This window comes from Ovis aries, chromosome 16, assembly GCF_016772045.2.
Source record: "Ovis aries strain OAR_USU_Benz2616 breed Rambouillet chromosome 16, ARS-UI_Ramb_v3.0, whole genome shotgun sequence".
Lineage (NCBI taxonomy): Eukaryota > Metazoa > Chordata > Mammalia > Artiodactyla > Bovidae > Ovis > Ovis aries.
Window position 1 is genome coordinate 27,353,419 of NC_056069.1, and position 72,089 is coordinate 27,425,507.

The following is a 72,089-nucleotide window of genomic DNA, read 5'->3' on the forward strand; positions in this document are numbered from 1 at the left end:
TTATGGTAAAAATTATTTCCTTTTCATCAATTTTCCAGTTATGCTGTATACCATACAAACAGTAACTGCTTTATGAAGATGTATTTTTTTTGCTTGTTAATATTCCATTAAAAATTTTTGAGTACATTCATAGAGACATGAGATGTTATTCAAATATGTTTTTGGTGCTATTATTACAGTCTATCATGTCTTTAAGCTACCACCATTTCTGCATCCCTGTTTTCTGAATTCTTAAATTCCAACTCAAAAAAAAAGTGTACTTTATGACCAACCTAGACAGCATATTAGAGTAGAGACATTACTTTACCAACAAAGGTCCATCTCGTCAAGGTTATGGTTTTTCCAGTAGTCATGTGTGGATGTGAGAGTTGGACTATAAAGAAAGCTGAGCACAGAACTAATGGTTTTGAACTGTGGTGTTGGAGAAAACTCTTGAGAGTCCCTTGGACTGCAAGGAGATCCAACCAGTCCATCCTAAAAGAGATCAGTCCTGAGTGTTCATTGGAAGGACTGATGCTGAAGCTGAAACTCCAATACTTTGGCACCTGATGTGAAGAACTGACTCATTGGAAAAGACCCTGATGCTGGGAAAGATTGAAGGCAGGAGGAAAAGACGATGGCAGAGGATGAGATGGTTGGATGGCATCACAGACTCAATGAACATGAGTTTGAGTCAACTCTGGGAGTTGGTGATGGACAAGGAGGCCTGGCGTGATGCAGTTCATGGGGTCACAAAGAGTTGGACACGACTGAGCAACTGAACTGAACTGAACTGAGTGCAAATGATAATCTATCAATATTAGTTGAGCTTCAGTTTTTGCATCATCTTCTTCCACTTTCGTGAAAAAAAAAAAAAAATCACTTGGAACAGCAGGAATACTGCCACAGGTGACAAATGCAAATAGTCAGATCATATTATTGGCTTTTTTATTCCATGAATATGGCTTTAAAAATCAAATATTACAAAGGCAACCCAGTATAAGAAAGAGAGAAAGTGAAGTAGCTCAGTCGTGTCCGACTCTTTGAGACCCCACGGACTGTAGCCTACCAGGCTCCTCCATCCATGGGATTTTCCAGGCAAGAATACTGGAGGGGAGTGGGTTGCCATTTCCTTCTCCATAAACTTCCTCTTTTTTGCTCTTGATACTATGCAGAAAGGAAAGAAACAAGGAGATGCAGACAGTGCTCAATCAGAATAAACAGTTTATTCAAAAAGGATGCTATGTTTTGCACCAAATATTACCGTCATTGCAGGTACCTGGGCAAGCAATATATTCTATGATGGTAGAAAATATATTACATTGCTTCCAAATGGGTGGTAACCATGCTCTCTAGTAAAATAAATATCTGTGGCAAATGACACATACCTATTTAATGACACTTTGAGTTCATGTGAAGTTTGGCAGTGTAATAAAAGTCTTATCTCTTGCTTTCACTGTTATTGCACAGATTTAAACTGCTGTCTCAGAGGCAGTTTTACTATCTTTTTCAATCTAGCCCATAAAAGTGAGACTTGATTTGCTTAGCATGAGAACAGATCAATAAAAGCTCAGTTATACAGCAGATTAGATCACTAACTTGGAGATCAAAGATGTTAAATACAACTTGTATAGAAAAACTAGATCAAAAGTTGAGCTCAGACACACGGTACATATTTGCAGAACTCAAAATAGCCTTTCCACTATTCCAACAATTTACCTTAAGTCTTGTCGTGGTCACTGTATGTTGAAGTAGCTTACACACGGCTGACAATATTTCAAATATACATGGTATATGCATATTTTAAAGTCCTTTTGTACTAATTTTTTCAATTCTTCCTCTAAATGCTGAAAGTGTTCACCAAGGCACTAAGTTCATTTTAAAAACTATTTATTATTATTATTAAAATGTTAGGATAGATTTTTTTCATATGGAAAACAAAATGCATTATTGAAATACAGGTCATTACTTCTAATATTATCTTCAAATTTTCATTTTGTAGTAGGTCTATACAAAATTTTTGTTGAAATAAAGAAACATCTGTAATCCCAGTTGTAAATTTGTTGAATTGATCTATCAAATATTTGCACAATTGCTTAAATAATTTAAGAAATTAAATACTGGCTCTCACCTTGCCCTTCTCTCTCTGCTGCTTTTGACTCCACTGAGAACATGTATAGGTTCAAGTATGACATATTCCTTTATAGGCTTTTTATCATATATGGGGGAAAAGAAATAAAATCACTAAAACAAGGCAAAACAATCACCACCACCACCACAACAAAGTCCTCCAGCTATAGCCTCCCGATGTGAAAGTGTAATGTTATTAAACATTTCACTCTGGCATATTCATAGCCTTTTAGCTTAAACTCCACGATACAACCTCATTCAAGTGAACCCTTACAGTTTCGCTCATGGACCCCATTTCCCCACTCTGCTTTTACACTTTGAGCATTTCCTGATTTCGTCTTTTCTTCAGCTTTGCACCACAACTTGAATCCTGCAATTCATGGCAAAAGAGGCCTGATAGCCCCCGAAAGGTCACTTGGTCTTAATCCATATGTTGTCATGCTCCACTATCTTTTTAAACATCCCTTTGGTATCTTGATATGCTGTTCTTTCCAGTGTTTCTCTTGAAGATATGTCCCCAAAATGCAACAAACATTGAGGGTGGAGTACAAAGAAGCAAATAAAACAAATATTACCCATAATCATGTATGCCCAAATTAAGTTCTTACCATAACATTGTATATCTTTTCATACTTTATTTTTGTATATAATTTCTTCTTAAAAATCACAGTGCACATTTTTCTCATTTAAATAAATAGACAAGATATTTAACACATAATATATATTATGCATATATATGAAAGTTGTTTATAAATGTTAATAAACACACACAGGTATTTTAACATTGTCAAATGTATACTGTTCTTTTAAAAAAATTGTAAATAAGTAAAATAACTCATAAATTACTATGAATATTCACTACTCAACTGAAAGCCTTTTTGTTTTTCACAAAAACTTGCCAACAACCTATGTCCAAAAATATTTAAACCCTGATCATTCTAGCCAATTTGTTATTACTAATAAAAAAAATTTCTTTTAAAATGTGAAAATTTCAATTATATTGTAGTTTTAGAAAACAAATGTCAAAATTTAAGAAATAAATTAAAAAGTGAAGTTTTAAATTGCAATAGGCTACTCTATGCTATGAAATTAAAAGATGCTTGCTCCTTGGAAGAAAAGCTATGACCAATCTAGACAGCGTATTAAAAGCAGAGACATTACTTTGCCAACAAAGGTCTGTCTAGTCAAAGCTATGGTTTTTCCAGTAGTCATGTATGGATGTCAGAGTTGGACCATAAAGAAAGCTGAGCACTGAGGAACTGATGCTTTTGAACTGTGGTGTTGGAGAAGACTCCTGAGAGTCCCTTGGACTGCAAGGATATCCAACCAATCTATCCTAAAGGAAATCAGTCCTGAATATTCATTGGAAGGACTGATACTGAGCTTGAAACTCCAATACTTTGGCCACCTGATGCAAAGAACTGACTCATTTGAAAAGACCCTGATACTGGGAAAGATTGAAGGCTGGAGGAGAAGGGATTGACAGAGGATGGGATGATTGGACGTCATCACTGACTTGATGAGCATGAGTTTGAGCAAGGCTCAGGAGTTGGTGATGGACACAGAGGCTAAGTGTGCTGCAGTCCATGGGGTCTCAAAGGGTTGGACACAACTGAGAGACTGAACTGAACTGAACTCTATGCTATATTTGTAGCACTTTAATTCTATATGGCCTTTGGAGGTTGGAAGCATGTTGATAATATTCATCCAGTTGAGAACTTTAACCAAACATCTGATACCAGTGTATTATGATTTAATTTTGTTCATCTTATATATTAAGCTAACAATTGTTTACACTAGAATTAACTTTAAAAAAATACCTTAAGTATTTTGGTGTAAATTGTGTAGGTGTTTTTATGTAAATCACATAGCCTGGTGCTATTGCTTTTGCACATCGATTTTATAAATCTGGGAGATTTCTTGAGAAAATAATCATACAGAAATATGAAGAATTTATAACTGTGATAATTATTTTAAAAAATTCTAGGTCTTTGTTTAGTTCTCAAAGAAATTTGACTTTAAAATCATCATTAGATGATTTTAAATCTTTGTAATGTATATTTTGTGTAGGTAATATTTGCATTAAAATATGAGGTCTACTGAATACTCCTTATTTCAATAAAATCAGTTTTCTGACTGAAGAGATATATCCCTCAGAAAAAGAAACACAGTACTAGTGGGAAGAAACACCCCAAATGAGTCTGTTTTTCTCTTATGTAAACCAAGTATTATTGGCTGATCTTTGGAACAGATTCTGACAAATGGTGGTCATACCAAATTGTGGTTGTTTCACACATAACTTTCAAAGTAAATGTTACCACAAAGATGATATATGAAATGTTAAGAATTGTTAGTCATATTTTCATTATCTCTTTTAAATCTTAAACTCTTCTCCTGAGGCAAATACTGTTAAGGATATAATCAAAATCTCTTTCCTTTAATCATATTTATATTATTTTCCTTTTTTTCTCTGGCTATGACTTGGCGGCAATGTTGTCCATGAAATAGTCAGTTTGATACTATAATTAATATCTCTTCTTGTATGCTTATTAATAATCCTGATTTTTATTATTTAATAATTTTGGGGAGATTTATAACTGAATATCTAGATACATGCATTGATTTTATGATGTAAAATTTTTACATTTTACTTTTATGATTTTATGATGTTTATAAGTTAGAGAGGCTAGTCTTTTCTCTTTCACTAATGATTGACATGAGCATGATGAGTATATTTCCTGGCACAATCTATCTTTCTGGATCTAAAGGCATTTCAGAGGTAGTAGAGGGTGGTCACCTTGATGTGATTGCAAAAGGGAGACATTTTCACGGAAGGATTGATTGTTAAGAATAAAGTAGTCAGGAACAAACGCAATATGCAAAGATTGTGAAAGACTTTGTTTTATAAGAAAAATTGGAGTTGAATTCTGGTTTTGATGTTCTGCATCTTCTTTACAAACAGTGCATGCCAAGTAGTTTTGAAAATTCTCCTCAGTGTGAAATTAGACTGAGAAAAATAAATGACACAAATTTATATTATATTAGAACTATTTCAGTATTTACTTTAAAAGGCAAGGTAAAGTAAATAAGCAGCTAAACTCATTCAGGAGGAAAGACATCTTTGCTTTAATTATCTGAATATTTCACTACCTGATAAGGATTTATATTATATTTTCTTCCTCCTTTTTCTTAGTTTGGTGTAATTATAGTTACACATGGATTTTAGTTATTATGATATTCGAGAGTATGAAATAGAAGACTATATAAAATTTCTCCCTCTGGAAACATCACTCCTAACCCTGAAAGAAAACATTACTATGCTCTTCTCTCAAACAGATTAGATAAGGATATTGTCCAATCTGAACTTGAAAGGCTCATTTACCATAATTAAATAAAATTTACTATTTAACTTATAAAATATTCATGACAACCCATGTTGCAAATATTGCCCATTCTCCATTATACCTCTATACCAATGTGAGATGAGCATACTTTTGTTTTTGTGGATAGATAAGTGACATATAATCAAAATGGAAAATTGAGTAATTATATCCTGCATTTCTTTTAATGTTAGAGTGAATAGGAATAGCATTTCCAAGACAGGTCAGATGATGGCCAGAAAGAATAGTCTCTTTGTTTTTTGTTTTTCTACATCAACTAGCTATTTCACAACTATGATGAATCCAATTATTTCAATTTTGTCTTTGTTCAAATTGGTCAAATAAAGTATTCTACCATATTTTATTCCTATAGCTTTGACTGTCAGGTGTAAATATAATGTTGAATCAAATTTTCCAGGTACAAATTTTCTGCTCCAATTTTAAAAGTATATCCAATTTTGTAGGTGAATCCTAACACAAAAGGCATGAGCAAAATATCAAACTAATTAGCATTTTATTAATTGTTCATAATTTTTATAAAAGTCTTCTTTAATGAATATGTGGTTTGTCTTAAATTATTACAAACTATTTCTGTAATTTAAAAACATCCAAAAAATAATAAAAAGCATTCACACACTAATCCAGCATGTCTTAATTTAGAATCAATACTGATTTGTTGTTCAGGCACTAAGTGGTGTCTGACTCTTTGCTACCCCATGGACGGCAGCACGTCAGGCTTCCTTGTCTTTTACCATCTCATGGAGTTTACTCAAACTCACGTTCATTGAGTCAGTGATACCATCCAACCATCTCATCCTCTGTCGGCCCCTTATTCTCCTGCCCTCAGTCTTTCCCAGAGTCAGCATCTTTTCCAGTGACTCAGCTCTTTGCATCAAGTGGCCAATCAACTGGAGCTTCAGCTTCAACATCAGTCCTTCCTATGAACATTCATGGTTGATTTCCTAGTCTCTGGTGGGCTGCCGTCTATGGGGTCGCACAGAGTCAGACATGACTGAAGTGACTTAGCAGCAGCAGCAGCATGATTATTTCCAATGTTGACATTTTGTATGCTAGTATATTGGAACTCATTCCCATGTGTGTTTCATTCTTCAATCAGTCTTAAGTTTTTCAGTTTAAAAATTATGAGGAATAAGAATCAGGAGCTTAAATCTAGAGGTAAAGAGAAACATTAGGCAAAGCAAATATCCTTGGAACACTTAATGGAAGATGGAGAAAAGAAAGTCTGGGCTTTCAATCTCTGTTTTAAGGTACTCTGTAAGAAGGAAGGGAAGCACACAGTTGTATAAACAAAGTTAGACCCAGGGCTTGATGGAATAGGGTTTAGTAATGAAAACTACCAACAATTGTGCCTGATTCTCTCACTCCATCTCAAACATTTAAGTCACTCTGTTCTGGGGCTCTAGTGGGAAATGGTAATCAAGACAAGCAGGTGGCAGGCAGGTGTCCAGAAATAAAAAAAAAATATTTTTTAAAAAAAGCAGAACACCGAGTGAATACCCCCACTATCAGTAGTAACATAAACAAGACAAACACATTCACAGGGTCTCTTTGGACTGTGGAGAAGAAGAACCTGAAGAGAAAGGGAAGTGAAAACAGTCACGCACTGATTAGTCCTAAACTCAGTTTTGTAAATATACTGGTGGCAATACTTAAAGTATGATCTTCTTTTATTTTTCTGATGTAAAACTATGGCTTAAAAATGTTTTTTCCTATATTTTTTACAGCTCTGTTTTTTCTTACAATGTCTTGTTTTAACCACAAACTTTTTTTTTCTTTACTAAGTTTATCTGGGAAGTGGATGAAGGAAAGGAGAGGTGGCAGGTAGGTGAGTAGCAATAAAAACTATTTTTTACTGTAATCTAAACGTAAGTGTTCTCAGTTTTTGAAGCTCTGAAGTGTTTATATACAAAATTATTGGGAAAGGAAAAGAAAAATACATAGAATTTCTATATTCACCTTCATATTATCTCCTTAAACATGCAATTTTTACAGCAAATTTTAGAGTATATTTATAATATAACTGACTTTAGCTTTTAGCATTAGCTCCATATTACTGTCTGCAAATGTTTTTCAAGTGACAGCATACATTGGTTACACTGGTAATGTCTTTGTATTTCCATAGTCTGTGGTATCTATTTTCATCTTTTGTTTTGTTTTGCTTTTTGCATTTCTGTATAGTTGCTTCCTTTAATTTTAGCTGTTTTTTGACCATACTCACTTTTTATGGTCTGTTTGTTACTGACTGGTCTTTGAAATCCTCTTACTAGAATTTTGCTACTGTAAGCTAAATGCTACAATAAGTAACTTTCACAAACTTTAATAAAATTCTCACTTATAGCACAATCAATGCAGATCACTAGGAGTGGGGGTGGGTGGGGGTTGGGTGGGAGGGAATTCATTCTTTGCATCATACAGTTGGGCAGAAACAACTCTTTCCATGCGGTGCCTCTGCCATCTCTAAAAAATGTCATGGATATTCACTGAGCCTTGTGCTTCAGACCCTTAGATGAGGAGACAGAATAAGAATCTTAACCATATAACCTGAAATGATACCCATCACTACCCTAATCCCATTAACATGGAGTAGCCATTTGGCTTCTCTTAAACTCCAGGGCAAGTGGGAAATGTAGTCTGGTCACATACCCAGAGGAAAAGTAGATGCTGGTGAGCATTTCCAGAATCTGCCAAAACTATAGTCCTGGTCATTTCTTTTGTCTATACCCTTTGAATATTACTCAACATATACTTCAGTATCATGAAGTTGCCCAGCCTATGCACCTTTGCTACTGCTGCTGCTGCTAAGTCGCTTCAGTCGTGTCCAACTCTGTGCGACCTCACAGATGGCAGCCCATCAGGCTCTCCCGTCCCTGAGATTCTCTAGGCAAGAATACTGGAGTGGGTTGCCATTTCCTTCTCCAATGCATGAAAGTGAAAAGTGAAAGTGAAGTCGCTCAGTCGTGTCCGACTCTTTGCCAACCCATGGACTGCAGCCTACCAGGTTCCTCCATCCATGCACCTTAGGAAGCTATAAATAAATACAATTGTGCCAGTTTATTTAGATTTTAGTATTTTTATTCTATAGGGACCATTGTAACATTTTTTGGCAATTATAATTCTAATTAAGAATCTATGCCATTATGATATGTCCCACTCAAATCTTTGCCACAAGTAATGTTATCCAAGAACTTTCTCTTTCAGTTATAATTTAATTACTCAGATTTCAAATATGTATTACATGATTCTAATTCCTTTTTGAGAAGGATGAATAGATTTATATTTGATTTTTGTTAAAGAGAATCCCTTTAGAACTTTCAATTATGTCTTTAAAAAGTCAAAGTATTACCCTTAAGTTCTTATTGGTTTTTTCAAAAAGAACAAAATCACTTTAAAATTTGAAAAGTAATCTTTTTATTCCCTATACTGACAATGAAATTCAAAAAGAAAAAAAACAGGAGATAATAATTCTACATTTCTTAATATGGATTGCTTTTAACCTAATGTAGGTCTTGTACATTTTAGACCTAGAGTATAAGCTTATTGCTTCATTATACAGCAAAGCTAAACTGAACTAGAGAAAAGAATTAAGTTAGTGTAATAAAAGAGTCTATAGGCTTAGATTTGAATCTAGCTTACGAAAAAATGACAGAATGTGTGAGGTCATGTTGAATAGAAATCAGAGTAGGTAGACAGAAACTTGGGCTTAGCAAGGATGTTGTGAACATCTCAGACAGTTTCCAGAAAAAAATATGAGATTTTTGTAAGATTTTGGACTGCAAGATAAATAGCAAACTGAATAACAAAGAAGTAACATTATTTAGCTAAAAATTAAATATCAAAAGATCATATTGAATAAACTGTAAATTGACAGAAAAATGGTAATGTGGTACATATGGAAGTTAAAATGTGGGTGAAATTAATATTTACAGAGCCAAGTTTTCATAAGTGAATTCACAAATGTAGCCATGAGATATTAAACTAGTGACTGTGTTAAATTCATACCAAATGTGATATTTTATAAATGCAGGAAATTTAGTTATCAAATTAGGAGTGACAGATAGTGACTGAACTAATTAAGCAGGAACTCCATAAGCAATTTACCTCATTAAAGGTTTGGAGTTCTGTATCTGCCACAAAATTTATTCGGTACCTATTTTAAATAATAAGGGATAAAAATCAAGTTTAATTGGCATTTTAATAGAAAGCATATCAATTAAAATTATCTATGAAAAAAGACTCCTCCTAAAACAATTATTGTTTGAAGTGTAGCAGATCTATTTGTTGTCAACTTAAAAGAGCAAAATGGAACTGAATTTGATAGCAACATGAGGTGTGGGAAATTCAGCAGAGGCCCTCAGTCTTCATCAGCTAATTATACAGAGCATTTGGATTCATTCACTAGTATTGTTATCAATGTTATGACTATTTTATTTCATTAATTTTATAAGCTAATGCTTTTGCCACGTACTGCTCTTATTCTCCAAACCTTTTCTATTGCCTATTTCATGGAATGAGAGAATGCATTATATCTGGAATTAAATAGTCTAGTTCAAATCATGGTTCTGCTTCTAATTAGTTATGTAACTCTGAGAAATTCTTATATAATCCTTAGTTATGCTCATACATAAAGTAAGATAATAACAAATTTAGGACAATGAAAAGAGATAATGCATTCAGAGGGGTTGGTGTAGCACTAGCCCCATAGTAAATTCTCTGTACAGGTAAGCTATTACTGTTTTCTGTTTTTATTTTTTTTGTGATTGCCACTATTATTATTCCTCTGGCCTCATATCCCACTGGATATCTGAAAGAATAACATTAGTGTGAGAAATTGATATTCAATTTAGCATTCAACAAAAACAGATTGTGATTGCAAAATAAAGATAATGAAAACATTATATAATTGATATTGGTTGTAAGCTAGAGCTGAAACATTATTTCTGATTATTGCATAAGAGAACACCAAAACTCAGTTCCCACACATAAACTATTACTTAGACATGTAGAAAAGATGAGTTGTGGAATCTTAACTGCCATCTTCGAGTAAAATTTTCTATTTCTCAAGCCTTGGATTTCCAAAATCTCTGAAAAGGTGAACATGCACCCTTTTCTGATGAGTCTTACTGAATTTTAATCACATTTTTATTAAAATTCAGTAGTCAGATAGTATATTTGCATCTTTGCTTTACCACCTAAAAATAGAAATAAAGCCTACCATACACAATAAATCTGAATAAGATTATTAGTGATAATAGTTTGAAAAATAAGAAAGTGCTTCATGAATCTATAATGTATGAGCTGAGAGTTCAGAAAGTATTAGAAAGAATTGTGTTTAGCCTTAGATAGACACTAGTGGTAGAAAGTTCCACTCCAACAATGACAGTACATTCCCCTCCATTACCTCAGTGGAGAGCAAAAGTTATTCTTATCTACATCTAGCATCCTTATAATCTGGTATTGGAGACCAAATTAGTTTGGTAGGCTTAACATAACAAACACCAGAGACTGGGTAGCTTCAGTTCAGTTCAGTCGCTCAGTCGTGTCCAACTCTTTGCGACCCCATGAATCACAGCACGCCAGGCCTCCCTGTCCATCACCATCTCCTGGAGTTCACTCAGACTCACGTTCATCGAGTCCATGATGCCATCCAGCCATCTCATCCTTGGTCGTCCCCTTCTTCTCCTCCTGTGCCCAATCCCTCCCAGCATCAGAGTCTTTTCCAATGAGTCAACTCTTCGCATGAGGTGGCCAAAGTACTGGATTTTCAGCTTTAGCATCATTCCTTCCAAAGAAATCCCAGGGCTGATCTCCTTCAGAATGGACTGAATGGATCTCCTTGTAGTCCAAGGGACTCTCAAGACTCTTCTCCAACACCACAGTTCTAAAGCATCAATTCTTCGGCACTCAGCCTTCTTCACAGTCCAACTCTCACATCCATACAAGACCACAGGAAAACCATAGCCTTGACTAGACGGACCTTAGTCGGCAAAGTAATGTCTCTGCTTTTGAATATACTACCTAGGTTGTTTATAACTTTTCTTCCAAGGAGTAAGCGTCTTTTAATTTCATGGCTGCAGTCACCATCTGCAGTGATTTTGGAGCCCAAAAAAATAAAGTCTGACGCTGTTTCTACTGTTTCCCCATCTATTTCCCATGAAGTGATGGGACCAGATGCCATGATCTTTGTTTTCTGAATGTTGAGCATTAAGCCAACTTTTTCACTCTCCTCTTTCACTTTCATCAAGAGGCTTTTTAGCTCCTCTTCACTTTCTGCCATAAGGGTGGTGTCATCTGCATATCTGAGGTTATTGATATTTCTCCCAGCAATCTTGATTCCAGCTTGTGTTTCTTCCAGTCCAGCGTTTCTCATGATGTCCTCTGCATATAAGTTAAATAAGCAGGGTGACAATATACAGCCTTGACGTACTCTTTTTCCTAGTTGGAACCAGTCTGTTGTTCCATGTCCAGTTCTAACTGTTCCTTCCTGACCTGCATACAGATTTCTCAAGAGGCAGGTCAAGTGGTCTGGTATTCCCATCTCTTTCAGAAGTTTCCACAGTTTATTGTGATCCACACAGTCAAAGGCTTTGGCATAGTCAATAAAGCAGAAATAGATGTTTTTCTGGAATTCTCTTGCTTTTTCCATGATCCAGCAGATGTTGGCAATTTGATCTCTGGTTCCTCTGCCTTTTCTAAAACCAGCTTGAACATCAGGGAGTTCATGGTTCACGTATTGCTGAAGCCTGGCTTGGAGAATTTTGAGCATGAATTTACTAGCATGTGAGATGAGTGCAGTTGTGCAGTAGTTTGAGCATTCTTTGGCATTGCCTTTCTTTGGAACTGGAATGAAAACTGACCTTTTCCAGTCCTGTGGCCATTGCTGAGTTTTCCAAATTTGCTGGCATATTGAGTGCAACACTTTAACAGCATCATCTTTCAGGATTTGAAACAGCTCAGCTGGAATTTTATCACCTCCACTAGCTTTGTTTGTAGTGATGCTTTCTAAGGCCCACTTGACTTCACATTCCAAGATGTCTGGCTCTAGATTAGTGATCACACCATCTTGATTACCTGGGTCATGACGATCTTTTTTGTTCAGTTCTTCCGTGTATTCTTGCCACCTCTTCTTAATATCTTCTGCTTCTGTTAGGTCCATACCATTTCTGTCCTTTATCGAGCCCATCTTTGCATGAAATGTGCCCTTGGTATCTCTAATTTTCTTAAAGAGATCTCTAGTCTTTCCCATTCTGTTGTTTTCCTCTATTTCTTTGCATTGATCACTGAAGAAGGGTTTCTTATCGCTTCTTGCTGTTCTTTGGAACTCTGCATTCACATGCTTATATCTTTCCTTTTCTCCTTTGCTTTTTGCCTTTCTTCTTTTCACAGCTATATGTAAGGCCTCCCCAGGCAGCCATTTTGCTTTTTGCATTTCTTTTCCATGGGGATGGTCTTGATCCCTGTCTCCTGTACAATGTGTCGAATCTCATTCCATAGTTCATCAGGCACTCTATCTATCAGATCTAGACCCTTAAATTTTTCTTACTTCCACTGTATAATCAGAAGGGATTTGATTTAGGTAAGTGGTTTTCCCTGAATGGTAGGTGGTTTTCCCTACTTTCTTCAATTTGAGTCTGAATTTGGCAATAAGGAGTTCATGATCTGAGCCGCAGTCAGCTCTCAGTCTTGATTTTGCTGACTGTATAGAGCTTCTCCATCTTTGGCTGCAAGGAATATAACCAATCTGATTTCGGTGATGACCATCTGGTGATGTCCATATGTAGAGTCTTCTCTTGTGTTGTTGGAAGAGGGTGTTTGCTATGACCAGTGCATTTTCTTGGCAAAACTCTATTAGTCTTTGCCCTGCTTCATTCCGCATTCCAAGGCCAAATTTACCTGTTACTCCAGGTGTTTCTTGACTTCCTACTTTTGCATTCCAGTCCCCTATAATGAAAAGGACATCTTTTTGGGGTGTTAGTTCTAAAGGATTTTGTAGGTCTTCCTAAAGCCGTTCAACTTCAGTTTCTTCAGCGTTACTGGTTGGGGCATAGACTTGGATAACTGTGATATTGAATGGTTTGCCTTGGAGACAAACAGAGATCATTCTGTCGTTTTTGAGATTGCATCCACTTACAGCATTTTGAACTCTTTTGTTGACCATGGTGGCTACTCCATTTCTTCTGAGGGATTCCTGCCCGCAGTAGTAGATGTAATGGTCATCTGAGCTAAATTCACCCATTCTAGTCCATTTTAGTTCGCTGATTCCTAAAATGTCGACGGTCACCCTTGCCATCTCTTGTTTGACCACTTCCAATTTGCCTTGATTCATGGACCTGACATTCCAGATTCCTATGCAATACTGCTCTTTACAGCATCGGATCTTGCTTCTATCACCAGTCACATCCACAACTGGGTATTGTTTTTGCTTTGGCTCCATCCCTTCATTCTTTCTGGAGTTATTTCTCCACTGATCTCCAGTAGCATATTGGGCACCTACTGACCTGGGGAGTTCCTCTTTCAGTATCCTATCATTTTGCCTTTTCATACTGTTCATGGGGTTCTCAAGGCAAGAATACTGAAGTGGTTTGCCATTCCCTTTTCCAGTGGACCACATTCTGTCAGGCCTCTCCACCATGACCCGCCCTTCTTGGGTTGCCCTGTAGGCATGGCTTGGTTTCATTGAGTCAGACAAGGCTGTGGTCCTAGTGTGATAAGATTGACTAGTTTTCTGTGAGTACGGTTTCAGTGTGTCTGCCCTCTGATGCCCTCTTGCAACACTTACCATCTTACTTGGGTTTTTCTTACCTTGGTGTGGGGTATCTCTTCACAGCTGCTCCAGCAAAGCACAGCCGCTGCTCCTTACCTTGGACGAGGGGTATCTCCTTACCGCCAGGGTTCCTGACCTTCAAAGTGGGATAGCTCCTCTAGGCCCTCCTGTGCTGTGCAGCCACCACTCCTCGGGTTGCTCTTCTGGCTGTGAGCCCTGGCCTTGGGCATGGGTGGCTCCTCCCAGATGCCGCCCCTGGCCTTGGACACGGGGTGTCTCCTCCTGGCTGCCACTCACCTCCGACGCAGGGTAGCTCCTCTCGGCTGCCGCCCCTGACCTCAGACTCGGGGTGTCTCCTCCCGGCCGCTGTCCCTGACCTCGGACGCGGGGTAGCTCCTCTCGGCCGCAGCCCCTGACCTTGGACACAGGGCAGCTCCTCTCGGCCGCCTGCACTTAGTGAGTCGGCTCGCAGCCACCTGCGCTTAAACAGTAGAAATTAGTTGTCTCAAAATTCTGGTAGCTAGAATCTGAGGACAAGATATTGGCAGAGTTGGTTTCTTCTGAGCTCAGATCTTCCTTCTGCTGCTGCTGCTGCTGCTGCTAACTAGCTTCAGACATGTCTGATTCTGTGCAACCCCATAGACAGCAGCCCACCAGGCTCCCCCGTCCCTGTGATTCTCCAGGCAAGAACACTGGAGTGGGTTGCCATTTCCTTCTCCAGTGCATGAAAGTGAAAAGTGAAAGTGAAGTCACAGTCGTGTCCGACTCTTCGCGACCCCATGGACTGCAGCCCACCAGGCTCCTCCGTCCATGGGATTTTCCAGGCAAGAGTACTGGAGTGGGGTGCCATTGCCTTTTCCTTATCTTCCTTCTATGCATGCCCTAATTTCTGCTTAAAAGAATACCTACCATTTTGGATTAGGGCCCACCCATATGCTCTCACGTAATTTTAATTACCTCTTTAAAGGCTTTATCTCCAAATACGGTCACATTCTAAAGTAGGTGTTAGAGCATCAACATATGTGTTTGGTGGGGTGAGGGGGAATATAGTTCAGCACATAACACAGAGAAACAGAGAAATCTTGAGATTTTTTTTTTATGTATTTTTCAGATGTCCTAAAGAAAGATTTCTCTTGCTACAAACCTCTCACCTTTGTCTGCAATATAAAATAAAAAAGCACTAAAAAAATGTTTTTTAAATGTATATGTCATGCCCCTCTTCCGCAGACATTGAGGGTGACTATTAGATAATGTGGTAAGAGAAGTGACGTATTACCCTACAGTTAGGAAAAGATTTACTCCTGTCTTCATCCAGAGCAACTTAATTCTGTCAACGGAGCCATACAGATTGGCAAAATATGGACGTGCGCACCAATCAAATAAGAAAATCATGCAGTTTTTTCTATCCTGAGTAAGGCTTCAACTATTAATGCTTCAGAAATATATTATTTGCCTTTTCATCAATTCACACTTGTCTTTGTCCCTGCATAATTTATACATATAAAAGGATAAGAGTGTAGCTATTTTACTAAAGCTGTGTTGTCCAAGTGTGTACCACAGGTACAAAATGTTTCCTTTTTTCTTCTCCTGTTGTTTCAGCGCTACTTAATGACTAAAAACTGAATACCAAGGACAATCATGAGCACTTAAGGCCCAATTCATAAAAAAATGATGCAAGCCATTTATGCACAAATGTTGCCACTTTCATATGGAAACAAGGTACATAAAGAATTCTCCTTTGTGATTCATAAACCCTCTTTAAGGTAATTTTGTTGCTCAGTTTTGTACCTCAGGAGAGCAAAACTCTAAAAGAGAGAAGTAGGAAAGAAAAGAAAACCTACAGATATACTTATAGTCCTATTTGCATAAAAAGCCACAGCAAGCCTTTTATGCAATATTAATTAAACATATATTAGACAGTGGTGTGTGGATTGTATAGTCATTACCCACTTTAGTCAAGAATATAAAATATCCTTGAATATAGCCAAGAATATAAAATAGAAAACATTTAAAAACACACACAGTGCTCACTCGTTCTCTTTCAGACAGACCCAGAATCTGTATCATTCTGAGTTGATTTGCCTACATATATTCCAAGAGAATAAAGCACCGGTATACATACTCAGACTCCGTGTCCAGTCTTTATTGTCTACAAGAAAAAGTTAGAGGCAGAAAAAATTTCCCTATAATTTGCTTAGAATATGTCTAAGTATAAAGGTTATTGAGTCTGATGTTTGTTTTCTATGAATGCTAACACTTTAGATGCTTTTGAGATGATTAGAAACTGAAGTGATATGACTGACAGAAAGAGTTTTCCATGTCAGACATGAATATATTATTATTGACCATGACTGGATTCAAAATTACTATTCAAGAGCCTAAAAAAACAAGGTCAAAAAAATTCCAGTCTCTTCAAATGTGAAATAAATGAGAACTTCGTATAAGTTCCACTCACTGTGGCCAGTGTCACCATTTACTGATATTTCAACTCAACAGTCTTCACAGTTGCAGAATAACAAAATGCTAACCATGCCCTGTGGTAGTTGTACAAATCAAAATTATGAGGAAAAATGGAAAACTGTAGAGAAACAGTATTTGCTAGGCATTGCATGTCTGTTATGCGTCTTTCCACACTGTGTTAAAACCCCACACATTCATACTCCCAAACCCATTCTTTGTCTGTTGCAGTCCTATTCTGTGCCCAGGGAGGCTAACCTTGAAGGCCGACCTCCATTTAAGTTCAGCCAATGGGAAGTACTGACAAACAGTGGGGGGCTGGAGAAGAAGGGAGTTCAGGTCTTCCTTCCTCACTGCTTGCCTGTCCCGGTGCTGTGGCTCTGCCCGTGCTCCATCAGTGACCACATCTCCTGTTCGATGGCACTCCTCTAGGGCTCACCTTTCACTGGGCTCTGAGGTCACCATTTTCCTTCCTTGTTCCCTCAATCTTGAGAGTGAGGGTGGCTTCTTTCCATTGCCAATCTGGGACTTCTTGACTCCCTAATTCTTTTCACATTCATAAGTTATCCTTTCTTAAAGATTTTTGTGGAAGTAATTCTGGAAAATTTCTGTTTTGTGGCATATTTAACTGACAGACATCCAAGATGTTATGTTTCTAATTGATTTCTATTTTGTATGACTAGAGTGTGGCTAGTTTAAAATTGTTCTATTGTTTTCACTTTGTATGGCTTACACTCAATTTCAAATTGAACCCATCAGAGGCTCATTCCACAGCACATTAGGTGCAATTACACAAAACTAGGATAGAGTCCATTAATCTCTGAGTAAGCAATGAACAGAATTTGATAATGATAATGTTTAATATATGTACTTGATGACTGGACTGAATACCAACTTATTCAATTAGCAAAACTTTACTGGTTGACTACATTTGTAAAGCATTTTATAAGGTCAGAAAATGAGTAGGATACATAGGTATCTAATATCAATGCTACTATTAATAATAGCAACCACTATTGTAAGAACAATAACTAACACTTAATAAACGCTTTCTTTGTGCCACGCACTGTGCCGTTAGCTTATTTAAATATAGCACATCCAAATGAAGTAAGTAGTATTATTTTTGTCTTTTTACAATAAAGTAGTTGGAGCTTAAAAAGTGGAAGTGTTAGTTGCTCAGCCATGTCCAACAGTTTGTGATCCTTTGGACTATAGCTTGCCAGGCTCTTTTCATGGAATTCTCCAGAATCCTTGAGTGGAGTAGCCATTCCCTTTCCCACAAGTTGGAGCTTAAAGAAGTTATAAAAGTTGCCCGAGGTCACTCAGCAGATAAATGGCAGAATTGGAACTTGTTCCCACAGCTGTTTTGATTCTAAAACCAAGCTCTTAACCACCATACCATCATGGTGCTACTCGTAAAACAAACAGAAACCCAGACAAAACAGAAAGATACAGTCATCTTTGGAAAATTCTTTGAACTTTATGCATATAATTTTCCATTACAGCTTTTTTTCTTAATCACTTTAAAGAATCGTATTTATTAAGGCTATTAAGCTATTGCTGTATCTATGGTAAATATTAGTTTCAGGTTTTTTTAGGGAATTACACATAAATCTTTTCTATGTGGTAATTTTCACTGCTTTTGGGCTAGAAAAAAATCTTACTCATTTAAAAATGTCTTGAATATTAATCCAAATATTGGATTTTTCAGCCAACGATTTTATTTTTGTGGAGCTGACTTATCTGTATGGTGAAAACATACTTAACCATTTTTTTAAACCATCACAGTTTCTCAACTTTTAATTAAATAGCCACTCAGCCTCTTTTATTAAAGGCCTTTGACCATTTTTCTCTAAAAGCAATGTGTTAGCCCCCTGGAGACACTGTTTCTTCTGAAACTTATCAAGTGGTAAATGTTTATTTCTCAAACATCTCAGGTAACATGGGCATTCTTGATCCTTAAGGCTGTTTCAAATCATTCTCTTCCTCCCTCCATAAAAACATCCAACCTGAATCTTATGTCATCAATGTACTTCACCCATAGCCCTCTCTTTTGCAAATCCCTACAGAATTCTGAATCACATCCTTTTATCATGTGAAGATTTAACACTTGTTTCACTATCCTTCTCTCCAATTCTACTTCTGTCTTAATTCTTGCTAATTCTACCACCCGTACAGATGATTCTTCTAATACCATGGACTTTCAGTTTCTTGGTCTCTGTTGTGTCCAACTCTTTGGGACCCCATGGACTGCAGCATGCTAGGCTTCCCTGTTCTTCATCATCTCCCAGATGTTGCTCAAACTCACGTCCATTGAGTCGGTGATGCCATCCTACCATCTGATCCTCTGTTGTTCCCTTCTCCTCCTGCCTTCAATCTTTCCCAGCATCAAGGTCTTTTCCAATGAGTCAGCTCTTCACATCAGGTGGCCAAAGTATTGGCGTTTTCACCTTCAGTACTAGTCCTTCCAATGAATATTCAGGATTGATTTCCTTTAGGATGTACTGGTTTGATCTCCTTGCAGTCCAAGGGAATCTCAAGAGTCTTCTCCAACACCACAGTTCAAAAGCAGCAATTCTTTGGTGCTCAGCCTTCTTTATGGTCCAACTCTCACATCCATTGATGACTACTAGAAAAACCATAGCTTTGACTACATGGACCTTTGTCAGCAAAATAATGTCACTGCTTTTTAATATGCCATCTAGGTTGGCCATAGCTTTTCTTCCAAGGAGCAAGCGTCTATTAATATCATGGTTGCAGTCACCATCTGCAGTGATTTTAGAGCCCACTAAAATAAAGTATGTCACTTGTCCATAATTTTTGTTCTCCATCCTACTTCACCCACTTAATCCCACAATGCATTTCTAGAATTAATTGCCAGTAACTGTAAATCCCATATAATCTCAATTTTAAATCTTCTACCCTGCCATTATCAGCATCTACCTTTACATCTCCTATCTTCAATTTTTCTGCCTTCTCCTTCTTTCTCATGCTCTTTCCTTGTTTCTCAATTCACTTGGGAAATTGAATCAATTAGAAGTTATTTTTCACATGCTTTTAGTATTATCTACCTACTCACTTGCTTCTATCTTCTTTCCTATTATCAAGGATGAATTATCCATGAACCTAAGGAAAGCGAAACCTGCCATTAAATCGCATCCCTTCTTTCTTCTTAAGGACCTTGCTCTAGAAATTGTCTCTTCTCTTTCTTGCATAATCCAGTTTTTTCTTCCCTTTTTACAAAAAAATTTCCTACAAACCCACAAAGTTGCTGCTATAGACCTCATTCTAAAAACAAATACCAAAAGACACTGTCTTGTGACTTTCTCAACTTACTGCCTGTATTTGCCCTCTCTTTACAGCAGATCTTTTCTAAAAGCCTATATTCATTAGAGTATCTTCAGTTTCTCCACTCCTATTCTTCTTTAAAGTTACTCCAGTCTTGTTTGGTCTCCACCATGATATTTTTGCAGCTTTTAACTAGAACATTAATGATGAATGCATTGCTAAATCCAATGCATGTAATTTTTTTGTCCTTGCTTTACTTGATCATCAGGAGCATTTAATTCAGCTGATAGCTCAGGGGACTCTACACTCCTGGATGTTCTTTTGTGCTTGACTGTGCCACTTTCCCAATTCTGTCTCATCTTCCAGTCCTGTGAATATTAAGGTCTCTGTCTGTTGATGCATTTTTTTTCCTTCTCTAAATTGTGATTTAAATTCCATCTCTATACTGATGCCTCACAAATTAAATTTCTAGTCTGGATATTTCTTTTATACTCCAAATCTGTATACTTACACATCTAACTGTCTTGACATCTCTATGTATATACCTGCTGCTGCTAAGTCGCTTCAGTCGTGTCCAACTCCGTGTGACCCCATAGACGGCAGCCCACCAGGCTCCCCCATCCCTAGGATTTTCCAGGCAAGAATACTGGAATGGGTTGCCATTTCCTTCTCCAATGCGTGAAAGTGAAAAGTGAAAGTGAAGTTGCTCAGTCGTGTCCGACTTTTTGCGACCCATGGACTGCAGCCTACCAGGCTCCTCTGTCCATGGGATTTTCCAGGCAAGAGTACTGGAGAGGGGTGCCATAGTAACTCTAATTTAAAGAACCCAGAATTTACCTTTTAATCAACCCCCAAAATACTCCTTCCAGAGTCTTGCCCAAGTTGTTATTGTGGGTCAGACTCTGATGTAAGTCTTTTGAAACTAGAATCTGCTTAAGCCTCATAACGATTCTTTGAGACAAGTATGAATATGCCCCAATTTCACATATGAAGTAATTGAGGAGGTAAGAGATAAATAACCTATCCAAGGCCATAACAATGATTGAGCAAGAATTACAAATCCTGACAGTCTGCCCCCTGAGACTGTGAACTTAACGACAGCCCCATACCACCACTCATGCTTTCTGACCTCGAAACTAGGGATCCTCTTTTACTCATCCTAACCCTGTAGGTGACTGTGAGGTGAGGTGTTAGTCACTCAATCGTGTCTGATTCTTTATGAGCCTATGGATTGTAGCCCACCAGGCTCCTCTCTCCATGGAATTCTCCAAGCAAAAATACTGGAGTAGGTCCCATTCCCTTCTCCAGGGGATCTTCCTGACAGAGGGATTGAATCCAGGTCTCCTGCACTGCAGGCAGATTCTTTACCTTCTGAGCCACCAAGGAAGTCCCTAACCCTTTAGGTGAAGTCACTCAGCAGATCCTGCTAGCTCCACTTTGAAATTTGTACGTATACTCAGAATCTGATCACTTTCTCACACTTCCCTGTTACTGGGGGGAAGTTGAGGTAATCACAGTGGTCTAAGGTAGCCATGCATAATCTCCATATACCTAACCCGCTCACTCTCACTTCCTCTGACCTCAACAGCCACCTTCTCCCTTTGCTCATTCTATTGCAGATGTTGTTGCTGTTGTACTTAGTTGCTAAGTCATGTCCAACTCTCTGCGGCTCCTTGGACTCTAGCTCACCAGGCTCCTCTGCCCATGGAATTTTCACGGCAAGAATACTGGAGAAGGTTGCCATTTCCTACCTGAGGGGATCTTCCTGACCCAGGGACTGAACCCGTGTCTTTTACATCTCCTGCATTGGCAGGTGGATTCTTTACTACCAACACCACCTGGGAAGCCGCATTCCAGATACACTGGTCTCATTTTCTCTAAACACTCCAGACATGGTTATATATTAGGAAGTACGGCTTTTTGCTTTTGTTTTTTTTTTTTATCATTTTCAAATAAACTGATGGCTCATTTCTCAGAATACTTTTAGTTTTTTCTCAAATTTCACCTTCCATTTATTTATTTTTTTTTATTTTATTATTTTTTTTAGTTTTTTATTTTTTAAATTTTAAAATCTTTAATTCTTACATGCCTTCCCAAACATGAACCCCCCTCCCACCTCCCTCCCCATAACATCTCTCTCATGTATACTATCATGTAAGAATTAAATCGCCAGTCTATGTCTGACGCAGGATACAGTGTGCTTGGGACTGGTGCATGGGGATCACCTTCCATTTAAAGGCTTTCTCTGGCCATTTTTCTTGAAAATCTGCCCTCCTCCAATTCTCCTCATATTTTTTTTTCTGCTTTATTTTTCTCCATATCATAACAAATGATATCGTTTACCTATGAATCTTTTTTATAAAGCTGTCTCCCTGAACTAGAGTATAGGCTACCTGAGCACATTGTGAGGTTGGCTTACTACTATATTCTCAACTCTTTTAAGGCTACCTAGTGCCACCTCATGTGAAGAGTTGACTCATTGGAAAAGACTCTGATGCTGGGGGGGACTGGGGACGGGAGAAGAAGGGGGCGACAGAGGATGGGATGGCTGGATGGCATCACTGACTCAATGGACACGAGTCTGGGTGAACTCCGGGAGCTGGTGATGGACAGGGAGGCCTGACGTGCTGCGATTCATGGGGTTGCAAAAAGTCCGACACGACTGAGCAACTGAACTGAACTGAACTGCGCACACTGCTGCTGCTGCTGCTAAGTCGCTTCAGTCGTGTCCAACTCTGTGCGACCCCATAGACAGCAGCTCACCAGGCTCCCCCGTCCCTGGGATTCTCCAGGCAAGAACACTGGAGTGGGTTGCCATTTCCTTCTCCAATGCATGAAAGTGAAAAGTGAAAGTGGAGTCGCTCAGTCGTGTCCGACTCTTCGCGACCCCATGGACTGCAGCCCACCAGGCTCCTCCGTCCATGGGATTTTCCAGGTGAGAGTACTGGAGCGGGGTGCCATTGCCTTTTCCACCTAGCACACAGTAGGAGGTAAATCAATATTTCCTGAAGGTATGACATCTGCACTTTTTCATTGGTATGTATTGTTTCTTTTAGCATGTTTTAAATTATTTTATGTGGTAGGGTAATAGGATGTTTTTCAAGAAAAGATTTTTCAAGAAAATCTAACAGGAATCTTCCGTCTACATCACACAACTTTCACTATAATTTCATACTGTGTTTCAATATATTATAAATTCTTCTCATGATAGTCATCATAGCTAAGACTTTTTTGGGACTCTAGATGCTACTACTATTACAACAATTAACACTCCTTAACATCTTCTTTCAAAAATTTTGGTTCACTGCATCTTTAAATTCTGCTATGTAAAAACGGTCCTTTATTTTCTCAAGAGTTGTCTATTACTTCTACCTCAAACCAGTTAAATTTGTTTTTTTATTCCTAGGATTCCACCAAAGCTGTTCTTTTCAGTAACTATATCAATGATTTCCAGGTGACTATATGAAATGTAGTTTTATTTCCTAATTTTATTGTACTTGATAATTCAGCAATATCCTTCATAATCGATCCCTCTCTTCTTTCTGAAATATTTTCAACTCTTAGCTTCTATGAGGCCAACAATGTGTTTTTGGTTTTCCTCCTTCCTTATTGGTTCTCCATTCTGGGACTCTCTTTCTGGCTTATTTTACTGTCTTTCAAATAGAGCAACTCCGGATTGGATAATTGGTATACTTTTCTTCATTATAATTATAAGTAAAATTCAAATATTGTCTGTTGCTATCAATTCTGGAATCTATATTTCAGGTCGGATTACCAAAATAAATATATTTAATTTCTGACTTAATTCTTCCCCTAACACTTCACAAATATTCCAAACATAGTGTATCTATAATTGAATTGATTTTTTTTTCTTCCTCAAATTTTCCATTTCAGTGTTTCTTGTTTCATCAGAGAGATATACTCCCAAATACTTAAGCCAGAATAATGGGAGGCAGTCCCATCAATTCCCTATTTCATACTAAATAACCACCAATTTCTATATGTCCTACTATCTAAGTACTTTCTAAATACTTTCTTTTCTCATTTTTCATGGCTGATCTGTAGTCCAAATTCCTATCATTTTTCTCTTTAGCAATTGGAGGAGCATCCTAATTGATCACTCTGCCTCTCAATGAATTCTTTATTCAGCAGGCAGTGATCCTTTTAAAAATTAAAAATCTATCCATGTTGCTCCTACTTTAAATTCTCAATGAAATCTGCTGCTCATGGAAAAACTACAAAGTTTTCATTACAACCATTACCAGCCTCTCCAGTATTATTTCAGGTTATTCATCCTCAGAACTGAAGAGTAAGAAATTGTTTCTTTTTTCAGTTTTAGCTATTAAGTTGCTTCTGAATGTAGGAAATTTGTGTTTGCTTTCCATTTTATCAAGAATCCTTGTACAACCACTGCAAGATATCTCTCTTCTTGATTTATAGATTTATAAATAACATTTTGATTCTGTATATTTTACACATGGGCTCCACATATTTCTTTTTAGAATTTTTTTCTGGCATATTACAGAGAAGGCAATGGCACCCCACTCCAGTACTCTTGCCTGGAAAACCCCATGGATGGAAGAGCCTGGTAGGCTGCAGTCCATAGGGTCACTAAGAGTCGGACATGACTGAGTGACTTCACTTTCACTTTTCACTTTCATGCATTGGAGAAGGAAATGGTAGCCCACTCCAGTGTTCTTGCCTGGAGAATCCCTGGGACAGGGGAGCCTGGTGGGCTGCCATCTATGGGGTCGCACAGAGTCAGACATGACTGAAGCGACTTAGCAGCAACAGCTGGTATATTATTGTTCTGTTACTTTCAAAGTATAGTTTTCTTTTTCTCATGATTTTAAAAACTCATTATTACTGGCACATAGAAAATCCTATTAAACTTCATGCATCTAATATTCAATGTTCTTGCAAATTTTAAGGCATTTACTGGTTTTTAAGAATTTCATAGGATATAATCATATTATTCATGGCAAACAGAAGTGGGAGAGTGGAAACAGTGACAAAGTTTATTTTCTCGAACTCTAAAATCATTGCGGACAACAACTGCAGTCATGAAATGAAAAGACACTTGCTCCTTGGAAGGCTATGACATACCTCAGTTCAGTTCAGTCGCTCAGTCATGTCTGACTCTTTGTGACCCCATGAATCGCAGCACACCAGGTCTCCCTGTCCATCACTAACTCCCAGAGTTCACTCAGACTCACATCCATTGAGTCGGTGACGCCATCCAGCCATCTCATCCTCTGTCGTCCCCTTCTCCTCCTGCCCCCAACCTCTCTCAGCATCAGAGTCTTTTCCAATGAGTCAACTCTTCACATGAGGTGGCCAAAGTACTGGAGTTTCAGCTTTAGCATCATTCCTTCTAAAGAAATCCCAGGGTTGATCTCCTTCAGAATGGACTGGTTGGATCTCCTAGACAGCACATTAAAAAGCAGAGATGACATTTTGCTGACAAAAGTCCTTCCAATCAAAGCTATGATTTTTCCAGTAATCATGTACAAATGTGACATTTGGACCATAAAGGAGGCCTCACACTGAATAATTGATGGTTTTGAATTGTGGTGCTGGAGAAAACTTGAGAATCCACTGGACTGCAAGAAAGCCAAACCAGTTAATCCTAAAAGAAATCAACCCTGAATATTCATTAGAAGGACTGATGCTGAAGCTGAAGATCCAAAACATTGGCCACCTGATATGAAAGTTGACTCACTGGGAAAAACACTGATGCTGGAAAAGATTGATGGCAAAAGGAGAAGGGAGCAGCAGAGGATGAGATGGTTAGATAGCATTACCCATCCGATGAATATGAATTTGAGCTATCTAATCTGGGAGATACTGTTCATTGGGTTCTCAAGAGAAGAATACTGAAGTGGTTTGCCATTTCCTTCTCCAGTGGACCATGTTTTGTCAGAACTCTCCACCATGACCCATCCATTTTGGGTGGCCCTACATGACATGAAAGATGAACTCCCCAGGTTGGTATGTGCTCAATATGTTACTGGAGAAGAGTGGAGAAATAACTCCAGAAAGAATGAAGAGATGGAGCCAAAGCAAAAACAACACCCAGTTGTGGATGTGACTGGTGATAGAAGTAAGCCCAATGCTGTAGGAACAATATTGCATAAGAACATGGAATGTTAGGTCCAAGAATCAAGGTAAATTGGAAGTGGTCTAACAGGAGATTGGGCTTTCCTAGTAGCTCAGATAGTAAAACATATGCCTGCAATGCAGGAGACCCGGGTTCAATCCCTGGGTCAGGAAGATCTCCTGGAGAAGGAAATGGCAACCCACTCCCATATTCTCGCCTGGAAAATCCCATGGACAGAGGAATCTTGTGGCTACAGTTATTGGGATCACAAAGAGTTGGACACGACTGAGTGACTAAACAGGAGATGGCAAGAGAGAATGTTGACGTTTTAGGAATCAGTGAACTAAAATGGACTGGAATGGGTGAATTTAACTCAGATGACCACTATAGACCATTATAGACCATTATATGGTAGATGACCATTATATCTATTATTGAGGACAAGAATCCCTTAGAAGAAATGGAATAGCCCTCATAGTCAACAAAAGAGTCCAAAATGCAGTACTTGGATGCAGTCTCAAAAATGACAGAATGATCCCTGTTTCCAAGGCAAACCATTCAATATCACAGTAATACACGTCTATGCTCCAACCAGTAATGCTGAAGAAGCTGAAGTTGAATGGTTCTATGAAGACCTACAAGACCTTCTAGAATTAACACCTTAAAAAGATGTCCTTTTCATTGTAGGGGACTGGAATGCAAAAGAACAAGGTCAAGAGATACCTGGAGTAACAGGCAAACTTGGCCTTGGAGTACAAAATGAAACAGGGCAAAGGCTAACAGTTTTGCCAAGAGAACGCGCTGGTCACAGCAAACACCATCTTCTAGAAACACAGGAGAAAACTCTACACATGGACATCACCAGATCGTCAATACTGAAATCAGGTTGATTATATTCTTTGCAGCCAGAGATGAAGAAGCTCTATACAGTCAGAAAAAATAAGACCAGGAGCTGACTGTAGCTCAGATCATGAACTTCTTATTGCCAAATTCAGACTTAAATTGAAGAAAGTAGGGAAAACCACTAGACCATTCAGGTATGACCTAAGTCAAACCCCTTATGATTACAGTAGAAGTGACAGATTCAAGGGGTTAGATCTGATAGACAGAGTGCCTAAAGAAGTACGGAAGGAGGTTCATGACATTGTACAGGAGGCAGTGACCAAGACCATCCCCAAGAAAAAAAAATGCAAAAAGGCAAAATGGTTGTCTGAAGAAGCCTTACAAATAGCTGAGAAAAGAAGAGAAGCAAAATGCAAAGGAGAAAAGGAAAGGTATACCCATTTGAATGTAGAGTTCCAAAGAATAGCAAGGAGAAATAAGAGAGCCTTCCTCAGTGATCAATGCAAAGAAATAGAGGAAAACAATAGAATGGGGAAGACTAGAGATCTCTTCAAGAAAATTAGAGATAGCAGGGGAACATTTCATGCAAAGATGGGCATAATAAAAGACAGAAATGGTTTGGACCAACAGAAGAAGAAGATAGTAAGAAGAGGTGGGAAGATACAAAGAAGAACTATACAGAAAACATCTTCATGACCAAGATAACCACAATGGTGTGATCACTCACCTAGAGCCAGACATCCTGGAATGTGAAGTCAAGTGGGCCATAGGAAGCATCACTATGAACAAAGCTAGTAGAGGTGATGGAATTCCAGTTGAGCTATTTCAAATCCTAAAAGATGATGATATGAAGGTGCTGCACTCAATATGCCAGCAAATTGGAAAACTCAGCAGTGGCCACAGGACTGGAAAAAATCAGTTTTGATTCCAGTCCCAAAGACAGGCAGTGCCAAAGAATGTTCCAACTACTGCAACTGCACTCATCCCGCATGCTCTCAAAGTAATGCTCAAAATTCTCCAAGCCAGGACTCAACAGTACATGAACCATGAACTTCCAGAAGTTCAACCTGGATTTAGAAAAGGCAAAGGAACCAGAGATGAAATTGTCAACATCCATTGGATCATTGAAAAAGTGAGAGAGCTCCAGAAAAACGTCTACTTCTGCTTTATTGATTATGCCAAAGCCTCTGACTATTTGGATCACAATAAACTGGAAAATTCTTCAAGAGATGGAAATACCAGACCACCTGACCTGCCTCTTGAGAAATCTGCATGAAGGTCAACAAGTAACAGTTAAAACTGGACATGGAACAACAGCTTGGTTACAAATCAGGCAAGGAGTACATCACCCTGTATATTGTCACCCTGCCCATTTAACTTACATGCAGAGTACATCATGTGAAATGCTGGGCTGGATGAAGCGCAAGCTGGAGTCAAGATTGCTGGGATAAATATCAATAACCTCAGATACACAGATGACACCACTCTTATGGCAGAAAGTGAAGAAGAACTAAACAGCCTGATGATGAAAGTGAAAGAGGAGAGTGAAAAAGTGGCTTAAAACTCAACATTCAGAAAACAAAGACCACAGCATCTGGTCCCATCACTTCACGGCAAATAGATTGGGAAACAATGGACACAGTGGGAGTCTTTATTTTCTTGCGCTCAAAAATCACTGCAGATGGTGAGTGCAGCCATGAAATTAAAAGTCGCTTGCTCCTTGGAAGAAAAGCTATGACCAACCTAGACAGCATATTATAAAGCAGAGCGATTACTTTGCTGACAAAGGTCTGTCTAGTCAAAGCTATGGTTTTTCCAGTAATCATGTATGGATATGAGAACTGGACTATAAAGAAAGCTGATAGCCAAAGAATTGATGCTTTTGAACTGATGTGTTGGAGAAGACTCTTGAGAGTCCCTTAGACTGCAAGGAGATCCAACCAGTCCATCGTAAAGGAAATCAGTCCTGAATATTCATTGGAATGACTGGTGCTGAAGCTGAAACTCTAATACTTTGTCCACCAGATGTGAACAACTGACTCATTGGAAAAGACCCTGATGCTGGGAAAGCCTGAAGGCAGGAGGAGAAGGGGACCTCAGAGGATAAGATGGTTGGATGGCATCACTGACTTGATGGACATGAGTTTGAGCAAGCTGCAAGAGTTGGTAATGGACAGGGAACCCTGGCATCCTGCAGTGCATGGGGTCTCAAAGTTCGGATACAACTGAATGACTCAACTGAACTGAACTGAATCTGGGCAATACTTACTGGAGGACCTAGGAGGTTGGTGTGCTACAGTCGATGTGGTTGCTCAGGGTCATGTATCGCTTAGCAACTGAACAACAACAAACAACAAATCATATTATATTTGGGGGCTCAATTTTAGAAATTCATTTGTGAGACATTTTGAATGCTTTGGCCTTTGGTTGCCTTTCAGTGCAATACTCAGGTCAAAATCACTTTTACAAAGTAAAATTAGCGAAAGAGCATCAAGCAATTAACATCAAATTAACAAATGCTTAATCACAATTTAAAACATTAGAATGTAGAATAGGAGTATACACAGACCGAACAATTAAGTTTCAGTAATCTGAATTTTACAAGTAACATTATTATTTACTTTACATTTTCTCCACTGCTATATACAGGTATACTCACAGACTCTAGGAATTTGAAAGAGGTGAATAGCCAGCTGAGTAAATCTCAATTTTCCCCGAATTCCTTTCTTTTTCTAGTCTCCACTTTTTTTGTATCTTTTGTTTCAGATTCTAGCATTGACTTTACACTCAGAACAATATTAAGTAATAATAATGATCGATAGTATCATTGACTTGCTCTTTATTTTAATTTGACCAGCTAAAGTTAGTCAAAATAAAAATAATCTTGACAGTTTAGAAAGAAACGTTTAAATGTATATGATATATAAGAATTTTCTTTTGTGTTTTAGAATCAGAAAGGGTAATAAATGTATCAAAGGCTTTTCTAGCAGCTTGAAGTGATATAGCTTTTCTACACTTAAATTACTTGAAATACTATATGCTACTGACTTGTTTCTCAGTATCACACTAATTTTGAATTTCAGAGAGAATATTGCTTATCCTTGGTTTGTTGAGTACATGCTTTAGGTTTTGTGTCCCTTTTCACAAATGAAAAGGATCTTTAGATTTCCTTTTTGATATTTTTTAGATTCTGAAACATGGCTTTTAGTAACTTTATAACATGGATCATTATTTACTTCCATATTTATTTCTTTTTTGAGATATAGCCATTTAGTTAATTAAGGCTGACAATTTATTGTGTTGTTGACATAGTCTAATATATAGGCACTGATGAATAGGTTGACTCAACAGAAATAAGGATTTCTTTGAAAATTTTTATGAATGCTAGATGTCTAGATGCAGAGACTGTTTAAAAGTTTAGTATATACTTTTTAATATCTTTCATAGTTTCAGAGACTACTTTATAAAGCTATCTACAATTTTGAATTCAGTTTTACAGATTTCAAGATTTTCTAGGTATTTTCATTTATTTTCCAGGTAATTAAAATTTGTTCTATTTAATATGTTTAATAAATTAAACACTTTCAAGTTTATTCTTATATTCTTTTCATGTTTCCTAGTAATTTATTTTTAAAATTTTTATTCAAATATAGTTTATTTACAATGTTGCGTTAGTTCCAGCATAAAGGAAAATGATTCAGTTTTATATATGTGTATGTAAGACATGGCCACTCACTCCAGTATTCTTGCCTGGGAAATCCCATGGACAGAGTAATCTGGTGAGCTACAGTCCATGGGGTCGCTAAAGAGTCAAACATGTCTTGGCAACTAAACAATATATATATATTTTCTTCCATTATAGGTTACTAAAAGATGTTGAGACTAGTTCCCTGTGCTATACAGTAGCTCCTTGTTAATTATCTATTTTACTATATAGTAGTATGTATATTTTAATACCCAACTCCTATTTTACCCTTCCTCTTTTGTAACCATAAGATTATTTTCTATGTCTGCGAGTCTATATTTGTTTTGTAAATAATTCATTTGTATCATTTTCTTAGATTAGGTATAAGAAATATCATACAGTATTTGTCTTCCTCTGAGTTACTTCACTTGTTATGATAATCTCTAGGTCCATCCATACTGCTGCAAATGGTGTTATTTCATCTTTTTGTGTGTGCTTCCGTGTTTTGGCTATTGTAAACAGTGCTGCTGTGAACATGGGGATGCATTTATCCTTTCAAATTACATTTATCTCTGGATTTATGCCCAGGAGTAGGATTACTGGATCAAATGCTAACTCTATTATTAGTTTTTTAAGGAGCCTCTATACTGTTCTCCTTGATTCCCCAGTGGTGCTAGTGGTAAAGAACCCCCCTGCCAATGTGGAGACACAGAGACACAGGTTCAATCCCTGAGTCAGGAAGATCTCCTGGAAGAGGGCATGGCAACTCACTCCAGTATTCTTGCCTGGAGAATCCCATGGATAGAGGAACCTGGTGGGCTACAGTCCATGGGGTTGCAAAGAATCAGACATAACTGAAGTGACTTAGCACACACACAAACTGTTTTCCACAGTAGCTATATCTATGTAGATTCTCCCCAACAGTATAAAAAGGTTCCCTTCTCTCCACATCCTCTCTAGTGTTTATTATTTGTAGACTTTTCTAATATTCTAAATACATATATTCCTTCTAACTTAATTGATCTAATTGACTCAAAATTCTATATAATTTTAAATTTGCTGAAGTTTTCTGTATTTAACCTTCAAAGTAATTTTCAAGCAAGCTCTTGGAAAGCACTTGTCATGTGCATTGCTTTCTGCCTTGTAATCACTATTTAGTTTTCATCTTTACAAAATTTTTTATTTTATTTAACTTTGATTTGTTATTAGAGCGAGGCAGAAAGACAGAGACTATAATGAAGATATGAAGATTGATTGATTCTCTGAGTCATTTTTACTAGATTGACATCTGATAACTAAAACATGACTAAATCAAATAATTATTTTTTAAGTATTAATAGAAACATTTATAAGACTTAAACTCATTCTATTAACCACATCATAATATGGCTATATTATTATTTTGCCACTAAGCAAAGATTAACAAAAATCCTATGGGCATAATGTAGAACGTTCTGGTTAGAAAGATACAAATTTCTCAATATATAAGTTTCAAGTAAGTCTAATTATATTGTAAGTCTAATTAATATACTGTGCTTGCATACTAAATTGCTTAAGTTGTGTCCAACCCTGTGACCCCATAGGTTGTGGCCCACCAGTCTCCTCTGTATGTGGGATTCTCCAGGCAAGAATACTACAGTGAGTTGCATTTCCTCTTCTAATTAATATGCTATCTAATATAATTTCCAGGTCTGAAATTTTCTACCTACACATTAAAAACTATGAAAAATTAAATATCATTTGCTTAACTTTGTGGTACGAGGCATATCTGTATTCTCTACAACTGTCGCTGAAGACTTGAAAGTTAAGTTTTGTATCAATCACCAATGTTGTGATGGATATCCTGCATATTAGTTTTCCTAATTATGAAAACTGTGACACTGGAAGATGGTAATGAATACAGCAAGCATCTAATTGCTTCTCCACCAACTGCAGGAATGTTTTATTTAAAGCAATTAAGAAATTGTGCTTTGACAGGTTTCAAATTTCATCCATCTGCTTACATATGATTTTCTGGGTGGATATATGAATATTAATAGCAACTCTGTAAACAGGTGCTACAATTCTTCCCTTTGTGAAACAATTTTGTCACATGTGCATAGCCCTGGTCAGTAATGACCTAATTTTGTCGCTGTTTACTACCTTAGTAGCTCAAATGGCAATGACATCATTTATCCTATGGGTGGCATCTGCTCCCCATGTCATTGATATGCACAATGATGTGTACGTATGTGTGAATATAAGAATATATATATATATATATATATATATTCTTAGCAACCATTTTTGTAACAAACAGCAACTGGAGTTCAGGGTGGGGAAATCAGAATCTGAGAAATGGTAATTATCTTTCTATTTGTGACACAGATATGAGTATAATAAAAACACATTCATTTCTATAATCAAGTTACACATTGGCTTAATTATCTTTGTTTAATGAATTATTCTAAACAATCTTAGTGAATATTGAATGTACTTCTTTACAGATGAGATTTCAGAAATTTCTCCTATTATTCAAATGTATAAATTTGACATTCCTGATCCACATTCTTCTTTCCTATTTTTATGTTTCAATTCAGCACAAAATATATTTAAATGTTCATCTCAATCTTAATATCATTGTGAACTTGGTCTACATTATTAAATATATTGTTCAGAACTGTGTTCTAATTATTTGCATGTGGTTTCCTAGATCACTAGGTATTATTTTGTTGGGCATAAGAGAACATCTAAGAAAATAGTTTTATAACCATCTGATAATACATGGACAAAATTGTTCAGCTATAAATGATACAGGACAGTTAATTAGATGGGGGCTGAAATGTGAGTAAAAGTCGTACTTCATTCATACTGCCATAAGACTAGAGGAGTATTTGAAAGATTCTATTACCATATCAGAACTTGACATTTTCAATGTTTAATCTATTAGTTTTCTACAACCAGTGCCCTGACATCATTTGACTCTTAAGGAACTGACAGACACTACTAAACTGTGAGAAGGTAAATGCAAACATAATGAATAATAAACTCAGACATCTTCAGAAGTAAGTGGCCATAGACGAGATGTTTACTTAACATAGATATCTTATTCTTCCATTATGTAGTATGATGCCAAGATATTGGGAATATTTAAGATTATGATTGCAAAGTTTATAAAATTCATGTCCCTGCCTTTAAGCTTTCAGTCTACTCATCTGAAAACCCTAATGAGTTTGTAATGGAGAAGGAAATGGCAACCCACTCCAGTATTCTTGCCTGGAGAATCCCAGGGACAGAGGAGCCTAGTGGGCTGCTGTCTATGGGGTCGCACAGAGTCAGACACGACTGAAGTGACTTAGCGACTTAGCAACAATGAGTTTATAGTAGGAAAACATAAATCTCTAGTGAATAAATTCTTACAAAAATTATAGACATAATAGGTTTTAGTTTTGTATCATATATATAGACAAATACAATAGAAAAAATTGAATGTCAAGATATCTGTATAAATCATAAGACTTTTTGGTGTAGCATAGGTTTCAGTACTTTAAAAAGAAATAAATAAAATACATAAAGGTAAAATCAGTTTTCAATGGAAAGTGAATTACATTTTTCAAAGTATTAAATGCCAAGTAGAAAAAATACATATTTGAAACATTTTTAAAATTATATATACCAATAATTTGAAAAACCTACGATTTCCACTATTGGTTTCTAAAAATTGGAATAAGTATGACAATATCCATTGGAATCTATATATTCTGGGGGACGAGAAAGGAGGAAGTACAGATGTAGGATGATTGACAACTTTGGATCAATGTGATGATTGTATCAATTTCAGATTCTCTGCTAACAATAGGTGTCTGATTGGACACCACTGACTTTATTGGGAAGTGGATGGAGTATAATATACCTTGCAGTGCATTAGTTGTTTGCGTTGATTGGATGAAAGACAAATTTCACATGGAACAGAGTCTGAATCCCATCACTGTTGCAATTACATTGAACACTAGTGGAAAAATGCCCTGTTGCTTCTGCCGTCTGCTGTAAATTAGCACAAATTTCTCAAGTCATTGGCTTCCAGAATTCCTCATGATTTCTTTTCAATACAGTGAAACATGTTTAGATATGTATACTTATTAGTCAGTTCAGTAAATGAGTCTATAAAGCCCTGGCTCTCTTAATAGACCTCTCCACCTTTCTTTCCCACTGTAAGTATTCAACAGTGTTTATCAGCTGATGGGCCTACTGGCACTGGAATAGATGTAATTGCAATAAAATTCATTTTATACATATTTTTCTCCTATCTTAAGTAATGACATAAATTAAAAATATATCAGTAAAAACAGTCGTATTTCTATATGGGAATAAAATGAAAAGTTTGAATCCTTTAGTGTTGCAGCCCATATCATCTTTGTGACCAATTTATGACATCTTTGCTCTAGTGTTCCAAGTAAGTGCTCTTTCTAAGAGTAAATAAGTAAACCATTTATTAGATTAATTTACCATAGCATGCAGATAAACACCTTATAAACAAAGCAAGGCATGGATTTTTAAAGTTTTTATTTTATCAGTTTTGTCCCATCAATGTTTACTTCCTAGATGCTTGAGGACTACTGGGATTCTGAAAAAAAAAACAACACACAAAACCAGAAAACAAATCTGATTGAAGCAGCTTTCAAAGCAACTTTTTTTTTAACCATTTATCAAACCTCTTTGCTCTGTTAGGCTTCACAAAATGACAAGGCTATTTCAGAGCCATAAACCTCAATGCCCCGTGCAGTTATGGCATGCAACCAAAGACGACCGGAGAGAAAATGAAGCCGTAATTGACTACAGCTGCTCAAGCCTAACATTTCCCAACAGCATCCCAAGATTCTTAGATTGGCTTTTCTTTCTTCCTACCAAACAGACCAATGGGAGCCTCTAATGATTTACCTAATGGGTAAACTGAGGGACCATACGGTGGTCCATGTGGGGGGTCTCTATATGGCCCAAGGCATGAGTGGTCCTATCCAAGAAAGCCAATGATTGGTATGTGTTTGACTGCTGTTTCACTTGTTACATTCAATGTTCAGGATGAAAATAAAATGATAGCAATTTTCTATGTTCAAGGATCATTTTTAGCTGGGTACAAGGCTTTGCCTTCAAACCTAAGGGAAGTGTTCTGTTTTTTGGAAGTTACTATTAAAATATAGACTGGAACCATTACATTTTATTGGCTTAGCCTTTCCCTGCACTGCCTATAAAAACAGACAGTGCTTTAAAACTTCTCACTAATGTCCACTTTCTTGAGGGTGGAGCTGACCTCAAGCAGTTTACTACTTGTCTGTTAGTTAAGGCTAATTAACTTTGACTTTGTTGTTAGGGCACCCTAATCTGGGGTTTCATCTTAAATAAATTGAAGAAATACTGGGTTCAACCCAACACCAGACAGTGACTGTCTTGGACTTTATGTATTGAGACTTCTTTACTTCATGGATTTTAATTACAAGGATATTTGGTAAATGTGCAATCAGTTCATTCTTTGATATTTAAATGCACCTTACTACCAAACTTTTTTTATAAAGAGACTATGATTGTGTTATTTCTTTTAAAACAAGAAATGTGTTCCAATTGAAGCCATCATGAAGCATAGGAAATAACACTGTATTGTTTTATAAATAAATTACTAGCATTGTCCTTCAATTCAGTTCAGTTCAGTTCAGTTCATAGGCATAATAATTTGTTCACATTGATTTTAAATTGTAACATTAATAACTCATTTCATTTTTCAACTATATAAAGGGAATCTGAGTTTCATCTTATTTTTGCTTAACATAATAATTAATATAAATATGTAAAAAGTATCATATTTATATTAACAATTTTTAAAATTTATTTTTTATTGAAGGATAATTGCTTTATAAAATATTAGCTGATTTTTATAAAGAAATCACTTGCATTTCAGATAAACAATTCAGAGATTATATAACTCTAAAATACAAAAACTTCAGAGCTTCAGAGTAAAACATTGTAATATAAATCCAGCCTTCTTTAAATTTGAATAGTGGCAATGAAAGTGGTATTTATGTAATGTATTACTTTAACATATCAAGTAGGTCAAATAACTCATTAGTACTTAAACTTAAGTAATGGTCAAGTTAACCTTTAATATTAAAAGTTGATACAAAGCCATGATTTTTTAAATCTTTATTTTTCATTACCTTTATTTAGATCCATTTGTATGAAAATATTTACCATAAGAAAAAATTATTTATAATCTCCCTTAGTATCACTGAAAAATAAAAGCATTCCAGAAATATATCTTTCATAAAAGAAACAGTTTCTTCAAACACAATACATAAACACATCACGATACTTGAACCCTCATTGACCCATGGCCAAATCAAAGTGTGTTTTTGTCAAAATGAGGTCAGTGTTCTGAAAATAAAATAAGTTACATTTTTGAACAGAATATTTTGAGTCCAAGCAACACAGATGATGGCAGATGTTGTGAGACAGAATTATCTGCATTTGGCTGTATCCTCTGAAGTGTCTATTATTGCTGGTAATTAATGCTGTTACTGTTGAGAATGATTGAAATAAGCACTTGTAACAGTCAGGGTTCCCCAGAGAAACAGAAACAATAAAAAATATATACACATCATTTAACAATACATATTATATATATGTATGTGATTTAGTTTATAAACATATATTTTGTATGATTTATTTTAAGGAGTTAGCTTACACAACTGTGGGTGTTGGCAAGTTCAAAATATGGAGTTGAGGCTGCAGTCCTAAGACTAATTTCTTCTTATCCAGAGAGCCTCAATTTTCCTCCTAAAGCCCTCAACTGATTGACTAAGTCGCGCTAACTTTATAGAAGGTAATCTCCTTCACTTAAAGTCAACTCTAAGTACGAACCGATGGCACATTTCTATAGTGTCCGTATATTTAGGGCCTCCCAGGTGGCCCAGTGGTCAAGAATTCACCTGACAATGCAGGAGAGTCAGATTCTATCCCTGGTTCAGGAAGATCCCCTGGAGAAGGAAATGGCAACCCACTCCAGTATTCTCACCTGGGAAACCCTATGGACAGGGGAGCCTGATGGCTACAGTCTATGGGGTCTCAAAAAGAGTCAGATGTAATTTAGCGACTAAACAACAACAACCTTTTAATTAAGATCTAGGATTGTAGAAGTTGACCTCGTTTATAAAATACCTTCACAGCAACACACTGAGTAGTATTTGTTTAATAAATGGATACTATGGCCTAGTCAAGTTTATACATAAAATTAGCCGTAAAAACACTTCGCTTTGCTAAGTCACCTGCTGTAGAGCTTCTAAGTGCACGTACTTCTTTTCACTTATTTTTCTTCTTCACTTCCCTTTACATCTAAGAATTAGCACACTAAAGTATCCGTGTTAAGAATCTTTGCAAAATTTCTCCTTCTCTACTCTTTTTTGTTCTTTGAGTTCAGGGTATATCTTAAAATGAAACTTTTACAGTAGCACTTAAACAAAAACAGATCATCAGCGTGTGGACCAAAAGATTGCTTTCAACTTGAGTTCCACATAATTCTGTTGATCGTAAAGAACAGCAAGGTCTCAGCTGATATTACACCATATGCTTTAATTACTATCTGAACAGGGAAAGTGTAGTGGAATGTTGAGACCACTGCCTAGATAATTGGCACACTTACGGGTGTAAGAGCAAAGAATATTTACTAAACAGTTGCTCAGACCTATTTTCTTGTGTCTTAGACCCAACCCAGAATCTTAATTTCACTTATAGTCTGTGGGCTCTAGACACTGTGTGCCTTGACTCTAATCACAGATCTACCACATTCTAGCCAAATGAGATTACGGCAAGGGTCATAACCTCTCTTTGCCTTGGGTTCTTAAAAAATTTATTTCAAAATGTTAGGAATAATATTGAAGTATCGGGAGGATTAAATAAGACATTAGAAAATTATTTTTGCTGTCTCTGGCACATACACTTACACAATAAGTGCCAACGTATTGATTTATTTACAGTGAAAATAATTCCTTCCTATTATCACTGCAGGATTACCTTGACATTGGATTAATTTCAGCGTGACACAGTGGAATAAATACAGATTTGTAAACCAAACATCTTTACTCTCAGTACTGACTTTGCCGTTTACTAGCCGTATGGTCTTGGACAGTTTACTTAACCTGTCTGGGCTTCAGGTTCACCATGTGTAAATTAACAAAAATAAATCATTTAATGTGGTTGGAGGATTAAATAAAATAATGTAAACCCGCCAGGGTTTGCTGGCACACAGTTGCTGTGTAAAAACAGGGCATATGATCATCATTATTTCTGTTAAGAATTAAATGACTGAATAAACAAAAAAGACAATTTGAATCTCCTGTTGTATGTTTATTATATGTGCATTTATTACATTTACGTATGTTCACATTGTATATATATTACATTAAGAATGGTAGCTTACTTGAATCTTTGTCCCAGTATTCAAATGTAACTCAACTGCCTTGGAAAAGATTCCATCACATGTTCTTAAACAGTTGAGGCACTTGTAGTAAGTTCACTCAGCTTCTAAGATGGATGGATAAGGAATGTTGTAGGTAGAGATATGAAAGCCCTTGGCATATCATTTTTCTCCTGCCATAAATGCCTTACCTGCTCATGACTTGCAGGAATGCCTGGAGGAAAACTTCTTCCTGAAACATGAGCTTTTACAACCAGGTGATTATTTTTAGACAAATTCCTGGAAGTTGGAAGAGTTATTCCTGAAGCCCCAATTTTTTTTTCTCATTTCATCGGAGAATATGGAACATAACTGCTAAAGAAAACATTTTTTGGAAAAAATGATCAAGTATTTTGTGCATTATTTAAAGCTGTTTGGTGGTAGTTTTCTGCAAGAAATATTTTATAAAAATGATGAAAGCATCCTATTTGAGTTTCTTTCTCTTTCTCTCTTCTCTTTTCCTCTTTCTATTTCACTCTCTTTATAGGAATAGGAGTTTAGACTCTTTATCAGCTTGGATGAAGGTGTAAAATTATAACCCAGAGCTTATATTGTTATCGATTAAAAGTTAAAACCCAAATAGCTTTTCTTCACTGAGTTTATGTGTCTTCCAGAATTAGGCAGTGCTCTTCAACAAAGAACTTGATTAACTTTTTAAAATAGCTGACAAGTTTCTATTCTTATTGTACATTGTTCCCTGAGAATTGAAAATATTGTGCTGGAGTGCAGGGTCATATTCTCGCAAAACCATTTTTTGTCATATAAATGACTTTTTAAATGATTGAGATATAAGAAAATAAAAGCCTTTAATATCTGAGCTATATGTTTCTGTTTTTCATGGATAAGAAACATATAGTACAAGCATTTCTTGAAGATTATTGTGGGTTCCATTCCAGACCACAGCAGTAAAGTGAAATATCAAAATAAAGTGAATCATATTAATTTTTGAGCCCCAATACATATAAAAATTATGTTTGCATAATACAGTGATCACATGTTACTCTTTCTTTCACTTGAACATGTAGAGACCATTGTAAGTCTATTGACTGGCCTACTTTCAACACTGTAATTTCTTAGGGAATAAAGAGATCTGAGGAGAAAGAGAGAGAGATGGGGGATCAGCACCCACTCAATGCAGCAGTCAGAACACACACAACATCCATTAAGTTTTCTGTTTTATAAGAGTGTGATTTATGGCACTCCAAAATGATTACAATAGTAACATCAAAATCACTAATCACCAATCACCAAAACAAATACAGTAACCACAGAAAACTTTGAAATGCTGGAAGAATTAGTAAAATTTGACACAGACACAAAGTGAGAAAATGCTATTCGTAAAATAGCACTGACAGACTTGACAGATGTCATTTAGCTCAGTTCAGTCCAGTCACTCATTCGTGTCCAAGTCTTTGCAACCCCATGGACTGCACCAAGCCAGGCTTCCCTGTCCATCACCAACTCCTGCAGTTTTCTCAAACTCATGTACATCGAGTCAGTGATGTTATCCAACCATCTTATCCTCTGTCATCCCCATCTCCTCCTGCCTTCAATCTTTCCCAGCATCAGGGTCTTTTCCAAGGAGTCAGTTCTTCACATCAGGTGGTCAAAGTGTTGGAGCTTCTGCTTCAGCATCTGTCATTCCAATGAACATTCAGGACTGATTTCCTTTAGGACTGACTGGTTGGATCTCCTTGCAGTCCAAGGGACTGTCAAGAGTTTTCTCCAACTCCACAGTTCAAAAGCATCGATTCTTTGGTGCTCAGCTTTCTTTATGGTCCAACTCTCACAACCATACATGACTACTGGAAAAACCATAGCTTTGACTAGATGGGCATTTGTTGGCAAAGTAATGTCTCTTCTTTTTAATACACTGTCTAGGTTGGTCATAACTTTTCTTCCAAGGAGCAAGCGTCTTTTAATTTCATGGCTGCAGTCACCATCTGCAGTGACTTTTGAGTCCAAGAAAATAAATTCTGTCACTATTTCCATTGCTTCCCCATCTATTTACCATGAAGTGATGGGACCAGATGCCACAATCTTAGTTTTCTAAATGTTTTAAGCCAACTTTTTCACTCTCCTCTTTCACTTTCATCAAGAGCCTATTTAGTTTTTCTTTGCTTTCTGCCATAAGGATTGTGTCATCTGCATATCTGAGGTTATTGATATTTCTTCCAGCAATCTTGATTTCAGCTGCGCTTCATCCAGCCCAGCATTTCACATGATGTACTCTGCATATAAGTTAAAGAGCAGGGTGACAATATATAGCCTTGAGGTACTCCTTTCTCAATTTGGAGCCAGTCTGTTATTCCATGTCCCGTTCTAACAGTTGCTTCTTGCCCTGCATACAGATTTCTCAGGAGGCAGGTAAGGTGGTCTAGTATTCCCATCTCTTGAAGAATTTTCCTGTTTGCTGTGATCCACACAGTCAAAGGCTTTGGCATAGGCAATAGAGCAGAAGTAGATATTTTTCTGAGATTCTTTGCTTTTTCTATCATCAAGTGGATATTGGCAATTTGATCTCTGGTTCCTATGCCTTTCCTAAATCCAGCTTGTACATCTGGAAGTTCTCGGTTCATGTACTGTTGAAGCCTAACTTGGAGAATTTTGAGCATTACTTTGCTAGCTTGTGGGATGCGTGCAATTGTTTGGTAGTTTGAACATCCTTTTGCATTGCCTTTCTTTGAGATTGGAATGAAAACCGAGCTTTTCCGGTCCTGTGACCACTGCTGAGTTTGCCAAACTTGCTGGCATATTGAGTGCAGCACTTTAATAGCATCATCTTTTATAGCATCATCCTTTTTTTGAGCATTTGAAATATCTCAGCTGGAATTCCATCACTGCAAATTTTTGATTTGTAACAACTGCAATATCAAGTGTAATAAAGCAGTAAAATGAGATCTGTCTGTGTCATACATTAAGCAGGCAAAAATATCCTAGTAATTGAGTTTGCATGTCTGTTTGAATAATATAAATATATAATAAATTATGTTTATAAATGTATCTCAAAATTAGCACCCTACTAATGATAAACAGTGAGTGAAATGACACACTTTGTATAATTTTAATTATTTCTATAAATGACAAGAAATGACAAACTTGCAACTTAAAATCCTCAGTTATGTTTGGGTCATCTAAGACACAAAGGAACAATGATTAATAAAGACTGATTTTACTATGCTGTTATATATTAATGATATATACCAAGATGGTTCATATATAAGGGAACATTTTTATAAGCAAATTCTCAGGAAATCAGTCTTGTAGAAAGTTGATTTTTTTCCCATAAAAGCTGCATCATCTTTGCATTTTCTTCTCGGAAGATGAAGTTTTGTCTAAAAAGCCAAAAACCTTTATTTTATAATTGCAAGTAATAATAATTAGCCCTTAATTATATATTCTCCTGTTAAGTTATTTTTAATATAGGTCCTGTCTTCTTGAAATTGTTTTATGTATATCAGGAACAGAGACTTTTCAAGTCACCACACAGTACTCATTTCCCACAACTAAAACAAAGTTTGCTTGGTCTTACCATAATTTGACAATATTTTACATGAGGGATTTAATTATACTTGTGAAAAGAGAAGCAAATATTTATAAAATAATCTAGCCTTTACGTGAAACTTGAATAGATTAAAAGGGTACAATTATATCCTCAGAATATGAAAAGTTAGCCAGTGTTTTGTTGTAAACAATCTTGTTTACTGGATGCATTTTAAAAACTTGTATAAAAATTTTCTTGGTAATTACATTTCCTTGTTTATATTTTTCATATATTTCAAAGTGCAACAAATCCAAATTAGACTTTTGTTTATTTGTTAATAGCAATTAACATTGTTATTGTTGTTGCTTAGTTGCCCAGGCATGTCTGATTCTTCTGCAAGCTGCATTAGATTTTTCTGGAATTGATTACCAAAGTGAGGTGCCATTTACTCCTCCAGGGGTTCTTCCTGATCTAGGGACAGAACCTGTGTTTCTGCTTTTCCTGCACTAACAGGTGGATTATTTATTGCTGAGCCACTGGGGAAGCCCAGATTAGAACATAATGGAGTAAAAAGAATGCTGTATAACTTAACCTTAATTGTAAATAGAATTATCTTCCTAAATTGAGAACAATTTTAAAAGATAGAAATTTATCTGAAATTTTTCTTCTGTATAGACAGCAAAAGAGAGACAGATGTATAAAACAGTCTTTTGGACTCTGTGGGAGAGGGAGAGGGTGGGATGATTTGGGGGAATGGCAATGAAACATGTATAATACCATATAAGAAATGAATCACCAGTCCAGGTTCAATACAGGATGCTTGCGGCTGGTGCACTGGGATGACCCAAAGGGATGGTACAGGGAGGAAGGTGGGAGGGGGGTTCAGGATGGGGAACACGTGTATGTCCGTGGCAGATTCAAGTTGATGTGTGGCAGAACCAATACAATATTGTAAAGTAATTAGTCTCCAATTAAAATAAATAAATTTTAATGATGACCCTGTATGCAAGACAGCAAAAAAGACACAGATGTGTATAGCGGACTTTTGGACTCAGAGGGAGAGGGAGAGGGTGGGATGATTTGGGAGAATGGCATTGAAACATGTGTACTATCATGTAAGAATCGAATCACCAGTCTATGTCCAATGCAGGATACAGCATGCTTGGGGCTGGTGACCCAGAGAGATGTTGTGGGGAAGGAGGTGGGAGGGGGGTTCATGTTTGGGATCTCATGTACTCCCATGGTGGATTCATGTCAATGTATGGCAAAACCAATACAGTATTGTAAAGTAAAATAAAGTAAAAATAAAAATTTTAAAAATAATAATAATAAATAAATAAATAAATTTAAATTTTTAGAAAGTACAGAAAATATAATATATATATAATTATAATTAATAATAATAATATAAAATTATTATAATTAAGAACTTATAAATCTTAATTATAAAATTAGCATTTCTCAAAATTATTAAATATAGAAGTACATTAATTGTTTTATACAAAATTTTTTATGCAGAACAGAATATAATGCATACAATATAATTCTATTTTTGTAAAAATCTACAAATCAGTGGGTACAATATAATCCTTTTTTGATTGCAAAAATGCCCCATATTTTTGTATATATGTTTCCTGTTTTTTTTTTTTCATGAGTGTGAAGCAAAATGTGGAAAGAAACATACAAAAGTAATTATATGAGGCCTGAAAGTGGTGGAAAAGTTATGCATGAAGTAGGTTAAAGTATTCTAGGGTTACGCATAGTCCCCATATCTCAGGGTTTTAAAACAGTGAAGGCTTATTCTTCACTCCTATTATTCTCCCATTCAAATTTGAACTCCCATGAGAATTCTGCTCATCACTCCAGGCTGGATGCTGGAACAGCCACTGTCTCAGATGCTGCCAGTAGCTGAGTCAGAGGGAAAGAGAAATTATACTCTTACCAATGAGTCAGTGCTCTGGCCAGGAAGTACACCTTCCTTCTCAACTGACAGACCAGATCTCTCATCATTCTCAACCATAAAATAGCCAACAAATGTGATTCCACTACATTCCTGGAAGGCACAGAGCCAGAAATAATGGTGACTAAGTCCATCTAGTCAAGGCTGTGGTTTTTCCCGTGGTCATGTATGGATGTGAGAGCTGGACTATAAAGAAAGCTGAGTGCTGAAGAATTGATGCTTTTGAAATGTGGTGTTGGAGAGGACTCTTGAGAGTCTCTTGGACTGCAAGGAGATCCAACCAGTCCATCCTAAAGGAGATCAGTCCTGGGTGTTCATTGGTAGGACTGATGTTGAAGCTGAAACTCCAATACTTTGATCACCTGATGCAAAGAGCTGACTCATTGGAAAAGACCCTGATTCTGGGAAAGATTGAAGGCAGGAGGAGAAGGGGACAACAAAGGATAAGATGGTTGGATGGCATCACTGACTCAACCACCGATGGGTTTGGGTGGAATCCAAGAGTTGGTGATGGACAGGGAGGCCTGGAGTGCTGTGGTTCATGGGGTCGCAAAGAGTTGGACACGACTGAGTAACTGAAATGAAGGCTGTAACTACCAGAAAGTGTTAAAGTGTTAGTCATATCTGACTCTTTGTGACTCCATGGACTTTAGCCCACCAGGCTTCTCTGTCCATGGGATTCTCCAGGCAAGAATACTGGAGTGAGTTGCCATTCTCTTCTCCAGGGAATCTTTCAGACCCAGGGATTGAACCCTAGTCTCCCACATTGCAGGCAGATTCTTTACCAACTGAGCCACCAGATGAGGGGAACAATTGCTAATGTTTATTCCTAACATTGCTTTTATTTTTCACTAAAAATATAGAAGCCTCTCTGAAACAATTTATAAACCAGAGGCAACTCTACAATCATGATCCCTTCTTTGTCACTGTTGCTTTAATTATAGAAAGAGAGGTAGACGTGTATAAGAAAGCCAAGCTTCATTAAGCACCTTCTCTAGTTACAGGCTTTGTTAGGAAGATGCTATGATGCAAAATATATGCCACAGATCCCCTCCTCATGTGGCTTTGATTTCAACAGGGGAAACCAAGTGATGTAAGCACATAGTGTTGTAAACGCCACAAACATAAAGCAGACTGGAGAGGGATATTGAAGAAAGTGTCAGTTTTCATTAACACCTCAGATCTTGGTCCTTTTTAGTCCAAAGGATATTTTCAGCAAAAACTAGAAGTGATATACTTTGTTCTGATGGAAAGAGATGGTGTAAATATTCAATGCAAGCGAATCAGAGTACTCAGAAAATCTGTTAATGACAATAAATTTAGAAAGATTGGAGGCAGCCAAAATTTCAAAATTAAGCTTAAGAATGTGGGCTTCATAGGTGTAGTGATTATAAAGGAAAGAAAAGAATAGGCATATGGAAAGAAAACTAAGATATATTGTTGATACAAGACTACATTTCCTAAATATGAAATGCGTAATAAGAACAGAGCACTGCCTCAATGGCTCTCCCTAAATTACAATTCCAGGCACTGCTTTCATAGTCTCAATGATTCAAGAGGCCAGAACTAAGATATCATAGGAGGAAAATGTACCTTCTGCTTACATTTCAAGTCAACACGGTGCCTTGTATTGAAGTGAGTTGAATTCAATTCATGCTAGAGAGGCTCCATTTCCATATCACTACTCATTTTCTGCCATAATTTACAAATTCATTGTCCTCTTATTATTGTAGAATGAAATCGTGAGTTTTTGACCTATTGAAGCATAAGTTTGGGAAACTTTATGTCCTCTGCATTCTTTATTGGATCTAGACTTTTAAAAGACTTACAGTTATGAAGAATATACTTGAAATGCTATTTGAAATATCATAAGACTATTTTGAGGAAAGTAGTGATTAATTTCCCCCATATAAGATAAATTTTTGTCAGAGCTTGTTTGTTTTGTAAACAATTAACTGACTGAAAAAAACTCAAGCTGTAAATAATGAGAATATTATATTTAAATTAATAGCCAATGATTTGCATTTTTTATCAGGAAGTTTGAAAAATATCTTTAAAACCGGTTTATATGTGTTCTTGACTCTTTTGGAATCCTCATATTCAAACAAAACTTCTAATTTCCATTTTATGAAGGTTTTGGTTTATTTGTTTATGTGTGTTTACCAGATTTTGAAGGAATTATTTAACATGAAAAGAGCTTGTCTAGTTTATAAATCCTTTTTGATTGTCATCAATGCAGAAGATGTAATTTAAATTAAGACACTTTCAATATTTTAGTCCCACACTATGAGGAATTTGCATATACTCCAATTTCTACTATAAATAAATGTTATCAAATATATTTTATAAAATATATGCTCCTCCAAATTCACTTGATTTACAGTATCTAAATATAACTTGATATAGATACTTCTATTTGGTTAGTTTAAACTTCAGCTGCAAAATGTCATGATGGCAAGTATTATCATTAAAGGCAAGAACCCAGGATTCTTTGAAACCAGTAAGTTAGTTACACTGGAATCCCTGAGTTAAGACCCCCTTTATATAGCTCTGGACTCTCCCTAATAAATCTGATCATGTATAAAGCTTCTTGGGTGTACTTCTAATTTGAAACATTTAGGAAAGAAGAAATTCTTTATGGTGTGACTGTGGGAGAGTTTGGATTTTTACTTCATGTCTGATATTTGAAGAAGTTAGTGAAAAGTTAAGACACTACCAATTAAAACAACACAGTCAAGTATTAAGCTGTTGTCTCCTTTTATGAAATTAACTCTCAACTGTTATTACCAACTTTTGTGCTTAGAATCTCACTCTAACTTTGTTCTGATTTGATTTTTTTATAACATGTTAGAGTCACATTATAAGACATTCATTGGCCTTTAGCCAAAAATAATAAAATTCTGACCTGACCTGCCTTTCTTTTGAAAAGTAGAAAAGATCCCAAGAGATTGCAATTTTAGATCTCACACATAATTTCCCATTCCCCTCCTATAAATCAGGCTTCTGTAAAATAGTGAGTTATACCATTCACATTTCTGCAGATACTAAAATTCCCCATTCATTTTCCAGCTTGCATTTTTCAAGAAAAGGGATGTTAGCAGAGATTGTTAAGAGTTGTGGTAGTCGAAAAGAATTGGCAGCATTCCAACTTAGAACTTGTTGACATTCTGCCAATTCCTTTATTAATGCATGTTGCTAAGCAGAGCTGATATTCAGCCAGTACATTCTATCATAGCCATACAGATTGTTAAGATTCTGAACTATTTCAATTCCAGTGGTTAAATAGCCACTACTTCATGCCTCCCAGTATCTCCTTCCCCACGCATTTACCGATTGGTTCCCTCCCCAGTTCCTCTTCAAGTCCAACTTACTACTCTGTGTCTACAAAACAGTGTTTAACAGTGTAAGAAGCTTTAAGACCTTGATCTTGCTAGTGTATGGATGGATGGCCCCTAGTTTGATTGGTCAGTGCTCACTCACTAGCAGTTGTTGAATACTATGAATATAACTCTTCCTAAGCCTAAGTATGCTTCTAGGCATGTGTAACAGAAATAGAAATGGGGGAAAGATGGCCATAATGATTTTGTTAGCATTAACTATTCTCCTTACAATTACCAACTTCCCAGCTCTGTTACTCAGAGAATACTTCTTGATGGCTACTGTTTCTCAGATGCTGTGGGTACAATAATTATACGAATCATTTGTTCATAGAGCTGAGTCAAGAAAAATAAAACTGACATTAAAAAACCTATGGTGGTATATTAAATGCCCAGGAAGGTGGGATGAAGGCAAGAGTGGGAATCAGTTGGGAAAAAAATCACAGGTGACCTGATTAATTTATTATATTTATTCATTCAACATATAATCATGGAACATGTGGTTATATAGGACTGGATATCTAGAAGTAAAAAGAGAGAGATTTCCTTCCCCTCATATTACTTAGAATACTTCCAGCAAGAAGTATTCTAAAGTCAACTACGTAATTATTAATATGCAATGTTTAATAATACTTTGAGAATTCACTTAAATTTTTAATGTTGTTGTTTAGTCACTAAGTCATGTCTGACTTTTTGTGACTCCAAGCTCCCCTGTTCTTCACTATCTCCTGGAGTTTACTTAAATTCTTGTCCATTGTGTTGGTGATGCTATCTAACTATCTCATCTTCTGTCATCCCCTTCTCCTTTTGTCTTCAATCTTTCCCAGCTTCAGGGTCTTTTCCAATGAGTTGGCTCTTTGCATCAGGTGGCCAAAGTATGTGTGCTTCAGCTTCAGCATCAGTTGTTTCAATGACTAAAAAACACACTTTTGTCTTAGCTAATTTTGGAAGCCCCTTGGCTCATTATATCTTCATGATAAACTAAATGTCCTACCTCTTGTTTTCCATTAATTGCTTTTAAGCAAAGTCTCCCTAGTATTCTCCCTCGGAGAAAAGGGTGTCAGAGGATGAGACGGTTGAATGGCATCACTGATGCAATGGACATTAACTTGGGCAAACTTCAGGAGTTGGTGATGGACAGGGAGGCCTGGCATACGGCAGTCAATGAGGTCACAAAGAGTCGGACATGCCTGGGTGACTGAACAACAGAGTCTCCCTGGTCCTATATTTTTCTAGTTTGACAGTGAGTGTAAGAATTTAAACTTAATTAACTTCCTTTAAATTCCATCCTATTAGGCCTGGCTCGTGGTTTCTCATTCCATGATTGAGTTATTTCTCAGATTTATGACATCTGAAAAACCAATAGAAATGTACTATATTTCTTCATCTGTATCTCAGAACAAGATTTTAAATTTGAGAGGTTATATGTTAAATTCTATCCTCTAGAGCAATAGAAGAACCTGAGGAGGAAAAAAAAATATCCTTGGCCATTTGATGAGAATGGTGTAAAACTGGGGAGATTGTGCGTCATTCTCTTAACAAAGATTTATTGAGAACTTACTATGTGCCAAGCAGTGTTTTAAGCAATGATGTGGCAGCAGTAAACTAAATGACAGAAATCACTCTCCTCCATGAGCTTATATCCTGTGGGAATATACAGACAATAAACAAACTCGAGAGGAAAGTATATGACATGATAATAATAATATTATGAAAAGAACTGAGTGGGGAAGATGGGGAGGGAGTGTCAGGTGTGTATGCAGAGGGAGGATGGAGAACTTGTTCCCTAAGTTCTTCGCATAAACCTCTATCAAAAAGATCATGCTGCACTGCAATTGAATGTCCTTTGCCTGACTCTTCCTTCAGACAAATCACTTCCCAAGGAAATGTTCTATGTCTTTTCATCTAGATGCTTCCAACATCAAGCCTACAATGCCTAACATGAGGGAAGTTTCACCAGAAGATTAATAAATTAGTAAAAATGCCTTAAAATCTGAATGATGTCAAAAATAATAGCAAACTATTGAGTGCTTACTCTGTGTTACACATTGTGCTATTGTCTCATTTGTTTCACATGCCTCTATGAAAACACTTTTAATTGTCTAAAGTGGTTGTTATCATTCCCATCTTACCAATGCTAAAACTGAGCTACAGAGATGCTAAATAATTTGAATAAAATGATATAGCCAATAATCAATGAAAAAGAATTTCAAACAGACTATTTCCAAACCCAATGACTTTCAAGTTTCTTCATAAGGCAGAAATAGATACCTTGTCAATCTCCATAGCACTAGAATTTTTATAAGGTGCTATCAGAAATTATGATTTCTATTATATTTTTAAAAAGGAATTTAGGTAGAAGCTGAAACAAGGCAAGTCAAAGTCTATCAAGCCGACAAATTCAATTCATTCGCTCAAAATAGCATATTCCAAATAATTGTTTCTAAATACTAGTTTCAATTATGGGATTTGAGAACAAAGAAATGAGAAACAGGAGGGAAAGAATGACAGAGCATTTCCATTTCATACTAGGACTTGAAGTACCTGCTTTTCCTTTTCTAAGGAGGTTTAATGGTGAGGGATGAGGAACATCAGGCAGAGGCCACATTAACAATTGATAAAATGTATAAATCCAAACAGGGATCAAGGAATCATCAGGGTCTTATTCATTGGTCAAGCGGCAATGGGGCTGATTTTAGTGATAATTCTACTACCCTAACCAAGCTGCATGCACATTCCTAAGGGAAATAAAATGAAACGAGGGCAGTAATAAGCAAAAGCAGCAGGGGACAGATTACACTATAGAAATGAAGCGCGCCTTGTCCCATGGTTATCTTTGCTCACAGCTCAATTCTTTTCCCTTGAATGAAGCAAAATGGTGGATTATGAGGACCAGATCTCAACTGTGACACTGAGGAAATGGTTGAATGGTATCTCTCTCTTTGAGATTTAAAGCTGGAAACCTTGGAAAGTCTATTTGAGGATGTGGATAGTTGTAAAAATATTCCATAATTACATACACTCTGTATACAGTTTGCTTTTTAAGATTAATATTGCTTTTCATGAAGGACATTTAAACTATTTTATAGCAGCATTCTCAACCTGTCCCCTATGTTTCAAATTGAATGCTTAGTGAGTCTAGAATAAAGACATTCAAAATAAAACTACAAATCAGAATTTCCATATAAATATTATAATCATCTGAACACTAAAAAAAAGCATCAGAATGCTAAAAATATGTAAACATTTTTTCTTTTAGAGGAAAAATGTAAAATCTATGAACCTTTAAGAATCATCTTCAGTTACATCTTATACATACTTCTCTAGGAGAATAGAGTGTGATTCAAAACACAGGCCTATAATCAAATTTGGGGTTATTTTGCATATTTAAAATAACACTGATATTGTTTAAAACATAGAGAAAAGTCACTTGGAGAATATTAGATGAAGATTCACTGCAATTACATATTGTATTAGTTTGCCTGGGCTACTATAACAATACCACAGATTTGGTGACATAAACGCAGAAATTTATTTTTCCACATTTCTGCAGGCTAGAAATAGGAAAACAAGGTATCTCCCAAGGTTTCTCTCCTTGGCTTGTGGATGACAATTTCCCCACTGGTCTTTACATGGTCTCACCTTTGTGTGGGTCAGTGTCCTAATCTCCTCTTTTTATAAGGATGCCATATTGGATTAGGACCTACCTTAATGACCTCATTTGACTACCTCTTTAAAGGCCTGATCTCCAAATATAATCACTTTTGTGGTACTGAGAGTAGGACCTCAACATATAAATTTGGGGGGACACAAGCCCATTATATTTACTAGTAAAGTGTTCCTAAAAAACACTTGTAAGGGATTGGGGGGAAAAGACAGAAAGGGGGAATGCAACATATTCCCCTCCGTGTGTATCAGGCAAAGTCTCAGCCCCAGTCCAGTTGTACTCTGGAGTATCCACTGCACCTCAGTGTTTGTCCTGACTCAAGAGAGGGAGCTATGCTTTCGTACGCCGCACCATTGGCCATAGAAGAAGGGGTGGTAGGTAGCTCTCAAATTCTTCTGACTCTGTGTGTGCAGTCAAAACAGATCTGAGAACCCCATGCAGAGACCTTCAGGTATAAGCTCATAGAAGTAAACACACATGGGATTGATAAATAGGACCGTGGGGACTCTGGGCAGGGCACCAACTTTGTCTCCTTTAACAGATCATGTATAAGGAAGGATGATTTATTCAGAAATATGTTTTAGGATTTATATATTCAACCTAAGATCAATTTAAAACACATATATCAAGAACATATTAATGTTTTTTTCTACTTTTTAGAAAGATGGCTTTTTTAAAAAAAATGTTACATACCATGCAATATAGAATCATAATACAAATTAAAAAATAAAAATATATCTTAATACAACCATTAAAATTTGTATATATAAATGCATGGAGTGATGCGTATGAATATGTAAAATTGAGATCATAATACATGCTCTAGAAAGATGTCCATTATCCTCAAAGTAATCTATAAACTTAGGACAATTTCAATCAAAAATCCCTGTTAGTTTATTCCTTCAGTTCAGTTCAGTCACTCAGTCATGTCTGACTCTTTGTGACTCCATGGACTGCAGAACAAGAGGCTTCCCTGTCCATTACCAATACCAGGAGCTTGCTCAAACTCATATCCATCAAGTTGGTGATGCCATCCAACCATCTCATCCTCTGTCATCTCCTTCTCTTTTTGCTTTCAGTCTTTCCCAGCATCAGGATCTTTTCCAGTGAATCAGTTCTTCACATCATGTGGCCCAAGTATTGGAGCTTCAACTTCAGCATCATTCCTTCAATGAATATTCAGAACTGATTTCCTTTAGGATTGACTGGTTTGATCTTGCAGTCCACAGGACTTTCAAGAGTCTTCTCCAATACCACAGTTCAAAAGCATCAATTCTTTAGCACTTAGCTTTCTTTATGGTCCAACTTTCACATCCATACATGACTACTGGAAAAACAATAGCTTTGACTAGATGGACCATTAGCAAAGTAATGTCTCTGCTTTTTAAGATGCTGTCTAAGTTGGTCATAGCTTTTCTTCCAAGAAGCAAACATCTTTTAATTTCATGGCTGCAGTCACCATGTGCAGTGATTTTGGAGCCCAAAAAAGTAAAGTCTGTCACTTTTACCATTGTTTCCCCATCTAGTTTATTCCTGGAACTAGCCAAATTTATTCTAAAAGTCTATGGAAGAATATATGCATGACAATAACTCAGGTAATCCTGAATAAATGAGTAAGGAAATATACTTGTCATATTAGAAACTGAAGTATTTTACAAAATTATAATATTTAACACAGTGTTGTATTTACAAATAAATTAAAACATAGCCTAGTGGAGTAGAATAAAGAACCAATATCCAAGAATACAGAACTTCAGTACATAAGGATGAACGGATTTTAAAAAAATCAGTGTAGAAAAGTGGATTGTTTAATCTAAGATGAATTTAAAAATCTATACATGATGAATAAAATTTTATGGTTATCAGATTAAATACAAGTTTGCAAGGAGCTTCTTAACCAAATATTAAATTTATATCACAAGGATTAACAAACACATCTATATCAAAATTTTAAGTTTTGAGAAAAAAAGATGCTTAAACACAGGAAAATATATATATATAAATGTAACAGGCAAAGGGTTAGCATCAAACACAAACAAAAGATATTGCTTTACCACCATCAGATTGGTTTAAAAAAAACACATAAAAACATGTTCATCAATGTCAAGTGTTGGTGAAGATGTGGTGTTAGGAAAATTCTCATAAGCTATGGAGAGTGACTTTGTGGTAACTTGCAATTACTCATACCCTTCAAATTAACAATTTTATTTAAAGATGAAGTTACTAAAAAATTCTCAAAACTGTTTTGAATGCAGAGTCATGCTCAAATAGATTCATTGCAGCCTTATTTGTAGTGACAAAATTTTGGCATAACTCAAATGCCCATGGTAAGGGATATTAATTATTTCACTTACTAAACAATTTTCATTAAAATAAATAGTATTTGCCAAACTCTGTTATAGACATTTATATATGATTAAACAAGACACAAAAATGTATAACTTTGGCAAGTAAACTGTGGTACATTCATATAGTATTATAGCATTATTATACATAAAGTAGGGTTTCCCTTGTAGCTCAGCTGGTAAGAATCCACCTGCAGTGCTGGAGACCCTGGTTTGATTCCTGGGTCAGGAAGATCACTGGGAGAAGGGATAGGCTACCCACTCCAGTATTCTTAGGCTTCCCTGGTGGCTCAGCCAGTAAAGAATCCACCTGCAATGCAGGAGACCTGGGTTGGATCCCTGGGTTGGGAAGATCCCCTGGAGGAGGGCATGGCAACCCACCATAATATTCTTGCCTGGAGAATCCCCATGGACCGAGGAGCCTGTTGGGCTACCATCCATGTGGTTGCTAAGAGTGGGACATGACTGAGCAACTAAGCACAGTAAATCACATGCATAAAATAGATTAATACATAACAGGGTTAGAACTTTGAAAACATAATGTTGCATGAAAAAAAAAGTTAAAGAATGTTATATATTTTATGAAACACTAAAGGAACATTTAAAAAATTAACTTGACATTTATATAGATTATATGTATATTAATATTTAATAAAGATATAAATTATATTCTTGCAAAAGACATGTTTTATAATAACGATAACTTCCTGAGAGAAGGAAGAGAATGTGATTGATGAGAAGTACATGGGGCAAATAAATTTTAGCTTTAAGACAAAGAAAAACAATATGTTGAAGCAGTTACAAAATAAGAATATCTGCATAATATATTTATTGATGTATTAGTATATTATATACATCTATCAGTTATCACAGGTGAAATGACAGTCATATCAAATTGGCAGTCTTAACATCTGAACTAATAGAGTAAATTTATTCTACAAAGAGTTTGTAGGTCCAAGATCTTTCTATATGATTTCTCTGCCATTCTTGGCTTCCATCTTGTGCTAAGATAAGTGCTTCAGCTTCTGCCATTAAATTGGGTTTCCAACCAGCAGAAAAAAGAAAGGAATAAAGAGGGTATGTTTCTTCTCATTAAGACCACAACCCAGAAACTGCACATACTACTTATCTTTCACATCTTGTTTGCTAGAACATAGCCGCATGACCACTCACTGTAAATGTCATCTTTACTTGGGTGATAATGTGTCCAAGCTAATAATTTGATTATAATGTAAGAGGTGGAGAACAGTTACTGGAGACAACTCTCAATTTCTACTGGAAGTGTTTATGCGAGTAACTGCTTTTTTTTTTCTTTAATAATCCATGTGATTTCTCTACATATAAAATCATATTACCTGAATATAAGTACAGGTGGCATCTTCCCTTCCAGTCTTTATACATATGCTTTTAGTTTTATTGCATTGGTGATGACTCAAGTGTACTGTTGAATAGGAGCATTGGTGGTGGACAATTTTGTCAATTCTGTTTCATGGGAACACAAAAAATTTTACTATTGTTTTTAGTGTTGTTTTTATTTTTTTAGATTTTTTATATCAGTTTTATTGAAGAGCTTTTTCAGTGAGAATTTGCTTTCTAAATAGATTTTGACTAAGGTGAAGAGAAGTGCTTGGTGAAGATAAATTTTAAAGATAGAACCAACAGTATTTGCTGGTAGGTTACACTAGAGTATACATATGAAAAGTACGAGAAGAAAATAAAAATAAAGAATGTTTGCTAGTTGTGGCTTGAACAATTGAGTAAATTGTGATAGTATTATTTGAGATGGGAAGCACATGACAAGAATCAGAAGGTAGGGAGGGAGGCATGAATTAAGAATTATGTTTTGCTCTAGTTAGGTTTGAGATGACTATTAGAAATGAAAATAGAGATGTCAAATCAGCATTTGGAAACTGGAGTCTGGCATTTAGGGTAAGGTCTTGGTTAGTTATGTACATTTTGAGTTTTCGGTGTATAGACAGTATTTAAATTTACAAACTTGGATATCAGAGTTATTGCGGTGAGTCCTATGGAGAAAGCAAGAGTCAGAGAACTGAAACAGCAAGGAACCCAGAATACAAAGATCCAGATAAAAGAGAAAAATCCAGTGTGTTGAAACATAGGGCTCCAATGAGTGAAGTAAAGACCAGGAGAGGTGGGGTTCTGAAAACTTGATCAACCAAGGCCAATGTTGCTTACAGGTAGAATAAAATAAAAATGGAGAGTAGAACTTTGGGTTTGGCTGAATGGGGATTATTCACTTGTTTAGAAACTATGTCTTTTTAGTAAAATAAAGGAAATGGTAGCTTGATTAGATTCAAGAGAAGAGAAAATAGAAGGAAGTTGGAAAATGGAGACAGAATAAGGTACCTCTTCCAATAATAACTGTAACAGAGGGAAACAGAATTAAAAGTTATTGGATAAAGATAGGTATTGGACCAAGGGAATTTTCTTTCTTCTGTTTAATAGATGGAAAACTCACAGTATGTTTCTATAATGAGAGTGATTCAGCACAGAAAATTTATAGGTTAGGAGAGATAACAGAGAAGAACAAAAGCATAGATCTTAAGAGATAAGAAGGACTGAAATTGGATACTTAGGGAAAGGTTGGATTTATAAACAGTACATTTCTTTTGCTTTTATTTCCAGCATTCTGGGAGGTGGATCATAGAGGATCCTGCTGTGATTTATGTCTGAGAGTGTTTTGCCTATGTTCTCCTCTAGGAGTTTTATAGTTTCTGATCTTACATTTAGATCTTTAATCCATTTTGAGTTTATTTTGTGTGCGGTGTTAGAAAGTGATCTAGTTTCATTCTTTTACAAGTGGTTGACCAGTTTTCCCAGCACCACTTGTTAAAGAGATTGTCTTTACTCCATTGTATATTCTTGCCTCCTTTGTCAAAGATAAGGTGTCCATATGTGTGTGGATTTATCTCTGGGCTTTCTATTTTGTTCCATTGATCTATATGTCTGTCTTTGTGCCAGTACCATACTGTCTTGATGACTGTGGCTTTGTAGTAGAGCCTGAAGTCAGGCAAGTTGATTCCTCCAGTTCCATTCTTCTTTCTCAAGATTGCTTTGGCTATTCGAGGTTTTTTGTATTTCCATACAAATCTTGAAATTATTTGTTCTAGTTCTGTGAAAATGTGGCTGGTAGCTTGATAGGGATTGCATTGAATTTGTAAATTGCTTTGGGTAGTATACTCATTTTCACTATATTGATTCTTCCAATCCATGAACATGGTATATTTCTCCATCTATTAAACAACTAATCTCAAAAATATACAAGCAACTTCTGCAGCTCAACTCCAGAAAATAAACGACCCAATCAAAAAATGGGCCAAAGAACTAAATAGACATTTCTCCAAAGACATACGGATGGCTAACAAACACATGAAAAGATGCTCAACATCACTCATTATTAGAGAAATGCAAATCAAAACCACAATGAGGTACCACTTCACACCAGTCAGAATGGCTGCGATCCAAAAATCTGCAAGCAATAAATGCTGGAGAGGGTGTGGAGAAAAGGAACCCTCCTACACTGTTGGTGGGAATGCAAACTAGTACAGCCACTATGGAGAACAGTGTGGAGATTCCTTAAAAATTGCAAATAGAACTACCTTATGACCCAGCAATCCCACTTCTGGGCATACACACCGAAACCAGAATTGAAAGAGACACATGTACCCCAGCACTGTTTCTGTGGTACATATACACAATGGAGTATTACTCAGCCGTTAAAAGAATTCATTTGAATCAGTCCTGATGAGATGGATGAAACTGGAGCCGATTATACAGAGTGAAGTAAGCCAGAAAGAAAAACACCAATACAGTATACTAACACATATATATGGAATTTAGGAAGATGGCAATGACGACCCTGTATGCAAGACAGGGAAAGAGACACAGATGTGTATAACGGACTTTTGGACTCAGAGGAGAGGGAGAGGGTGGGATGATTTGGGAGAATGACATTCTAACATGTATACTATCATGTGAATTGAATCGCCAGTCTATGTCTGACGCAGGATGCAGCATGCTTGGGGCTGGTGCATGGGGATGACCCAGAAAGTTGTTATGGGGAGGGAGGTGGGAGGGGGGTTCAAGTTTGGGAATGCATGTAAGAATTAAAGATTTTAAAATTTAAAAAATAAAAACTAAAATTAAAAAAGAAAAAAAAAATAAACAGTACATTTCTTTTTCTTGCAGCAAGGAAGACAGAATATATGGGCATCAATATGGAACAGTGGATTCAGAGGCCAGAAAATGAGAACATTCTCTTCCGCTTACCTTGGTTTTCTCAGGGAAATGAGAGCTAACAGTAAAGGAAGGAGAGAATGTAGAAGTGGAAGGAGAAAGGTGAAGGTATGGGAAATACTCATCTAAAAAGGAGGGGCAGTGTGGATTGAACGTGGAAATACGGAAGGCTACTGGGCAGCTCTGAGAGATCACTTAGATTCATGATCATAAATACAAAAGGAGACAGCGCATGACAAGTGTTTTTCATCAGGTAGTTTCTGCTGTTGTTGTATAGGTACAGAGCAAACGGAGAAAGTAACAATTGGGGAATGGATTTTTCTGACAATCAGAGGTGAAGAGGGTTTCAGAAGTAGAGAAAATATGCAGGAAATTGATTGGTGTGAGAAGTATGTATTCTGTGTGCTTCTTGATCACAGCTCTCTCTTACACCTTTGTAGGTGATCACTATCCTTTCATTTATATCAATTGCTTGCTTTTAAAAAATAGTTTTATCACCTGCCTATCCACCCCTAATAGTATAATTTAGTCTTTCTTGCTTTTGAAATTTTATAAATAAAAATACATTATACCATTTTACATTGTTGCCTTAACCTAACATTGTTTTTCTCTTGTAAGTATTATTCACATTTTGTATAGCTGTAGTTCAGTGGAGGAGCCTGGTAGGCTGCAGTCCGTGGGGTCGCTAAGAGTCAGACTTGACTGAGCAACATCACTTTCAGTTTTCAGTTTCAAGTAGTGGAGAAGGAAATGGCAACCCACTTCAGTGTTCTTGCCTGGAGAATCCCAGGGACAGGGGAGCCTGGTGGGCTGCCGTCTATGCGATCGCACAGAGTCGGACATGACTGAAGCTACTTAGCAGCAGCAGCAGCAGCAGTTCATTCATCACTGTTGCTATATAAATTCCATTAAATGAAAATACCATAATTTGTTCTTACACTGATGGCTATTTCAAAAAATATATTTTAGTCTGAAAGAAGTTTACTGAAAATAATCAGTTCATTTTCAACAATAGTAAAACCAAGTCACCTACAAAATTGCAAGCCTTCCAATAAAAGCAAAAAGAATATTACTAACCCCATAAAAGTGTAAATACAAGTAAGATATTATGTATATCAGAAGTGTAGAATGAATATTTATGTATGCATTATTCTTTCTTCCTCACTTATAGTAAGAAAAGTATCTTTTCCAATGTATTTTGAAATATCTTGGAAAGCATTTCTGAGTACAGTAACAGTACAGCTGTTAAGTCTCACATCAAATACCTCTTATTATAAGAAATCAGATTAATATTTTCAATAATGTATGGTTGGAAACAAATGACCAAAAGTACCAACTTGTGTAATGAGATTGTGATGAAGGTAACTGAAGGCAGAACAACCCTCTGCATGACCCATGGCACTTTGTTTGATATTCAAATAAAGGATCGATTCTATTTCTTCCCCAAATAACTGCATTTAGCTATTATGTGACAGTAAGACTGATGCAACATGCTCATTGCTGGGAATCACTTGCCTGCTCAGCCATAACCTTTCTTCCTAAAGCTTCTTTGAGTGAAGAGAGATAATTTGCAAGTGAAAGACATGTTAGAAACCTAGAAAGCAAAATAGCATTCACTTTCTAGGAAATAAAGCATCCCTTTACCAAAACCCTGTTTCTTCTCTAAATCCTAGAAAAAATTACATCTGATGATAGTAGCTGTTCTGAAAATTCAGTGTTCTTTTTAGGTTGCTGTTTTTATTAGCTTATTTCCTATTAGTATAGTGGCTAAATTTTGAAGGGAGGAAGAAAACCGAAAGTCAAATATATCAAGTTCAAAAAAAAATATATATATATATCAAGTTCATGGTAAATTAGAAGAACCTTCATGCCTGAAATTCAGTCTACCTATTTAAACCTGTATAAAAACCATTTTTGGCTCACATAAAAAAGATTAAAAAAGATTAAACAGGCAACAGGGCCAGATTTGGCCTACGAGCTATATAATTTGCCAGTCCTTGACATAAGTTCCTTAAATATATTGACAATTGATCACAGACTTCATTTTATAATGAAATTTAGAGGTATTCCATTAATTATTTCATTAATTCAGAAATAATTCATAATTATTTCATTAATTCAGTTGCTCAACCATGTCTTCCCTACCCAACTCCATGGACTATAGCCTGACAGGCTTCTCTGTCTATGGAATTATCCAGGCAAGAATACTGGAGTGGGTTGCCATTTCCTCCTCCAGGGGATCGTCCCAACTCAGGGATTGAACCCAGGTCTTCTGCATCTCCTACAGTGGCAGGTGGATTCTTTACCACCTACCTATATATTCTACTCACCAATAGAATAACTATAATGTCTGTAAGAATAATTACCTAACATATAGTGAGATGCCAAGTACCTTACTAAATGCTTCATGTGCTTTATAAAATTGAAGCTTCAAAGTTGGGAATTTGCTTTCTCCTTCCATTAACATAGCTATGGAAATAAAAATTTATCTAATACAGCAAGAACCCAGTAACATTCCAGAATAGGCAAAAGGAACTCCATGCTGGTGCCCTTGGCCTCATTTTATACTACTGCTCTGCACTCCCAGATCTAGTCAGCTTAAACTATTCCTTGCCTCTGGGACACCTCAAGTCTCCTCACTTTCTCTGGACATACATCTATTCTGGAGCCACTTCTTTGCACATTCTCCAGACAGACTTCTTCTTGCCTATCCTTCAATATTCATTACGTCTCACTTCTTCCATCTTCTCCCTTGACTAACCTAGCATCTATTGGTCTCTTTCTCTCTTTACCTTTTCAACAATTAACCAGTAGCTTACCACACAGTTTAGCTCTCCAATTGTTCTATGTGTGCTAATTCTTTTCTACCAACTGGATAAAAATTCACTTGATAAGGATAGTCTTTATTGCTTGTCATCCTTTACAGTCCTAAAAATAGCGCTGGCTATTTCAAACATATTCATCAAACATTCATTATGTTCCAATTTCCAGGCCCCACCTTTCCCTCTATGAACTTCTAAAAGTATAATATTTAATAAAACATTATTTCCATTCACAGTAGTTGAGAACCTACTGTAAGAGACTTATATAAAAACAAGTGCCAAGTAGGACATGATGTTAGGATTCCCAGGTGGCTCAATGGTAAAGAATCTGCCTGCCAAGGAGGAGACACAAGTTCAGTCCCTGGGCTGGGAAGATCCCCTGGAGAAATAAATGGAAACCCAATATTCTTGTCTAGGAAATCCCATGGACAGAGGAGCCTGGTGGGTTACAGCCCATGTTGTTGCAAAGAGTCAGGCACAACGTAGCAAATAAACAACAACTGAACACTATATTACAGGGTCCCTTCAGATGTGTGTATCATGGCATTTGGTCTCCTGGTAACCCTGTAAGGAAGGTCTTTTTCAAAGGAGCAAGTTAAAGTGCAGAGCCCACACAAGCAGTAAATGGTAGTGGGAGAGCTAAAGTCTAAGTCCTTAGTCTCCAGGTCACAGACATTCAACTAAAGTTATTCTGACTTATTCATGATTCAACCTGAACTTTATGCTGATCAGAACAGCCTGTTTTGTGGACTATGAAACAGGCACTGTATATCTGCTTTGGCCATTGGAGAAAGGAATGCATTTGAAAGTCAAAATGGAGTGGCTATATTCAGACATCCAAGGGAAATTGGGTGGCCATGGTGGACATGATTTTAGACACATTCTTGTCTTGCTGAGAACTTGAATTTTCTCAAATATGTCAGACTCAGGAATATCACTAACCATTCTCAAAACAGTGTCCATTGGCAGCTGCAACCTTATGATCTCAAGGTCTCCTCTTATAACTATTAAATATTTTCTTGCTTTGGGGACAATAACAGATAAGACAGCTCAAGTCATAGCATCTCAATAGAAAGTGATAGATTCTTTAACTAGAAAACTATTGGATAATGATTGCTTTAGATTAGACTTCAGCAGAAAAAGGGGTCATATGTGCAGTGACTTGTGGCACCTGTTATGTATATGTTAATAGCACCATTAGAAGTTAAAAACCTACTTAAATAAAATTAGGTAACTGACTACCTGGCTACAAGCCTCTCAGTAGTGCCAGATTTGAGCTGTTTTCAGGCTTATTCTCCTGAATTCCTCAAGAAATAGGATATATTTTCCAAGGTTTATTAAAGTTTAGACTGTCACTATTCCCCCTACTTCTAATTGGGTCTGTTGGACAAAAAATGGTGGATCAATGGACTAGGATCTTAGTCATGCAAGACTCATAAAAGTCTCAGATCCAAGACTTAGAACTCAAAAATATTTCCAACTTGGTGTCTATTCCCCAAATTGAGGCAGGCCTACACTCTGTTTCAGGAGAAATTAGCCATGGTAGACATCACCTCAAAGATTCAGGGAAGGTTAAAACAGGAGTGGAGATTGAAACTGAGTCCCCCTAAAACCAAGTTCCCATGCCAAGTTATTACTAGCCTGTTTATCCAAAACTATTCTGTTTTTTTTTTGTCCCACCCTTGTTCCCTTCAGGATTAAGAAATGTCAAAGGAAAGAGAGGACTGAAACCCAGCAGGACCCTACAAGGCCATCCTGGGCACAAAAATTCCTCCATGTCCCCTATTACTTGTTTGTGTGAAAGATTTGTATTTACTAAATCTCTGAGTTCAAAGGAGCAGTCACAATCAGTTACTAACTAGGGAGGTATGGGAATGTAGAAACAAAGGAAACATGGTTAAGCAAGAAAATAATAAAAATAGTTTAGCAATAAAACAGAGCCCTAGTTCCTCCTCAAGGGATTATACATAGCAATATGAAACATATCTTTGAACTGTTCTGTAGGAACTAAGAACCCCTATCCAGGTGGAGAATGGTGACTTCACCTTGACCCAGAATGTTTGGTACAAGAAGCTTGAAGATTAGGATTCCTGAAACATGACCCTGTTACCTCACCACCAACCAATCAGAAGGAAGTCAGGAATCCTGTAACTCTCATCATAAATGTTGCCTTTAAAAACCCTTCTTTGAAAGTCACTGGTGAGTTTGGGTCCTTTGACACAAGCCACCCATTCTCCTTGCTGGACTTTGCAATAAAAGCTATACTTTCCTACACCACAAACTGGTGTCAATAAATTGGCTTTGCTATACAGTAAGCAAGTGGTCAGAAGTTGGATTCTGTATCAAGAGTTGTAGCAGTTTGTTCAGCTTATCTCTTTCTTTGTGCTTTAGCACATGGTGACTTGACTCCCAACTGTCAATTGACTAGTGGATGTGGGGTATAGCTCCAGTTATAAAGTTGAACAATTTTGAGACATGCTTTCTACTTGGCTTTCAGACTTTCTCCAGCTGATCAAGATAGCAGCTGACTTGATAACCCAACCTAAATTGTCTGCTTTCCTTTCTCAGTTCCACAATTAACACCCAGATAAACCACTTTCAGGATCTCTCTTAAAATATCTAAGAATTTTTTAAAAGGAAGTTATTTTCAATACTTATATGAATAGAGTCTACAAACAAGACCAGCATTTACTTTGATTTGGAAAAAAATATTTCTTATATTTTACATACATGGTGTCACATTTTCTATGCATCTTTTTTTAACCTGTTATCTGGATATATATAATAAATAATAAGTCTTTTTCTCTCTGAAAAGCAATCATCTTACCATAGTAAAATTTTTGACCAAATTTCCTTCTGCATATTAAACAACTCTTGTTTATTATATACATATATATATATATATATATATATATGTATATACATATGGAAGTGGGAGTGTTAGTCACCAGGCTCCTCTGCCCATGGGATTTTCCAAACAAGAATACTGGAATGGGTTGCCATTCCCTTCTCCAGGGGATTATATATATAATGTATATATATATATATATATACATTACATATATATATATATGTATGTATATATCAGACTCTTTTTTGTGATTCTTTCATGAAATGTCATGTTGTAGATGTCTGAGCTTCTGGTCCACTTTGAAATCTTGAAAGAAATTCAGTCTATCTAACTTTATAGATCTGCCAAAACAAAACATAGATGTGAATGTTTGGAATTTTTAATCACTTTAACCAGTTGAATTGATACTAATATAATTGAATTCCTGGAAAGATTTCACAAGATATTAATGAATATATGAGATTTATCACACATTTCCAAAAATGTTCCTTGACATATTAGAAATACGAACATATCAAAAAGACTCTCGCATGTACACAAAGACAGACACAGAGAGTGACAAAGGGCCATATAATCCTGGAAATACAAATAGCACATGATCACTGATTAAGTCTAATTTTAGGTGTTTTGTCTGATCTTTGAATTCGAACTGCAGTACAACAATGTAGCCTGTAATATATTTAGGATTCAATTTTGTAATTCCTTGTCTTGATAATTAGCAGCAAGATTTTGAATTCCTATTTAAAAATCAGGCTTTGTAAATGCCTAAGCCTCAATTGTATATGCAAATTCCACACATTTTCATACTGTGTGGAATAACTGCATATGCAAACAGGTAATTTGACAGTTAATGATTCATTTGCACGTGCAAACCCTCAATTTTAACATACAGATGCCAATTGGTACATGTAAATAATATTCCATGTGGACCCTATTTGCCCAGTCTTTTTTCTCTTTGTAAAGAAACTAATGCTTTAAATATTTTTTTTCCATTATAGACAATCTACTCATATTCTAGGAATATTATCTTCAAGAAAACAAAAGCTATATATCTTCAAGAAAACAAAATTTGGGTATTTTAGTCCCAAACTTATAAGATATGCTATATATATATTCATGTGATAGCTGTGTATATTCAATTAAAAATCTAAAATCATGACACAGCTGATTCTGTATTTATCATTTTAACACTTTTCAACCTGAAATAACATAAAAGCTTTTTTCTTCAAAAGACCAATATTTAAAGGGTGTTGATTTATGTAAATCAATAATTTATCAACTTGCTGTCTTTCCTTGCTGCCAGCCAGATGCTTCTCGCTTTGCTCGGCCAGACAATGTCAGCTGCAACACATAATGGCCTCTGCTTTATGTAGAAATAAGAGCATAAATATTTTAAAAATCCTGCCACAGGAAGTAAGGCGGCTCAGGGTGGGGGGGGGGCAGTGAGAGATTTTACTGGTTTATTGTGAGAGTAGAACAAGTCTACATATTTTATGGGTTGGTTTTATCAGAAGTGGAGGCAGGGACGTCTCTTAGCCTGATTTTTATCTCCTAACAAGGCTGACAGACCAAAATCTTTTCATAGCAATTTGTTGAAGACATCTGGTGAAGCTTTCTAGGGGATGAACACACTGCAGAGTGTTCCTCTGGTATCAGTTGGCATGGCAACCAGTAAAAGACTATTCAACATCAGTAGGTTTCAAAAAGGTTGAGGCCTAGTTGAAAATCCATTTGGGCTCCTACCTGCAAAATTCTTTTGAAATGCACTAAATCTTTTCTCAGGGCTCTAGAGACTGAACCAATATGTACAACTGTGGCACCTTCAATCTTAAATAATTTTCAAAACATGGGATTAATGATTCCAGTCACCAAAGGTATTACAGAAGATCTGGAATTACTGGCACTGTGCTGGAGAGGATATTAGTAAGAATATGGATGTTGTTTCCCTTCATGTCTTATGCAGGAAACAGAAATATTATTTTCATATTTCCATAAAATCTAAGTTAATAGGGCCAAATGAATGAAAGAAGACCTTTACAGGTTATGTTTTAAATCAAATATGTTTATCCTAAAGACTTAAATATGATATTTTAATGCTGAAACTAAATCATCTATTTTTATATGTGCCCTCAGGACATTTTTTAATATAGAGGTGTTTTTTTTCCAAAAGAAGTTACTATGTTATCTGGGAAAATTCTAGTTCAAGAGACATTTTTTATAACATTATTATAAACCAGTTTAAGCAATTTGATTTGCTGTCAATTAAGTGATAACTCTGAAAATAAAATACATACTAACCTAACAAGTTTTTTGTTAGTACACACACGATTTTTGTAAACTTAAGCTAAAGTAAAATTAGCTAAAATAAAAAGTTTGCATGTTCTTTTATCCAAAACGCTTATCTTGCACTGTATATTTATAGCCAGGATTCTAAAATGAGATGAAAAATATAATAGAAATTTCTGAAAACATGGCCTAAATATGTATCAATGAAAAAAATAAATCTTAATGCGTTCCATCATTGCCCTCAACAAGAGTTAGAATTCAAGTATTTCATTTAATTATCCATTCAGCAGAGGTTAGTCATCAGACTTAATTTTCAAATAAAAGGATGTTAATTGAAATTTAATTAATAATGTTGCTTTTGAATGATTGGATCTCCAATGGCCCATAAACCTCGTGCACTGGAGCCCAATAACAACCACCACAAACACTGCCACAGTTATTTAGAACAGATCTATATCAACACCATATAGTATGAGTGGTGTTCTCCACCCCCAGTCCACCCTCAGAGACAATGCGAGAATTAACAAGACAAGCTAGGAAGCTCTGTAAATTGTTTGATATCATGCCATGAGGAATATTCAAAGAGGAATTTATTTGCATAATATGCAAATAATTGTGGTTACACTTCATTGCATTCTATTGCTTCAGTAGCAGAGGAAAGCAGTGATTCCATCTACTACAGGGGACAGAAAACCAAAAGTTCTAACCCTGATCTTTTGAATGACAGGGGACTCCCTTTATTTTTCCATTGTCTTAAATGCTTTCTCAGGAGAATGGGAAAAAGTAGGCCACCCTTGTTTCTTTCACCAAATTGTGATAAAGAAGGTAATTTTGTATGAGAAGATTTTGAAAGTTATAAAGTTCCAAAGTAAAAATTGTCACTGTCACTAACAAAGTCAGACATGTATAAAATTGAAATATTTGGATTAAAATATTTAACATAATCAAATAATACCATTAGACTTCTAAGGCATTTACAAATTCAATAGTTTCACATCTTTAGCAGTGAGCATTGAACTTTTTCTCCAGGGTCCAAAAACACAAGATATTTCTTCAGCTTTCTCTCCTTCCCCCTCTTTTTTCTCTCTCTCTCTTTCATCTCTTACTCCTTAAACATTGCCCAGGTAACTGCTACAAGCTTTGTCATGACTACAAGACAGCTAGAAGCTAGAAACCATTTGTTTACTATCCAAAATCCGTTTATATGACACCCCTTCCCTTAAAGTTGGCTGGTATACCCTTATGGCAGAAAGTGAAGAGGAACTAAAAAGCCTCTTGATGAAAGTGAAAGAGGAGAGTGAAAAAGTTGGCTTAAAGCTCAACATTCAGAAAACGAAGATCATGGCATCTGGTCACATCACTTCATGGGGAAAAAATGGGGTAACAGTGGAAACTGTGTCAGACTTTATTTTCTTTGGCTCCAAAATCACTACAGATGGTGACTGCAGCCATGAAATTAAAAGATGCTTACTCCTTGGAAGAAAAGTTATGACCAACCTGGATAGCATATTCAAAAGCAGAGACATTACTTTGCCAACTAAGGTCCGTCTAGTCAAGGCTATGGTTTTTCCTGTCATCATGTAAGGGTGTGAGAGTTGGACTGTGTAGAAGGCTGAGCGCCGAAGAATTGATGCTTTTGAACTGTGGTGTTGGAGAAGACTCTTGAGGGTCCCTTGGACTGCAAGGAGATCCAACCAGTCCATCCTAAAGGAGATCAGCCCTGGGATTTCTTTGGAAGGAATGATGCTAAAGCTGAAACTCCAGTACTTTGGCCACCTCATGAGAAGAGTTGACTCATTGGAAAAGACTCTGATGCTAGGAGGGATTGGGGGCAGGAGGAAAGGGGAACAACAGAGGATGAGATGGCTGGATGGCATCACCGACTGGATGGACGTGAGTCTGAGTGAACTCTGGGAGTTGGTGATGGACAGGGAGGCCTGGCATGCTGCGATTCATGGGGTCGCAAAGAGTCGGACACGACTGAGTGACAACTGAACTGAAGTGATACACTGCTAAAACACTGGTAAATACAAGTGAGGCAATGACGTTGAATGAGGTTAAGTAGCCCAAAATTTTAACAGTCATGAAGGGATTTATACTTGCTTCCATCTGTCTCCAGTTGTATACATAGGGGCAAATCAGAAGTGCCAGAAAAGAGGCTTTTTCCTCCATATATATTCAAAGAAATAATGAATATTATATATGGATCAATGAATAATTTATTAGTAAAAGTCCAAGGAAGAATCTGTTCTGACTTTTGGCTCTTAGACCCCTAAACTGACAATACAAAGCAAGTCTTAACAACTCCCAGAATTCTAGACCACTCTTCAGGCATTTAAGAGATGATAGCTCATTGCTGTTAGAAAGGCTACAAAGTTCAATTTAATCGTATATGCCTGTGTGGAGGTTGATCTGAGCCTACACCTTCTGCTATGAATAATTAAATCAACAAAAACTGGCAATAAATGGCACACAGAGCCCCAGTTCTTCTGCTCAGCCCCCCTTGTCATTTGCAATCCCTTGATAAATGTGCTCCCCCTTCCCTTCAGCAGATGCATTCTACTCCAACATTGTGACATAAGACCTTCAGATCCGTAGAATGAGGGACAAAAGATAGGAAGAAACAGACAATCAGTATGACATATGATCTTAATTTAAATGGACTAAAATAAAATTTTAATTAGAACATATGTTGAATACATGGCCCCAGGAAACTGACATTTGTGCTTCATGTCTTGCTAAACTCATTTCTGATATGACTGCAAAAAATGAGTTTATCTCCAAGGTGGAGCAGTTCCAAAAGCCAAAGGGCTTCAATTAAACTTCCTTTGACTTATTTTTCAAGATGCCAGGAATATCTTTTTGCAAACCACAATGAAGCTCAATTTTTCACTCAAAATTTGGGTGAAATAAAAATTGATAACCCATCCTGATATCTATTCTGTAACATGTTAAGCTTTCAGATGTGTTGTTTCATCATAGCTTCAACCACCATATGCACAGAACCACCTAAGTGTTCTAAACCTGGAACTTAAGGTTTATCCAACATCCAAATCTACCCACTCTTCTCCTCATGATTTTTAGCCTAGACAATAGCAACATGACATATGTAGTTTTTAGCAACGTACAACCATAAAATACATATAACCATTTAGCTAAAAAATGGAAGGAGGACAGAAGTCAGTATATATTGAAAGCATAACTTTTATATTAATATATTGTAAAAAGAAATGATATTATAAGAATCTTAGAGTGAATCAGGTACCAGTACATAGAAAACTTATATGACCCTGATAAGGGTCATATAAGAATGCAGTGGTTATTGGAGTTCCCTGGTGGCCTAGTGGGTTTTCCTGATAGTTCAGTTGGTAAAGAATCCACCTGCAATGCAGAAGACCCTGGTTTGATTCCTGGATTGGGAAGATCCACTAAAGAAGGGATAGGCTATCCACTCCAGTGTTCTTGGGCTTCCTTTGTGGCTCAGCTGGTAAAGAATCTGCCTGCAATGTGGGAGATCTGGGTTCGATCCCTGGGTTGGTGGCCTAATGGTTAGGATTCCAGGTTTTCACTTCCATGGTCCAGGTTCAATCCTTGGTCAGGGAAGCTGTGTTGTGTGGCCAAAAAAACAAAAAAGTGGGAAAAAAGGAGAATATAGTGGTTTCCTAAGTAGCCATATCAATAGGAATTCAGCATCCAGTTTAAGAGACAATTAGGGAAACCTGAGGCTAGACATAAGTACAGGGGTGCCTACAAGACCTGGAAATGTGGAGAAAGCACATGTAATGCCTGTGATGGGCATAATGAGGAAATCACATATCCAAGCTTTCGGAGGTCTTGGACATCTTCCTGGAGAAGCTTTCATTGGACACAAATTTTCAAGAACGGGCAAGCTTTACCTAAGAAATAGGAAGGGCAATCCAAAGAGAAGGGCCAGTGTTTCACAAACACAAAAGATGGCATGAAAATAAGACTGTTCTTGCTGGAGAAAAATTACTATACTATGAATTAGATGAGATTTTATTATCACTCCTGAGATATGCAAAGGCATGCACTATAGTACATATTTAATTAATATTTTGGGGTAATTTTTCATATTTCACTTAAAACATGTCCCCCTGCCCCCCACCTCCTGCCAACCACCACCACCAGTGGAACAAAAACAATGATCTCAAATGGTTGCAGGACGGAAGCAAAAAGAGGAGAAACAGTGTGGGATGGTGGAGAGAGAAACCACTCCCATTGACCTACAACCCTACTCTTTGAGAACTTGCTGAGAGCCTGGGCAAGTCAAGTCATGATCCTAAGGCTTACTTTCACTGTTTATAAAAGTAGCTTAAAGTTTCTGTCCATCTCTCAGAATTTCTATACCATTATGGCTTGGGGTGTGGGATTGAGTTCTTTTTAAAGAGTTGGAGCCATAACTATATTTCTCTTCAATTACAGTTAGCCATGAATTAAATTAAGATTCACTTATTCTCCAACTTCAGAATAACTTATTTTAATGAAGTCCTTAGCTTTAACTCATGTTGGTCTTTGCTTTACAGTTGCAATTTTCTCTAAATGTTCAAGAGACCCTGAGCACCATAAAATAAATTTTTCCTACCTCTTGTTTTTTAGATAAAAATTTTTGCTTATTTGATTTATTTGTTCTGAAAAACACATGGATTAATTTACCCAGCCAATCAAATCATACACACATTCCAAATTAACTAGAAGCTTGAGTATTCTTACCACAAAAGTGAGGGAAGATCAGAGTGGCCAGATTTGAAGTTAAATCCTGAGTGGACCATAGAATCTAACAAAGAAGAATATGTTGCTTTTCAGTTCAGTTCAGTTCAGTTCAGTCACTCAGTTGTGTCTGACTCTGCAACCCCATGAATCACAGCATGCCAGGCCTCCCTATCCATCACCATCTCCCGGAGTTCACTCAGACTCACGTCCATCAAGTCCATGATGCCATCCAGCCATCTCATCCTCTGTCATCCCCTTCTCCTCCTGCCCCCAATCCCTCCCAGCATCAGAGTCTTTTCCAATGAGTCAACTCTTCGCATGAGGTGGCCAAAGTACTGGAGTTTCAGCTTTAGCATCATTCCTTCCAAAGAACACCCAGGGCTGATCGATTTTACACTTTTATAAACCACTGTTATTCAGCTTAGAGATTCATTAGAACTGTACACTCAGAATTTACCACTATGCTGAATGCCTTAAATTCCAATGAACAATACCAAAGTGGTTTTCAAAGTATAGTTCTCTTATCTTACTTGTTGATAATTTTAGAATTTGAGTTAGATTCTTCATACAGCCATACTCTTTAAACCCAGAGACCACATTTAAAAATATACATATATAGTAGATTTTTACCTGACTTTGACCAACAGATATTTATTAGGTACAGGGTACATTACTATGAAATCAAGTGCTGGGAATAGAGCAAAAAATAAAACCATGAAGCTTTTCTTCTTGGAGGCATTACAGGGCACTGTGTGGAGGAGGGGCACCCACTGACTCCAGAGCAATGTCCCCAGTGCTAAGGGAGCATGAAATAGGAAGTGATCTGTTCTGTCTGAGAGGTCACAGAAAGGTTACCCAGAGGAAGTGATACTTGAGCTGCAGTTTAAAGGATGGATGGGCCGTGGTTGGATAGAAAGGGGGCAGGGGAAAGGGTATTCCAAGGAGAGAGAGAGAGAGACAACTGACCAAGAAGCTGAAGCTTTGTGGGGAAGGAACATGAAGTAATCTGAAGATGTATTCTATTAATAGAATGCAAATTTTAAAAGATTATCTGTGACCTTATTATTCAGGACATTGGATGTCACACATAGACTCTGAGATTTATTTCCTTAGAAAATGAAGAGAGTAGGTGAGAATAGCCAGTCAACAATTCCCCTAGTGCCTTAACGAAAAAGAGAAGAATTAA

At 36.6% G+C, this 72,089-nt stretch overlaps 1 long non-coding RNA gene across 1 annotated transcript; it reads left to right on the forward strand.

Annotated features, from left to right (window-relative positions):
* Nucleotides 1-32,225: 32,225 nt before the first annotated feature.
* Nucleotides 32,226-35,730, forward strand: LOC121816809 (uncharacterized). The gene is made up of 3 exons (XR_006056520.2): nucleotides 32,226-32,282; nucleotides 33,574-33,644; nucleotides 35,352-35,730. It is a non-coding gene; the product is annotated as an uncharacterized LOC121816809 (long non-coding RNA).
* The last annotated feature ends 36,359 nt before the right edge of the window (nucleotides 35,731-72,089 follow it).